The sequence below is a fragment of the Leptodactylus fuscus genome, chromosome 3, assembly GCF_031893055.1.
Source record: "Leptodactylus fuscus isolate aLepFus1 chromosome 3, aLepFus1.hap2, whole genome shotgun sequence".
Lineage (NCBI taxonomy): Eukaryota > Metazoa > Chordata > Amphibia > Anura > Leptodactylidae > Leptodactylus > Leptodactylus fuscus.
In genome coordinates, this window is record NC_134267.1 from 12,443,132 (window position 1) to 12,515,220 (window position 72,089).

Genomic DNA, 72,089 nt, shown 5'->3' on the forward strand with positions numbered 1-72,089 from the left:
CTTTCTATATACTCCTAAATAATATAAGAGGCTTTAAGTATATGATGTACTGTGACATCACTGTGTGTATTATCCCTGTACTGTGACATCACTGTGTGTATTATCCTGTACTGTGACATCACTGTGTATATTATCTCTGTACTGTGACATCACTGTGTGTATTATCCCTGTACTGTGACATCACTGTGTGTATTATCCCTGTACTGTGACATCACTGTGTGTATTATCTCTGTACTGTGACATCACTGTGTGTATTATCCCTGTACTGTGACATCACTGTGTGTATTATCTCTGTACTGTGACATCACTGTGTGTATTATCCCTGTACTGTGACATCACTGTGTGTATTATCCCTGTACTGTGACATCACTGTGTGTATTATCCCTGTACTGTGACATCACTGTGTGTATTATCCCTGTACTGTGACATCACTGTGTGTATTATCTCTGTACTGTGACATCACTGTGTGTATTATCCCTGTACTGTGACATCACTGTGTGTATTATCTCTGTACTGTGACATCACTGTGTGTATTATCCCTGTACTGTGACATCACTGTGTGTATTATCCCTGTACTGTGACATCACTGTGTGTATTATCCCTGTACTGTGACATCACTGTGTGTATTATCCCTGTACTGTGACATCACTGTGTGTATTATCCCTGTACTGTGACATCACTGTGTGTATTATCCCTGTACTGTGACATCACTGTGTGTATTATCTCTGTACTGTGACATCACTGTGTGTATTATCCCTGTACTGTGACATCACTGTGTGTATTATCTCTGTACTGTGACATCACTGTGTGTATTATCCCTGTACTGTGACATCACTGTGTGTATTATCCTGTACTGTGACATCACTGTGTGTATTATCCTGTACTGTGACATCACTGTGTGTATTATCCCTGTACTGTGACATCACTGTGTGTATTATCCCTGTACTGTGACATCACTGTGTGTATTATCTCTGTACTGTGACATCACTGTGTGTATTATCCCTGTACTGTGACATCACTGTGTGTATTATCTCTGTACTGTGACATCACTGTGTGTATTATCCCTGTACTGTGACATCACTGTGTGTATTATCCTGTACTGTGACATCACTGTGTGTATTATCCTGTACTGTGACATCACTGTGTGTATTATCCCTGTACTGTGACATCACTGTGTGTATTATCCCTGTACTGTGATATCACTGTGTCCATTGTGACATCAACATCCTTATCCCAGTGCTAGCACATCATTGGGTGCACGGTCTCCGTTTTGCAGTATAATATGAGGCTACTGATGTGAATATCATCTTATACAATCAAGCATTCTTCCCTATACTCCAGGATAATATTATCTGCCCATACAACCCTATATTCTGTATCTCCACAGTCACAGACAACCATGTGTGGAATTTATTGAGTCCGGCCTTTGTGAGACACAAGCAGCAGGTGGCCAATGTACCATCGGAGCCACCACAGGGGAAATACCACATAGTGTCCATCCAAATCAATGGGCTACCTCTGTATTGTCGGGTCCTCCGGGGAGGCTCTTTGTAGCTGCTCCCTGACTAACAGATGAAGGTCTTGCTGGTGTTATTAGGATTTGCTGTTGTTATTCCTGCACTTGTTAATACATCAGCACAAGATTCTCATTCTCAGCACGGATTTTCTCATTGCTATTAGTTTTGCATGTGAATTAACACCTCCACCTTACTAATCTTCCTGTAAACCGCACAACATTCACATTATATTTATAGAGGAAATTTCACAGGGATGATTGAACAAAAGCAATCCATATATTCATTAGAATAACACATCTGCTCTCACATTTTGTAAACCTGGGAATTACTCAAAAGAGGATCTTCTGATTCCGAAATTAGGAAATTTTGCTCTAATGGAGGAGGTACAGGGGTTATCTTTGGTAGACCATGCTTTGCAATCCCCTTACAGAGATCTATCTTGTAGCCCCTCGGCCCTATGAAAAATCTGTAATAGCTGCCCCTGCCTACCTTGTGCCATTTAGAAGAGTGGGTCAGAAGGGGTATAATGTCTTTTTAAGGAGAATGCCTTCGAGGGACGCCTTCCAGTTCGTAGAGTCTAACAAACCATGAACGTTCTGCTAGGAAATCCTGGAAAGTAATATGCAAATAAGTTATCCATGTTGGAAAAAGGAAAACTCACTCTAGCACCACCTCTTGGATGGTAGCTCCCATGTCTGACCAATGTGTGACTGCTCACCTAGCCAAAGAATTGCACTGATAAGGGGCAATAACCCCAAAACAACTGTCTTTTTGGAGGAGATGTTCTGATTTGGCTTTAATCCCGGGCAGTGTCACTAGGTTTCTTAGAAAACCAGGCATTGATCTATAGGGAGCTACCTTCCCTAGAAGGCACTATAGTGAGTTTTCTTTGTTCCATCAAGAAGTGCTTATTTACAATAGTTGTATATTTTATGTAGTAGAGGCCCTCTAAGGGTCCAGGGCTCTATAGCACTTGCTAGCACTGTATTTCCTATAGCTACACCCCTGGTCCCTTGGTAATAGGTAGGGTTAAGCCGATCTTGAGATTTCAGGATCTATTTTAAAATCGATCATTTTCCAGCCGATTCCGATTGCGATCGTGAAATTTGCTCGATCGCCGATCGGGATCCGATTTTTCCCGATCCCAATCGCTCAACCCTATTAATGATATATACATGAATAGGGTTGAGCCGATCTTGAGATAACCTCTGACCTCGATCCCGCCGGAAAAGATCGGGATGGGAATTCCAATCGCGATCATGAAATTTACTTGATCGCCGATCAGAATTCGATCTTTTCTGATCCCGATCGCTCAACCCTAGTAATAAGAAGAACACAAGGTTTCCAGCTGCTGTAGGGAAAACTGTCTAGAAGTGTTCAATTTTCCTACAGCACCTCCACAGGCAAAATGAAGCATTACACAGTGTCCATTGAAATCAATGAGCTGTCTCTATAGTGCAAGGACAGGCTGGGTCCCCTAGAGTGTGAGGTAGTCACTTTCTGCTCTGGTTGTTTGATGAAAGTCACTTGTTCTTAAAGGTATGGGCCAATTTTGCTAATGCATTTAGTTAGACAGTCCTCAATGATTACAGATCTTACTGCTGAGACCATAAGGAACCTGTCAGCATGCTGTTAATTCCTCTGAAGCACCACCACTGGGGAAACTAAATACTATACAGTTCTAGAGATGAATAAACTTTCCAATAAGTGTCATGAAGGCCCAATCTCAGGCTACAAAATCCCCTGGGACTGTTGACATCAACCAGATGGCTGGGAGAGGTCAGGAGTGGGCCAAAGACACTTTCAAAGGAGTACAGGACTCTATGAGGGAGCCCTGGCGAGATGAAGGATGTTGATTATGAAAGTTTGTTACTTTTCTTCACTTTCCCTGGGGTTCCAAAGAGACCTCAGAATATGCCTTGGTGGCCAACCTGAAAAATCTTGGATTTGGCCAAACCCAAGATTTTTTAAAAAAATTTCAATGAACCCAGTTAGTTATACAGCTATTCTCTGAATTTCCAAAGAAATTTAAGAATTAGTCGCCTTACTGCACAGATGCTCCAGGTCTTCTGGAGGGAGAGATACTTTTTGCAGATGTTTTCTGCTCCTATTGATAGATATTGGTCCTGAATGTAGACCCCTCCTCTAATCAGTCAGACTTAGGAATTATTTTATTCATTCAGTACTAGGTTATTGGGATAGGTTATCTAATTCCGACAACCCCTTTCATGTAAATGTGATTAATAGTCACATCTGGATCTCACTGATGAAATATAATTATTAAAATCCAGAAGAAAATGACTTTACTAAGCAAATGTGTTAGAAAAATAACCCATGTAAATAAGCGCCATAAATAACCCAGGGGTGTAAGTAGAGCATGAGCAGAATCTGATGACAAGTCTCTTCTCGTGGAATCCAATATGCCATTTGTTACAGCGTGCGCTAAATCTAAATCAGATACATTCTCATACAATTAGACTCATGGATCATCTTGTCTATAGAGAAGTAGTGCAAGTCCATTGGAAAGTATGGAGCTGAATGCAGAGAAGATATTCTACATAATGTCTCATTACTCATCCCAAATCAAAGAGATTTCTTGTTGATTCCTTCCTGCAAATGGATGTGTGTTACATTCTACATGTGGTGTTCTACCCGAAGTCAGACATGATGGTCCGTCCATCAGATGCCATTCTCTCAATACCAGGGGCACAGGCCAAGCTCAGAGTAATCTCTATTCCTGGACATTTACCCACTTTAACGGAGTCTGTCCTCAGAAATCACTGTTAAGCACTGTTTAAAGAGGTTGTCCCATCACAAGGATCTTATCTATGCTGCTTGTTAATGTGGATGTAAGACTTTTCCTAAATACACTGCTTCAGCAAAACTGCTTTGTTTGTCCACTATCTTACTTTATTCAATTCATTGTTGACACATCCCTTGACTTATCTTCTCAAAAGTCAAGTAATGTATCTGCTGCTCTCAGGGGGGAGGGGCTAAGTGCATGGGAGCGAGCCTGTGTTTCTAGCTATTCCTGTGTCTATACCACGTGACCTAGCTTCCTGCTATCACATAGGGGAGAGGAGCTGCATTGTATTGTATTCATTATGGCAGAGACAGACAGTCTCTGTATGTAACACAGAAAGGAGTTGCTGCTGCCTGTACTTCATAGTCCAATATGGGTGTGCGGAGCTACACGCGAATTTGGGTGCGGGGCTAAACGGCAGGTTGCCTGTGAAACCCCGTCCACCAAATGATGCAAGAAACCGGGAAGAAAGAAGATTTTACAGGAGTGAAGACTGGTGAGTATGCGGCGTGGGAATACCCCTTAATTCAGATGACCCTAACCTATCTATCTGCAGGGCTGGGGTGATATGCTGGTTCTGGTGACAGTAACCTATCTATCTGCAGGGCTGGGGTGATATGCTGGGTCTGGTGACACCAATCTATCTATCTGCAGGACTGGGGTAATATGCTGGTTTTGGTGACACTAACCTATCTATCTGCAGGGCTGGGGTGATATTCTGGTTCTGGTGACAGTAACCTATCTATCTGCAGGACTGGGGTGATATGCTGGTTCTGGTGACACTAACCTATCTATCTGCAGGGCTGGGGTGATATGCTGGTTCTGGTGACAGTAACCTATCTATATGCAGGGCTGGGGTGATATGCTGGTTCTGGTGACAGTAACCTATCTATCTGCAGGGCTGGGGTGATATGCTGGTTCTGGTGACACTAACCTATCTATCTGCAGGGCTGGGGTGATATGCTGGTTCTGGTGACACTAACCTATCTATCTGCAGGGCTGGGGTGATATGCTGGTTCTGGTGACAGTAACCTATCTATCTGCAGGACTGGGGTGATATGCTGGTTCTGGTGACACTAACCTATCTATCTGCAGGACTGGGGTGATATGCTGGTTCTGGTGACAGTAACCTATCTATCTGCAGGGCTGGGGTGATATGCTGGGTCTAGTGACAGTAACCTATCTATCTGCAGAGCTGGGGTGATATGCTGGTTCTGGTGACAGTAACCTATCTATCTGCAGGGCTGGAGTGATATGCTGGTTCTGGTGACACTAACCTATCTATCTGCAGGGCTGGGGTGATATGCTGGTTCTGGTGACAGTAACCTATCTATCTGCAGGGCTGGGGTGATATGCTGGTTCTGGTGACACTAACCTATCTATCTGCAGGACTGGAGTGATATGCTGGTTCTGGTGACACTAACCTATCTATCTGCAGGACTGGAGTGATATGCTGGTTCTGGTGACACTAACCTATCTATCTGCAGGGCTGGGGTGATATGCTGATTCTGGTGACAGTAACCTATCTATCTGCAGGGCTGGGGTGATATGCTGATTCTGGTGACAGTAACCTATCTATTTTCAGGGCTGTGGTGAAATGCTGATTCTGGTGACACTAACCTATCTATCTGCAGGGCTGGGGTGATATGGAGGGGCCTGGTGACACTAACCTATCTATCTGCAGGGCTGGGGTGATATGCTGGGTCTGGTGACAGTAACCTATCTATCTGCAGGGCTGGGGTGATATGCTGATTCTGGTGACAGTAACCTATCTATCTGCAGGGCTGGGGTGAGATGCTGATTCTGGTGACACTAACCTATCTATCTGCAGGGCTGGGGTGATATGCTGGTTCTGGTGACAGTAACCTACCTATCTGCAGGGCTGGGGTGATATGCTGGTTCTGGTGACACTAACCTATCTATCTGCAGGGCTGGGGTGATATGCTGGTTCTGGTGACAGTAACCTATCTATCTGCAGGGCTGGGGTGATATGCTGGTTCTGGTGACAGTAACCTATCTATCTGCAGGACTGGGGTGATATGCTGGTTCTGGTGACACTAACCTATCTATCTGCAGGGCTGGAGTGATATGCTGGTTCTGGTGACAGTAACCTATCTATCTGCAGGGCTGGGGTGATATGCTGGTTCTGGTGACACTAACCTATCTATCTGCAGGGCTGGGGTGATATGCTGGTTCTGGTGACAGTAACCTATCTATCTGCAGGACTGGGGTGATATGCTGGTTCTGGTGACACTAACCTTTCTATCTGCAGGGCTGGGGTGATATGCTGGTTCTGGTGACAGTAACCTATCTATCTGCAGGGCTGGGGTGATATGCTGGGTCTAGTGACAGTAACCTATCTATCTGCAGGGCTGGGGTGATATGCTGGTTCTGGTGACAGTAACCTATCTATCTGCAGGGCTGGAGTGATATGCTGGTTCTGGTGACACTAACCTATCTATCTGCAGGGCTGGGGTGATATGCTGATTCTGGTGACAGTAACCTATCTATCTGCAGGGCTGGGGTGATATGCTGATTCTGGTGACAGTAACCTATCTATTTTCAGGGCTGGGGTGAAATGCTGATTCTGGTGACACTAACCTATCTATCTGCAGGGCTGGGGTGATATGGAGGGGCCTGGTGACACTAACCTATCTATCTGCAGGGCTGGGGTGATATGCTGGGTCTGGTGACAGTAACCTATCTATCTGCAGGGCTGGGGTGATATGCTGATTCTGGTGACAGTAACCTATCTATCTGCAGGGCTGGGGTGAGATGCTGATTCTGGTGACACTAACCTATCTATCTGCAGGGCTGGGGTGATATGCTGGTTCTGGTGACAGTAACCTATCTATCTGCAGGGCTGGGGTGATATGCTGGGTCTGGTGACAGTAACCTATCTATCTGCAGGATGGGGTGATATGCTGGGTCTGGTGACACTAACCTATCTATCTGCAGGATGGGGTGATATGCTGGGTCTGGTGACACTAACCTATCTATCTGCAGGGCTGGGTTATGGTGACAAACTCCCTTAAAATGCCATGGTCTATAACTACTACTAGTAGTCTAGGAGTTTAGCAGAGGGGGTTCCCAGTGTCAGCGTATTGGGGTCCTTTGACACTACATCCAACAAAAGTTCACTACATATTCCCCAGCATTAAACCAGTGACTGAACCATTTGCTCCCTAGTGGGACAGAAAGGTCCAATTAAAGTGTTACCTCCAGGTATAAAACAACTATTAATAAATGAGTAGTACAGGTGAATATGAGAAACTTATTAAAGAAAAATGCTTCTTTCTCCACTTATCAGGTCATTTTTCTTTTTCTTTCCTTTTCTCTTATCTCCTGTATCTGTATCCAGCCTCACACACAGAAGTATATAAAAGGCAGGAGAGGAGAAGTCTGCTGTGAAAGTTACATACAGAGAAAATGGGTAACACATTACAGGGTGACGGCCGCCAGCTCACTAGTAGTCTTCTTCTCCCCCTTTCCCGTCTGCTCACCCTTTCCTCCCTCCTCCTATCTGCTGCCATGGAAATCAGGTCGCTACCTCTCCCAATGTTTTAGGATAAGATAATCCTTTAATAGTCCCACCATTAGAAGACTGACTTGCTTGATACCTGGTGCTATATACTAGTGTTTCTCTGGTCTTTAGCCGGCTGTCACCTATACTGGGACCACTCCGAGAGGAAGCCACCTGGTATTCTAAACAGGGTTAAAGGAAGGTTTTTAGACAGCACCCTTGGGAATGGCCCAAAGACAAACCAGTTAGATGGCATGGTGGGTCTACAACCACTGCCCATGACAGCAATATAGGGATTGTAGGGTTATAGGTTGGACTTGATGGACTATTGTCTTTATCCAACCTCATCAACTATGTAACTATGTATATACTGTATATATTTACTCATGATGTCACTATATTTAGAACAGATTATATCTACATTTTAGGGTTACCTCCACTTTGAGCACCATTTTGGTGTACAATTGACGCTAATAGGACACGACAATCGAAGTGCAATGATCAAATCTTATTTTCTTTTCATTACTGGTTACAGTGAAGCAAATAATTACATCTACCTGCCGGTGACAACCTCCAATAGCGTCAGTCATTGATCGCCTTGGAGAAGGATTCTGGTTATAATTACGTTACGCTGTCATTTTCTATATGAGGTTTGGAGTGGAGGGTTAATGAAATGATGGGTTATCTGGAGACTTCATTCTGCTCCCATAGAATCTCTTTAAATGGGTGTTATGGGTGTGGTGGTATAACGATATAATCAACGACTTGAGAAAATTCATCCAAATGCAAGGAGTAAAAAATAAAACTTAACTTTTAATCCATAGAATAAAAACTGGACACACGTACAAGAAGCAGCTAAACAATATATGAACTTATTACGCGTTTCGAGAATTCTTCTTACTCATTCGTCTCTAAGTATTGTTGTCCAGCCCATACAGTCTAAACAGTATAAACTACATAGTGTATGATTCTCTGTATACAATACAGATATGACTCCATTCCCTACAGATTGAGTAGTGGTATTTTATCCCCGGAATCTGTTCTTATCATTGCCTGATCCATATGATAATGATGGACTAGATAATGGGATGATAGGATAATGGCGCTCATACATTATTAGGTCTATTGGAAGTGATTGATAGATATTATACTGTTTATTACATGACTGACTCCATGCATGTATATTTTTAGGAATACACACAAGCAAGCAAGTACTTAATAGGATTTGGATTCGTTTTGGGACTGAAGCTAATCTATTTTCTGTACCGGGCGCGCTCGGAAAATCTGTAATTAAAATCAATAGTCGGAGACTCCTATAGAATGTGATTGTAGCCTTTCCTTTAACTCGGGTCTTTCAGATATTCATGTTGTATATTTTCGTACCATTTTCTGGATTCTGGTGTCAGCGTTATATCTAATGTTCTCATCACCTCTAATGTGGCGGATAAATCTAATATCAGTAAAATAACTGTATAACATCCAGAAAGGAGTCTGTACTTGTAAGGAAGCATAAAGGACATCGGTTAGTAGGTTCCTCCCGGATCTACTAATATTGTCTCATTTTTACACGGTACAAAACCAGTCTGAGGTCTATTGTACACGACCGGGTGTAGTCTGCGGGTCATTGAAACCAGCACAGATCACACATGGATCCAGGGCCTCTATAACCATAGGGACAATGGTGCACTTGTGCCAGGTCCTATGGTAGTGGGGGTAGCGGGACGCAGATGAGATGAAGACGGTGATGTAGCAGATTGTCGTCATCTGCCTGCTTCACCACCCGGCCGCCATCTTTGCTCCTGGTGTCCTGGGAGCAGGAGGTGTCATGTAGTGACGTCACCTACGTCGTGTCTGTTGCTCCTTGAGAGAGAAAGAGTGATTGGGAGAACAGAGAAAGGTGGATATTAAGATTTGCTTTTTGTTCTTTGATATATACAGTGGGGACATGACAGTGGCAACCTGAAGGGGACATGAAACTTTGGGGGCAACCAGACTGAGACATGACAGTGTGTGGGGACATGATACTGTAGGGCAACCTGGGGCGGAAGTGACACCGTGGGGGCAACTTAGGGGAAGACATGACAGACACTGTGGGGGCAACCAGGGGATGGGTAACATGAAACTGTGGAGCAACCTGAAGGGGGGAATAAAAAAGTGGGGGCAACCTGGAAGGGGACATTATGAGGGCCATTGTATTGGAAGGCACTATACTGTGTGAAAGCCACTAAAGGGAATTATACTTTTTTGGGGGGGGCATTGAGGGGGCATTATAATTTGTGCAGGTCAGGTATTTCTAAGTGAACTAGAAAGAGAAAACCGATACCGAGTATGATGGATAAACAGTATACAAATTTGTAAATTAGCACTGATGGCCCCTCACCTAGGTCACAATATCAGCAGTCACATGATACCAAGAGGCTCCAGGAGAAAGGCAGCGAATCACCCTGTAGACACCGGCGAACCGGAAAGGTAAAATGTGTGGAGGAGAACCAGGAGATCTGCGCTCACGGGGCCGTAACACAACACAATCCAATATTCTTTAGTCAAAAATCATTTTATTGAGATAAACTTAGGAAGATGGTCACCACAACGCGTTTCGGGCTTACCCGAGCCCTTTATCAAGTACAATAGACTACTCACGTCGGGCCTGGTTCTCCTCCACTAAGTGCTAGTGATGGAGGGTCCACTTATGAAACCTTTGCCCAAGACCCACCAATGTGTTAAAACGGAACAACTATCAGATGCTTGGTCTACGGCTATTGTGGGTGTACAGTATGGCCATATAATACTATATAGTATAAATAGCTTGAGTTGCTACACTTCATAGATTGCAGTATCTTAGCCCCACATACTATATGGCAGCACACGTATATCCCATCAATAGGCTGCTATATACAAAGACATAAAATAACATAGAACTATCTATGGACTAAGATAGGAAAAAAGATCTTAGTGCAAAAAATAGACTAGTAAGAGGGCAAGTAAGAACATTCCCGGTAAATGTTACAAATGATGGGAGAAGTCCTGACAGATCAGGTGAAGGAAGTTATCATAAGTCAGGTCAGATACATGTCTGAAGGCTGCCGTCTGACAGGCCGTGCTGCCCACCATGTAACATCATGATGCCACTCGCTGTATAAATGACACTGCTTGGAGGTTACGTCCACATGATGAATACCGTAATGTCTTCAAAATATAAATTATATCCAACTGGGAAGGCTGCAGTGACAAGTGAATAGTCTGAACCATGCAGATGCAACTCGGGCAAAAAAAGTATGTGAACCCCCAGAAATGATAAATGCAGAGATTCAATATATTCATCCATAAGGATATAGTAAAGGTTTTTATATTGATTTACCATATGTGCAAAAAATACTAAAGCAATGGTCATGTGTGTACTGTGAAGTGGAGAGAGGTATAGTGTGGGAGAACCGCTATTATTCCCCAAGACTGTTGCAGTATGCACAGGCGTTTAGCTTGTAGGTCCCGGACTGGAGTAAAGTTCGGGCCAGTCCTGCAGGGCAATCCATTCCAGGCTTGGAAACAGACCAGCAGAGCTCTAAGTAGCACAGGTGTGCTGGTTAGTGGGAGAGAGGAGAGAGACTGAAACACACTCTCAACCAGCCTGGGAAAGCTCTGCCAAAAAGGACGCTGTTAAAGGGCTGGGTATGTGTACCCCTTGTTTACTTGTGAACCCTGTTTGTTAGGAGGTTAGCAGTAGGCTGACCCCCTGGTTAGTGAGGGAATAACTCGTTTAGTAAGCCGCTGGAGAGGCGTAGGTCTTTATTTTCATTTGTTTGTTTTGACATGCTGAGCTGCTGAGCAGCACTACCTGTACCTTTAAGCTTGTCTGCTGCAATAAAGACTGCTTTTGGGAAAGAAACCAGAGCTTCTGAATCCCCCGTACATCACAGTACATAGAGATCAAAAGAACCAGTTCTGGATCGCCCATTGATAATATATGCCGGGGCCATCAACTCTTAACCCTGCGAGGGCGTACTGGTGGACGCACATGCTCAGTCACTCTTCCCGAAGCCAGATCTCTGCATAGTGATCTTCTACAGGGCAGCCAATAGAAATACATTCTTTTGTCCTGTTTGCCAGGCAGGAGCAAAGCCTCTACAGTAGATGGCGGTATAGACAAGAAGACACCTTCTGGAGGGGAAGTTAGAAGGGATATGTTATCAGCTTCCAGAAGGGGAAGGGTTGCCCCGATCAGTACAGATTAGTAGACGCATCAAGAGAGTGATATGGAAAAAAAAAATTGAAAGATATGTTTTTAAGCTCAAGAAATTGTAAATTACTTATGGCTTTTCAAGACTTTGGGTCTGAAAATAATTCATTTTATTAACCTGTCTAAATTATTTTTTTCTGAGATTCTTATACAATGTTATCTGCCTGGTTTACAGGATAGGGGGCAGAATCATCCTGCTGCTAAAACGGACGAGTCTGATACACAAGGAGACATGTACAGGGGCCTAGTCGTGTAATGCTGAGCCTGATACACTAGGAGACATGTACAGGGGCCTAGTCGTGTAATGCCGAGCCTGATACACTAGGAGACATGTACAGGGGCCTAGTCGTGTAATGCCGAGCCTGATACACTAGTAGACATGTACAGGGGCCTAGTCGTGTAATGCCGAGCCTGATACACTAGTAGACATGTACAGGGGCCTAGTCGTGTAATGCCGAGCCTGATACACTAGTAGACATGTACAGGGGCCTAGTCGTGTAATGCTGAGCCTGATACACTAGTAGACATGTACAGGGGCCTAGTCGTGTAATGCCGAGCCTGATACACTAGTAGACATGTACAGAGGCCTAGTCGTGTAATGCTGAGCCTGATACACTAGGAGACATGTACAGAGGCCTAGTCGTGTAATGCTGAGCCTGATACACTAGGAGACATGTACAGGAGCCTAGTCGTGTAATGCTGAGCCTGATACACTAGGAGACATGTACAGGGGCCTAGTCGTGTAATGCTGAGCCTGATACACTAGGAGACATGTACAGGGGTCTAGTCGTGTAATGCTGAGCCTGATACACTAGTAGACATGTACAGGGGCCTAGTCATGTAATGCTGAGCCTGATACACTAGTAGACATGTACAGGGGTCTAGTCGTGTAATGCCGAGCCTGATACACTAGGAGACATGTACAGGGGCCTAGTCGTGTAATGCCGAGCCTGATACACTAGGAGACATGTACAGAGGCCTAGTCGTGTAATGCCGAGCCTGATACACTAGTAGACATGTACAGAGGCCTAGTCGTGTAATGCTGAGCCTGATACACTAGTAGACATGTACAGAGGCCTAGTCGTGTAATGCTGAGCCTGATACACTAGTAGACATGTACAGAGGCCTAGTCGTGTAATGCCGAGCCTGATACACTAGTAGACATGTACAGAGGCCTAGTCGTGTAATGCTGAGCCTGATACACTAGTAGACATGTACAGGGGCCTAGTCGTGTAATGCTGAGCCTGATACACTAGGAGACATGTACAGAGGCCTAGTCGTGTAATGCTGAGCCTGATACACTAGTAGACATGTACAGGGGCCTAGTCGTGTAATGCTGAGCCTGATACACTAGGAGACACGTACAGGGCCTTAGTCGTGTAATGCTGAGCTTCAGATCTCTGCACAACATCTGGACTCAGCAGAGAAGATGTCAAAGAGGCCACAGTCCATTTACTCTCCTGATAGGCAGAAACCCCCGTGGTGAGACCCCCTACTAACCAGCAAATGATGGAATATTTCTGTGAATACTAAAATACCCTTCAAATAATAAATTCTCGAAAATTCTGCTACATCTGTGGATGGAAAATGAGTAAATGCAGAAATAGATAACCATGAGATTAGAACATAGGTAGAAAGATTGGATTTCTGCTGCAAAACGTTTCATTGTATTTAGATGGATAGAGAGAGATAGAAAACAGATAATAGATTTGAAGTACATAGAAGAGAAAACAGATAGATAGATAGGTGATAGATAGATAGATAGATAGATAGATAGATAGATAGATAGATAGATAGATAGGAGATAGATCATACCTCCCAACCGTCCCGATTTCCGCGGGACATTCACGATTTGGGTGACATGTCCCGTGGTCCCGGTTGGAGGGAGGTATGTCCCAATTTCAACTCAGATCTGCGTCCAGAGGACGCAGATCTGAGTTGAACACATATGCGGCTGAAGCGAGGAGCTGACCTGTGTCAGCTCCTCGCTTCGTCGCTGCTACTGGCTTGTAGACGCGATGTGATGTCACATCGCGTCTACAAGCCAGTAGCCGGCGGCAGCGGCAAAGCGAGGAGCTGACCTGTGTCAGCTCCTTGCTTCAGCCGCATATATGTCAACGAGAGAGGCGCGTAGAGTGGCAAATTTGCAGAGGAGAAGGTAAGTGTAATGTGGAGGTGGAACGTGAAACTGGGGGCAAATGAAGGAGAGGACGGCATGACACTGGGGGCAGAGATGGAGAGGACGGCATGACACTGGGGGCAGAGATGGAGAGGACGGCATGACACTGGGGGCAGAGATGGAGAGGACGGCATGACACTGGGGGCAGAGATGGAGAGGACGGCATGACACTGGGGGCAGAGATGTGGGGACATGAATCTGGGGGCAGAGATGGAGAGGACATGAATCTGGGGCAGAGATGGCGGGGACATGAATCTGGGGGCAGAGATGGAGAGGACATGAATCTGGGGGCAGAGATGCGGAGACATGAATCTGGGGGCAGAGATGGAGAGGACATGAATCTGGGGGCAGAGATGGAGAGGACATGAATCTGGGGGCAGAGATGGAGAGGACATGAATCTGGGGGAAGAGATGGGGGGACATGAATCTGGGGGCAGAGATGGAGGGGACATGAATCTGGGGGCAGAGATGGGGGGACATGAATCTGGGGGCAGAGATGGAGGGGACATGAATCTGGGGGCAGAGATGGAGGGGACATGAATCTGGGGGCAGAGATGGGGGACATGAATCTGGGGGCAGAGATGGGGGACATGAATCTGGGGGCAGAGATGGAGGGGACATGAATCTGGGGGCAGAGATGGAGGGGACATGAATCTGGGGGAAGAGATGGGGGGACATGAATCTGGGGGCAGAGATGGAGGGGACATGAATCTGGGGGCAGAGATGGAGGGGACATGAATCTGGGGGCAGAGATGGAGGGGACATGAATCTGGGGGCAGAGATGGAGGGGACATGAATCTGGGGGCAGAGATGGAGGGGACATGAATCTGGGGGCAGAGATGGAGAGGACATGAATCTGGGGGCAGAGATGGAGGGGACATGAATCTGGGGGCAGAGATGGAGGGGACATGAATCTGGGGGCAGAGATGGAGGGGACATGAATCTGGGGGCAGAGATGGAGGGGACATGAAACTGGGGGCAGAGATGGAGGGGGGACATGAAACTGGGGGCAGATGAAGGGTGTATATGAAACTGGGGGAGAGATAGAGGGGGGACATATAATTTCCGGGTGATTGTAGGAGAATTATACTCTGTGCGGGCACATGAAAAATTAATGAGTGGGCAGAGTCAACACAAAAGTGGGCGGGGCTGAATTTGCCGCGGCGTGCGTAGCGTACATTTTTAGTGGCCCTTGCACTGCTTAAGGAAAAGGGGCTAAGACTGCTGTGCTGGGGTTGCTGGGTTACGGTTTTTTGAATTAATACACCCGCCCCTTGTTTTGATGAGGTCATTTGTTTTGGAAATATACTTTATATAATTCGGGGGCACGTGGGTATAGGCCTCTTACCCTTCGTCTTGGTCTGACGTGAGGAAACGCCCGCCCACCCTTGCCCTCGCGGTTTTTTCGGTTTGTTTTGACTATGTTTCTTCTTGTCTTAGTTGTCACAGCACGCGGGAGTTTGCCACGTCCCGTGGCGAGATGGTCGAGTACGAGGGGCCCGCTGTCCACCTGCGGGCCATAGGAGAGCCGTCATGGAGGAAGTCTTGTTTCCTTTCGTTTGCACTTTAAATAAATCTGTAAATAAAAGCTGTGGCCAACCCACTTTCAAACCATGCCGGAGTCTGGTATGTCTTTGTTGTTTAGTTACACTAAGGGGCGGTATTAAAGGGTAACCTCTAAGGGATCGGTCAGTCTCAGCAGTCTTCCCTCTTTCAGTTCTTCAAAAGTTGGGAGGTATGGATAGATAGATAGATAGATAGATAGATAGATAGATAGATAGATAGATAGATAGATAGATAGATAGATAGGAAGTAGATAAGATAAGAAATAGATATGGGATTGATAGACGTAGAAAATAGATATTGTAGATGGATGATCGAGAGCTATAAAGCAGGGAAAAGATAGTAGATATAAATAAAGATAATATACAGTTAACAAATAGATAGGTAGGTGGGTAGACAAATAAAAAAATGATAGAGATAGAAAACAGATACTGTAGATAGATAGATAATAGATTAATGAAAGAAAGAAAAGAAGGACTTATTTCAGGAGTAATGACAGTATCAGGGTATTTCTCGGTGTATTTGCCTTGATTATAGCCTTATAATACAGGTATCTCCCTTGTCTCCGCTGCTATACACTTGTGTATTGCTCGGTGCGGGCTGTGACTGTAGTACAGTATATCTATATACATTACATTCATATACACAGACACAGCAGCACCAGTGAGGTTTGTGCAGACACAATCCTGCTCCCACCTCCCGTCCCTCCTCATCCTCCTCCTCCTCGTCCTCCTCCCTCTGAGGGCTTCTCACAGTGAGTAAAGTTCAGCAGACACTGGAGCTCTGGAGGCAGCAGGGCTGGTGGCTCTCCGCACTTCTCCCTCCTTCCTCCCTCCTTCCCTCTTCTCTATTCTGCTCTTCTTTCAATCATTGAGGAGTTTCACTTGATCCCTTGTGTGTGGGAGATGTAATGTTGTGTGTCAGCGAAGAACAAGAATACTCTGAGAAGGTTGCTGAATCAGAGGACCTTCTAAGTCTAGAATTTCTTCTGAACTTTTCCTTGGTGCCTTAAGATCTTCTTCTCCTCTTGTTAAACATGTTGTGCGATGTCTCCACTATGTGTCTGGACCCTCCAGGGGAGACGGGCTGGAAGCAGTCAGGAGGTGCAAGCAGAGCTAAAACTTTAAGGTGAGGAGCACAACTTGTCCTTCACCTGCTCCTGGGTGGTACTGAAGGACAGCGCCCAACAGTGTGGCCTCAGCAATGAACTTTTCAAGAGACCCCTTTATCCTTAACGTTGGGGGTGCCAGGTATTCTTTTTCCCAGGATGTGATTAAGGATTTTCCACTGAGGAGGGTGAGCCGGCTGCACAGCTGCTCCTCCGAGAAGGATGTCTTAGAGGTCTGTGATGATTACGACCAGGAGAGGAATGAGTATTTCTTCGATAGGCATTCTGAGGCATTTGGGTTCATCATGATGTACGTCAAGCATGGCAAACTAAGGTTTGTCCCCCAGATGTGTGAGCTGTCCTTCTACAATGAGATGATCTACTGGGGGCTGGAGCGTTCTCAATTGGAATATTGTTGTCAAAGACGACTGGACGACCGCATGTCCGACACCTACACCTACATGTCTGATGAGACCAAGCCTGATGAGACTACAGTCAAGGAGGACGTCCAAGAACCTGGGGAAAAGAAGTGGCTGGAACGCATGAGGAGGACTTTTGAGGAGCCCACCTCATCCTTGGCAGCCCAGATCTTGGCTGTGGTGTCTATTCTTTTTGTCATTGTCTCCATGGTGGTCTTATGTGCTAGCACTTTACCTGACTGGAAGACAGCAGAGAATAGGAGCGTGGAAGAGCACAGGTATACAGCAAGTCTATGGGAACCTTCGGGGTACGAGCTGTCATTATCACTACTATCAGTGTCCGTCTGTCTTTGGGGGTGGGGGGTCTTATTGAATTGTCATGTTACCCTTGATACCCTATGACCCAATAGTTCGCACCATGTAACTCTTCGGCTATTGTTAAACTACAACTTCCAATATGTTAGCGTGCCATTGTTACAGATGACTCCTAGACGTGTATGCTCGGAGTTGTCGTTTTATAACATCCAGAGAGCCACAGGTAGGAGACCACGACTCTACGGAAAGTTTCAGATTCCCACATTACGGGTGGATTTTTGCAATACCATAACCCAATAGTTCCCAACATGTAACTCTCTGGCTGTGGCAAAACTATGACTTCCACCATGCTATTTTTGATAGACTACTCTCGTAGCAGTATGCAAGGAGTTGTAGTTGTGGAGAACCACAGATTGGAGACCACTACTCTAAAGATAGTTTCACACCACTGCATTAAAAGCAAATTTTTGTAACTCTATATCCCAATGGTTTCCAACATGCCATCTTTTTGCAGAATACTCCTGTAAGTCCATGACACCAGTTGTAGTTTTGGAGATCCATAGGTTGGAGACCACTACTCTATGGAGAGTTTCACACCACCGCATTAAGGGGGCAAATTTTTGTGACCTATGATCCTAGTTCCGGTCAGTACATCCACAGTCGAACCAGGAAACTTGGGGGAAATACATTTCTATGAGCCCGGCCGGAAGGTGAATTCACGTGTAGCAAATTTGTTGCAAAAAATTCTGTAAGTGAGAATCATTTTCATACATCTCAATTGTTCTTTTTCTGCAGCAGGCACATGGTGTTCCTCAAACCTCATTCCCATGAATGAGAAATTTCTGCAACAAATCGGCTGCGTGTGATTTCCCCCTGACTAAGTGGAAACTAGAAAGACCCCAGCATGAAATAACACTCCCCAGATAAGAATCACCTGCTCCTCAAGAAGTTACTTGAGTATTGCAGAGCTGAGGGATTAGAACATCTCTAAACACTTGTAATGTAATCCTGATAGACCTCATTATCTGCGAGCTTCCTCCGAACCGTTAGCGTGTTTACTAGGGAGGGAGACACATCACGTTAACCCTTTGTACGCCACAGAAACAGGCATTGATATATCTTGCTGCAGCTAGACTAGACATAGCTGGAGATGTTACCGGGTGCCTAGATACAGTGTATTAACCTATTATGTCCTGTTCACTGTATACTGAGCCGGCATCATACCACCCGACACAAGTACAATTTTTGCAACATAGGCAATTGACGTCATGACTATGGCGCTTCATCGTACGTCATGTCTTCCAATATGATCTTGTATTGTGTGGCATCATTGCATGAGATTCAGCTATCGTTATTTTATGGAATTTTGCAGTGAAATTGTATCAAGTCATTTGAACCAAAAATGAGGATTCTGTCCCCGACCTGTTGTCAGCTGGTGTCACACATAAATTTTAGGTTGGGACTTGGCAGTGTGTTAAAGCTGAGCATGCATATTGGATTTTGGAAGGCTGTGACGTATTTTATCAATGGTGGGATTAACCACTACACAGCCCAATCATAGGTTGAGACAAGTCTAAAAACAATGGCGTGATTCTGCATAAATTAGTGGCCAAATGTTGTCATCCAAAATTTTCCAACACCGCTTATATTCTATTTTTGGGAGATGAAAGTCTGCCCTCTGGCACTGTGAGTGGTGGTTCTTGATATTTTTATACCTGATCATGGGCATGGCTGAAATCGGCCATTGTGGCCAGGTAAAGCTTAAGGTTGTATATAGAAGTCTGGAAGACTACTTGCAATCGTTAGATGAAATTACCAAAATCAGCCATTGCAGCCAACTAAAGTCTATGGCTACATTCACATCTGCATTGGAGATTTTGCCTAAAATCGGTGGAGAGAAAAATCCTGTAGACTTGTCTCTTTGCCACTTTCAGTATAGAACCTGGCAGACTCAATTATAGTCTATGGAGTCCAAGGGTATCCGCAGGTATCCACTTTTTAAGTGGACAGGCTCTCCGTCTTTTGGGTCCTCATGCGGACCCGAAGGACTGAGCCTTGAAGTTAGGGTAACATATATAGCCACCTTTAGGATAGGCATCACCCATTATACACTAAAAAAAATTGCAGACATGTCATTAGTTGTAGTTGCGCGCAATTTACATTGAAATCTACTCTTGCAAAGTTGCATGCACCTTGCGATCATCAACTAAAATGGGCAAAATTGGCCATTGTGGTCAGCTAGTGTACGCTTGCCTTTAGGATTTCTATCACCCATTGTAGATTAGAAAGAAAAAATGCAGACATGTCGCAAGTCGTGAGTCATAGTCTCAGGCAAAGTCGCATGTCCCTTGCGATCGTTCACTGAATTGGCCAAAATGGGCTATTGTGACCAGCTGAAGTCTAACATGCTTGGCCAGTTTTAGCATATGCGTCACCCATTACATGCTTAGAAACAGTGGCAAACATTGCAAGTGAGTTGTGGTCGCGTGCAACCTACATTGAAGTCTATGTTGGCAAAGTGGTATACGACATATACGACATAGGATTGTTAACAGAATTGTCCAAAATTGGCCATTGCGGCCAGCTAAAGACTAACCTGTAACTTTAAGGATTGCATCACCCATTACACACAATAACACCACAGACATGTCCTAAGTGAGTTGTGGTTGCATGCAACTTACATTGAAGTCAATGATGGCAAAGTCTCACGTGACTTGCAATTAATGGCTGAAATGGCCAAAATTGGCCATTGGGTTGGCTGTAGTTTAAAGAGATCCCATCATTATAATCCCTTTTTTTCTAACTAATACCTTAAGAAAGGCAGAAAGGCTATTCTTCTCCTACCTTTAGATGTCTTCTCCCGGCCGCCGTTCGTAGATATTCCACTTTCCGTCTTTATACAAATGAATTCACTCGCAGCACTGGGGAAGAGCCCCAGCACTCAAACAGCACTGGGGGCGGTCCCCAATGCTGCGAGAGAACTTTCCAGCACTGCCCTCATCTTCTTCAGGAACCGGCCTCTACACGTAGTCTCTGGCCTGGCTTTCAATCTTCTACGCATGCGCAATCGGCTCTGCCAGCGAGCAGAGCCGACTGCACCTGCGCGTGGCCATTTTTTTGTGGACGCATGCATAGAAGATTGAAAGCCAGGCCGGAAGACGACGCATAGAGGCCGGTTCCTGAAGAAGATGGAGGCGGCACTGGAGAGTTCTCTCGCAGCATTGGGGACCGCCCCCAGTGCTGTTTGAGTGCTGAGGCCCCTACCCAGTGCTGCGAGAGAACTCATTTGCATAAAGACAGAAAACAGAATATCTGCGAACGGTGGCACAGAGAAGACATCTAAAGGTAGGAGAAGAATAGCCTTTCTGCCTTTCTTAAGGCTATTCTTACGTATTAGTTAGAAAAAAAGGGATTCTAGTGATAGGATCCCTTTAACATATATGGCCTCCAAGTGAGTCACAGTCGCAAGTAACATACATCGAAATCTAGGCTGGCTAAGTTGTACGCGACTTGTGATCCAAAATTGGCCATTGCATTCTAATGTCTATGGCCGCCTTTAGGATTGTATCACCCATACACGCAAAAAAATTGCAGACATGTCATATACGTGTTGTAGTCGCACACTGAAATCTGTGCTGTCAAAGAAGTATGTGACTTGCGACTAAGCCCCAAATTTTTCGCAAATGTAGTGTCAAATTTGTTAGGCTGCGTGTTCCATGGTGGCCACATTCGGGATGGCTATGTGCGATTTTGCAATGTTCGTGTCCAAAGTCACCATGTAGCCCTGGCCTTTGGGTGCAGCGTAGCGTGCCACTCAGCCAATGGCAGGACTGGGAATTTCTACGGTTTTGCAATGTTGTTTTTTTTTTTTCTTTTGGCCCAAAAATGAGTTAATATAAGCTGAACTTTTTTGTTTCCCCTGTTCAGAAAACGCAACAGTAATTTGCAATAAAACATATACAGTACCGGTGCGATTTGGCACATGAGATTGCACCTTAGGCGCGGAGGCTTCTTGTAGGAGATTAAATGAAATAAATTAAAGTTACCGTACATTGTAGTATCAAAAAATTATAATTGTGCAATATGTTATGTGACTATAATAGAACCCTTTAGGGGGAAAAAATTTGCATGTGAATCTGTTGCCAAAATCTACCTTGGTGATATACATAGTTGTGTAGTCACAGTCTAGTCTTGGCATCAACAGCTCCTTCTTTAAAGAAGAAAATCAAGAATCTCTGTGCTGTCCTTGGGTTTGCCAAAAAATTGTGCACTGAATTAAAAAAAATACAATGTATGTATAAGAGTCGTGTCATATTTTTGGCATTCTGACAACACAATATTTGTTAAATACATCCTAGTAACTTTTTATCTGCCAAGATCTGTCCATGACGTCTTTTTTTTTACCTTTTTATTCAGGATTAGAAAAACAGCTGCTTTCTTCTAGAAACAGCGCCACACTTGTCCAATGGTTGTGTTCGGTATTGCAGCTCATTCACTTCCATTAAACAGATACAATTTGTGGACAGGTATTGCAATTATTTTAGTCAAAGCAGGAATGTTTTTCTAATCCTTGACAGGCCCTTTAAAGGGGGCCTTTCAGTATCTCCACATAGTCCAAGTCTTTGCATCCTTCAACAGGCACCGAATCACTGATTCTGATACTTTTGGAATTTTTTCTCTAACCCAAACCATTCCCGAGCAATCATTACTGTTAATTCCAGTACGTAGTGTGCTAATGAGGCTTCCTGCTGTAGGTGGGAGGTCCTGACCTGGAGCAGGTAGTCTGAGACCGCCCACCTGATTAATTAGCCAATTGGGCGCTGAAACTAACAGGAATTATTGCAAAGGAACGGTGGGGGCTAGAGAAAAAATTCCAACTGCGCCAGAATCAGAGGAACAGAACCTATTGAACGATGCAAAGAGTTGGTAGAGGTTTTGAAAGACCATTTTTAAACCTCATGCCAGATTTTGGGAGTTGGGAGTATTTCTAGAATATGCATTCTTATATCACAGTATATGTAGGTACATGACAAGCTCAGCTCTGCTACATCTGTGCATTGCATGCAAACTGTTTCAGTTCACTAATGAGTTAAATTGAGCTGTCAGAGGAATCCCTTCGTGTTGTTGAGGCTACCCATCCCTTGAGCAGGCTGAAATGCCAGTCATGATAGCAGACGGATGGAAGGGGGAACACAGGCATGTGCTGCACATAACAAGATTATTGCTGCTGATAGACGGACGTATCTTGTAAGCCTGTTGGCAGTGTGTGGTATGAGCCTGTATGATGGGCGGCTGCGGGGGATACAAGAGGGGGCTACAGTCACTGTACGAGCAGAGCTTTGTCACTTATTCCCTTTAATTCTATCATGACAATTACCAGACCCTGGAATATTTACTGTAGGATAGGACACCGGTATAATGGGAGCGCTGCTCTGCAGCCAAGGGTTAAAGTAACCGGTGCTACGACTACAAAGTAAAACCCTGCAAAGGAGTATGATAATGTATCCCTTGTTATAGGTGCTGTTTATGGCAGCCTGTAGGCTCTCTATACACACAACAAAGCACAGTATGGCTGCAAGAACATTGTTATGTGCCGCCATATGGTACCGTCATACAGCCCTACATTACAGAGGATCTATCAGCTCTCCTAACCTGAATGGTTTAGTAAAAAATAGTATTTGTCATAAAATAACAATGTTGGAGTACTCACTATTACAACTGTGTATTCTGCTCCTCTGTTACTCCTCCGGGAAATGCATGAATAGTGAGCGCAGCTCTGGAGTATAATACAGGATGTAACTCAGGATCAGTACAGGATAAGTAATGTAATGTATGTACACAGTGACTGTACCAGCAGAATAGTGAGCGCAGCTCTGGAGTATAATACAGGATAAGTAATGTAATGTATGTGCACAGTGACTGTACCAGCAGAATAGTGAGCGCAGCTCTGGAGTATAATACAGGATAAGTAATGTAATGTGTGTACACAGTGACTGCACCAGCAGAATAGTGAGCACAGCTCTGGAGTATAATACAGGATAAGTAATGTAATGTATGTGCACAGTGACTGTACCAGCAGAATAGTGAGCGCAGCTCTGGAGTATAATACAGGATAAGTAATGTAATGTGTGTACACAGTGACTGCACCAGCAGAATAGTGAGCGCAGCTCTGGAGTATAATACAGGATAAGTAATGTAATGTATGTACACAGTGACTGTACCAGCAGAATAGTGAGCGCAGCTCTGGAGTATAATACAGGATAAGTAATGTAATGTGTGTACACAGTGACTGTAGCAGCAGAATAGTGAGCGCAGCTCTGGAGTATGATACAGGATAAGTAATGTAATGTATGTACACAGTGACTGCACCAGCAGAATAGTGAGCGCAGCTCTGGAGTATAATACAGGATAAGTAATGTAATGTATGTACACAGTGACTGCACCAGCAGAATAGTGAGCGCAGCTCTGGAGTATAATACAGGATAAGTAATGTAATGTATGTACACAGTGACTGTACCAGCAGAATAGTGAGCGCAGCTCTGGAGTATAATACAGGATAAGTAATGTAATGTGTGTACACAGTGACTGCACCAACAGAATAGTGAGCGCAGCTCTGGAGTATAATACAGGATAAGTAATGTAATGTATGTACACAGTGACTGTACTAGCAGTATAGTGAGCACAGCTCTGGAGTATAATACAGGATAAGTAATGTAATGTATGTACACAGTGACTGTACTAGCAGAATAGTGAGCACAGCTCTGGAGTATAATACAGGATAAGTAGTGTAATGTATGTACACAGTGACTGCACCAGCAGAATAGTGAGCGCAGCTCTGGAGTATAATACAGGATGTAACGGAGGATCAGTACAGGATAAGTAATGTAATGTATGTACACAGTGACTGCACCAGCAGAATAGTGAGCACAGCTCTGGAGTATAATACAGGATAAGTAATGTAATGTATGTACACAGTGACTGTACTAGCAGAATAGTGAGCACAGCTCTGGAGTATAATACAGGATAAGTAATGTAATGTATGTACACAGTGACTGCACCAGCAGAATAGTGAGCGCAGCTCTGGAGTATAATACAGGATAAGTAATGTATGTACACAGTGACTGCACCAGCAAAATAGTGAGCGCAGCTATGGAGTATAAGATAATAATCCTTTAATAGTCCCACCTTGGGGAAATTTCAGGATGTAACGGAGGATCAGTACAGGATAAGTAATGTAATGTATGTACACAGTGACTGTACCAGCAGAATAGTGAGCGCAGCTCTGGAGTATAATATAGGATAAGTAATGTAATGTATGTGCACAGTGACTGTAACAGCAGAATAGTGAGCGCAGCTCTGGAGTATAATACAGGATAAGTAATGTAATGTATGTACACAGTGACTGCACCAGCAGAATAGTGAGCACAGCTCTGGAGTATAATACAGGATAAGTAATGTAATGTATGTACACAGTGACTGCACCAGCAGAATAGTGAGCACAGCTCTGGAGTATAATACAGGATAAGTAATGTAATGTATGTACACAGTGACTGTACTAGCAGAATAGTGAGCACAGCTCTGGAGTATAATACAGGATAAGTAATGTAATGTATGTACACAGTGACTGCACCAGCAGAATAGTGAGCGCAGCTCTGGAGTATAATACAGGATAAGTAATGTATGTACACAGTGACTGCACCAGCAAAATAGTGAGCGCAGCTATGGAGTATAAGATAATAATCCTTTAATAGTCCCACCTTGGGGAAATTTCAGGATGTAACGGAGGATCAGTACAGGATAAGTAATGTAATGTATGTACACAGTGACTGTACCAGCAGAATAGTGAGCGCAGCTCTGGAGTATAATATAGGATAAGTAATGTAATGTATGTGCACAGTGACTGTAACAGCAGAATAGTGAGCGCAGCTCTGGAGTATAATACAGGATAAGTAATGTAATGTATGTACACAGTGACTGCACCAGCAGAATAGTGAGCACAGCTCTGGAGTATAATACAGGATAAGTAATGTAATGTATGTACACAGTGATTGCACCAGCAGAATAGTGAGCGCAGATCTGGAGTATAATACAGGATAAGTAATGTAATGTATGTACACAGTGACTGCACCAGCAGAATAGTGAGCGCAGCTCTGGAGTATAATACAGGATAAGTAATGTAATGTATGTACACAGTGACTGTACCGGCAGAATAGTGAGCGCAGATCTGGAGTATAATACAGGATAAGTAATGTAATGTATGTACACAGTGACTGCACCGGCAGAATAGTGAGCGCAGCTCTGGAGTATAATACAGGATAAGTAATGTAATGTATGTACACAGTGACTGTACCAGCAGAATAGTGAGCGCAGCTCTGGAGTATAATACAGGATAAGTAATGTAATGTATGTACACAGTGACTGCACCGGCAGAATAGTGAGCGCAGCTCTGGAGTATAATACAGGATAAGTAATGTAATGTATGTACACAGTGACTGTACCAGCAGAATAGTGAGCGCAGCTCTGGAGTATAATACAGGATAAGTAATGTAATGTATGTACACAGTGACTGCACCAGCAAAATAGTGAGCGCAGCTCTGGAGTATAATACAGGATGTAACTGAGGATCAGTACAGGATAAGTACATTTTTAACTATCTACAACCTTGGTGGCCCCAAGTTTGGCGGATTATCATAATTTTACTTTCATAACAATAATAATTAAGATTAGTGACATAATTAGACAGAAGAAGTCTGGAAGAAATGAATAGTATAAGATAATGAAGCCATAAGAAAGTGAGCCCCTACCCCTCCCCCACCTGCGATTATATACAGTGATTCCGGTAAATGTAATTACCCAGCGGCTCTCACCAGACAGATTTAGGGCACAAGTTTGCGGTACACGTCGCTCGCTCTCTGCCGTACACAGTGTGCCGCACTTTATAGTCAAGGATAATTATTGCTTCAGCCACAAGACAAACTGCGACTCCGGGATTTTGTGACAGATTTTTTTTTTATTTTTACGGAAAGTTAAATTAATCTTCCAGTGACCACTCTGTGGATATGTCCATGAGCGCAGAATGAGTACATGAGCGCACATCAGCAGGGGCTTGTCGGAACATTAGACGCCCAGGGCAGATCAGCACTATTGATTTTCCCATAAGAGATCTGTGTTAACTATCAGTGCACTGAGCGACATTGATCCAAGGAGTGTGGCGTACAGAGGCAGGACTGCAAGTCTATAGAGTGCATAGCAAGTAGGGACAAGCTGGGGGCACTACAAGATTCCCCAAAAAACTTGGGTTGCATTGAACCTGAAATTTTTGAGATTCGGAGTTCCAGAGGAGATGCGGCAACACAAGAAACACTAATACAAAATCGGTTGTCTTCTTCAAGACGTTGGTGAGCCCCAAATGACTGTGGAGTCATCAGTGGTCTCCCAGTGACATCACCCAAGAGACCAGAATAGACTGGAAGGTGATTGAGGAAGATGCCGTAAGGAATCCCAGAAAAAGTGAGCGAAGGTCCAAATTTGATTCAGTCCAAATCAAAAGTTCCTCCAAGATTGACAAATTAAAGAGACCTTTCACCATCTCTATCAATTCTAGTTCTTAGCATCTGTTAATAGTCACCACTCCACTGATTCCAGCACAGTTGGAATTTTCTCTCTAGCCCTTACCATTCCTGAGAAGCAAGCGGAATTAGTTTTGGTGCCTGATGTGCTATTTCATCTCTGTAATGTCAAGTGGGTGGTGTCAGGCAGGGGGTGTGATCTAGAGCTCCAATGAGAAGCAGCCATTGTCAGAGCTAACAGAATAACACCCTTTGTCTGCTCCTGCCTGACACCGCCCTCCTGATAGTACAGAGCCTAAATAATATACCAGGGACCAAAACTAACTGCAGTGATTGCTCAGGAATGGTGAGGGCTAGAGAAACAATTCCAACTGAGCTGGAATCAGTGGAGCGGCAGCTATTAAATGGTGTAAAGAGCTGGTCTTGTTGTAGGTGTCAAAAGTCTTCTTCAATGCAAGAATTGTATGGCTGCCTGTGCCCGCCTCACTAACACGTTCACATCTTTCTGAGACTCCAATGCAGCGTTGCCTAAAATCCGCTTTCAGTTAAAATGAACAGACCCCATTATAGTCAACAGGACCCGCCATGCTCCATATGTGTCTGCTATTTTAGTGGTCCATTTGTCCGTTGTTCTGGTCCTCCAATGGACCAGAACAACGGACACTGACGGGAGAAGAATTTTTGATTTGGCTATGACTTACCCACTGAGTCAGACCTATTGTCCCCCCGTGATTGGCTATGCTAGAGAGAGAACTTCTTGCAAAGTATTATGGGGAAGGGTCATGCGTTTCTTTTCATAATTTGCAAAATTGTGGCCACCGATATTGACCAAAAGTTTTAGATTCGCTGAAATCTAAAAGTTTTGGGAAATCCTTAACAAACCTGATTTGTGACAAATTAATTCGCTCCTCTCTGATCCTGATTATTTTGCACACTTGGCTTGTCATCCGTGAATTTTATATCGGTCCGGTGGGAAGTTAACAGAATTTTGTAGTACTTTTATGTGGATCCTATTAAATTGTAAGCGCTATCCCTGAGCTGTTTATTCACTATGAATTTTTCATGTGTTTTTACCTCCTGATGGTCAGACCATGGCTGATGAATTAATAAAGATATGGATTATTCTATTTCCATAAACTGTATCCATACTTATCTCATCTTCCATTTAGAATTCCAATTTTTGTTTTTGAGTTTTTTTTCTATTTTGCTATTTTTTTTCCGCCATGGTTGAAGATGGATAAGGAATTTGCATTGAAGATAATAACTAATCACGACACGCTAACACAAGCCTTAGAAGGCTGCAGTACCCAACACAACCACTGGGTGGCCACAAAGACACATCCAGGAGAGGTAGCATATCACTTTGTGACAACATAGCACAAAACCATGTTGTGTTAAGAAAAGCTGCTTAACTTGTGATTATACTTATTTGGATATATCCAGTCAAGAGGGAAGGGAAGGGAGGAGGCATTTATATGTCATTTTTTCATGGTGTACTCTTATCCATTCAGCCATTCCAAAGATATAAGCCCTTTTAGGTTACAGTATACTAGTCAAGTGGGCGGTAACACTGTAGTTTTCTCTACTGACGGTGTACATCATGAAGTGGTACTGCCCATTGCCTACTAGAGTTGATTCGAATAGCTCGCTCCATAGGAATGAATGCATACCTTCCAACTTTTGAAAAGTAGAAAGAGGGACAAAATTTGGCTCTGCCCACTTTTAGGTTGACTCCACCCATTCTCATTCATTTTTCACGTGCTCCCACACAGTATAATCCTCCTAAAGTCACCCGTAAATTATATGTCCCCCCTCTGTCTCTCCCCCAGTTTCATATACGCCCTTCATCTGCCCCCAGTTTCATGTCCCCTCCATCTCTTCCCCCAGATTCATGTCCCCCCATCTCTACCTCCAGATTCATGTCCCCTCCATCTCTGCCCCCAGATTCATGTCCCCCCATCTCTGCCCCCAGATTAATGTCCCTCCATCTCTGCCCCCAGATTCATATTCCCCATCTCTGCCCCCAGATTCATATTCCCCATCTCTGCCCTCAGATTCATGTCCCCCATCTCTGCCCCCAGATTCATGTCCCCTCATCTCTGCCCCCAGATTAATGTCCCTCCATCTCTGCCCCCAGATTCATATTCCCCATCTCTGCCCTCAGATTCATGTCCCCCATCTCTGCCCGCAGATTCATGTCCGCCCCATCTCTGCCCCCAGATTAATGTCCCTCCATCTCTGCCCCCAGATTCATATTCCCCATCTCTTCCCCCAGATTCATATTCACCATCGCTGCCCCCAGATTCATATCCCCCCATCTCTGCCCCAAGATTCATGTCCCCCATCTCTGCCCCCAGATTCATGTCTCCCTATCTCTGCCCCCAGATTCATGTCCCCCCATCTCTACCCCCAGATTCATGTCTCCCTATCTCTGCCCCCAGATTCATGTCCCCCATCTCTGCCCCCAGCTTCATGTCTCCCTATCTCTGCCCCCAGATTCATGTCCCCCCATCTCTGCCCCCAGATTCATGTCCCCCATCTCTGCCCCCAGATTCATGTCTCCCTATCTCTGCCCCCAGATTCATGTCCTCCCCATCTCTGCCCCCAGATTCATGTCTCCCTATCTCTGCCCCCAGATTCATGTCCTCCCCATCTCTGCCCCCAGATTCATGTCCACCCATCTCTGCCCCCAGATTCATGTCCCCCCATCTCTTCCCCCAGATTCATATCCCCCCATCTCTGCTCCCAGATTCATGTCCCCCCATCTCTGCCCCCAGATTCATTTCAGTGACATGTCCCGTGGTCCCTCCAACCAGGACCGCGGGACATGTCACTGAAATCGTGAATGTCCCACGGAAATCAGGATGGTTGGGAGGTATGTGAATGGGAGAGGGCAAACAGCAAGGGATTAAGCGCCGGCCGCTGGTGCCGTGCGCTCGCCCCCCGCTTCCATTCATTCCTATTCCTAGTTCCGAATACTATTTGCTCATCTCTATTGCCTAGTAGACTCTAATCTTCATCAACACTACAAGGGCTTATATCTTTGGAATAGCTGAACAGTTTTGGATAAACAAAACACCAAAAGGGTGACAGATGATGGAGACCATTGGGATATTGAGAAACAACCTCACGCAAGGATGAGTGTTGCAAAAGTTCCGCAACCAATTCGCCACTGTGACTATTCCCTAACCTAAGCTGCCTGTTTAGCCCCTGCGCACCAGGCTGCAGCGGTGTCACCTCTGGCCGTGACGTCTCGGTATTTGCACTCTCGGGAATGCCTGCTTTGTATACATTGTAAAGCTTATTTGCTTCCTTGAAGCTTCACATACCAGCCCTGCTTCTTAAAGCACTTAAAGGGACGTCTCCAAACCTCACAGCACTTCTTAAAGATTATCCTTTACCCCCATAGACACGGCAGTCTATAAATCCAGCACATTGTGTCCCTACAGCGAGAAGTCGGGATGTCACTAGCTGAAGTGATATGCCACGTTGCGACAAGGCCGGAGTGTCGGGGCCTCTTAGACTCTTTGTGAAAACAGAGTGTCACCGGGAAATGTATTAGCAGTCCTGACTCCCATTATCCCCCTGCGTATCCTAACAGTTTGTATAATAGAGAGTCTAGCTGTGCACACTTCTGTATTGTATATTATTCAGACCTGCAACATAGCATCGCAACCGATGGCAAACATAGGCAGAGAGCACAGGAACTGGCACAAATTAAATCGACCAATTAAAGGGTTTGTCTCATGTTTAATATTTAATTAAAATTAGCTGCAGTTTTAGAAACAGCGCCATTCTGGTCTATAGGTAGGACCTAGTATTGCAGCTAGTCCCCATTCCAATGAATGAAGCTGAGCTGCAATACTAAACATAAACTATACACAAAGGTGGTGCTGTTTTTTTATTTTATAGGATTGACTTAACATTTCAGGATGGGAGGATTTATATTTTATTATGACTTTAGTTTTTATCTTTTTAATATAAAAAAAAAAAAAAATTAATGTTATTTTTTAGTCTCCTGGATAATGATTTGAACTACCAATATAATGCAATGTATTGTACTGCGTGCTAGTCTGACAGGCATTCTATTAGGACAGGCCATAGGGTAGCAGTATTATAGTAGTTATATTCTCACACATAGGGTGACAGTATTATGTTAGGTATGATAATGTATAACATTTGTATGAGGCAGTATAATAGTAGATGTATTCTGATATATAGGCAGTATTATAGTAGTTATATTCATTTGCACAGGGACAGTATATTAGTTATATTCTTGTACATAGAAGTACTATTATAGTAGTTATAATCTTGTACATAGGAGCAGTATTATAGTAGTTATATTCTTGTACATAGGAGTAGTATTATAGTAGTTATATTCTTGTACATAGGAGTAGTATTATAGTAGTTATATTCTTGTACATAGGAGCAGTATTATAGTAGTTATATTCTTGTACATAGGGGTAGTATTATAGTAGTTATATTCTTGTACATAGGAGCAGTATTATAGTAGTTATATTCTTGTACATAGGAGCAGTATTATAGTAGTTATATTCTTGTACATAAGAGCAGTATTATAGTAGTTATATTCTTGTACATAGGAGCAGTATTATAGTAGTTATATTCTTGTACATAGGAGCAGTATTATAGTAGTTATATTCTTGTACATAGGAGGTAGTATTATAGTAGTTATATTCTTGTACATAGGAGTAGTATTATAGTAGTTATATTCTTGTACATAGGAGCAGTATTATAGTAGTTATATTCTTGTACATAGGAGCAGTATTATAGTAGTTATATTCTAGTACATGGGAGGTAGTATTATAGTAGTTATATTCTTGTACTTATGGAGCGGTATTATAGTAGTTATATTCTTGTACATAGGAGCAGTATTATAGTAGTTATATTCTTGTACATAGGAGTAGTATTATAGTAGTTATATTCTTGTACATAGGAGTAGTATTATAGTAGTTATATTCTTGTACATAGGAGCAGTATTATAGTAGTTATATTCTTGTACATAGGGGTAGTATTATAGTAGTTATATTCTTGTACATAGGAGCAGTATTATAGTAGTTATATTCTTGTACATAGGAGCAGTATTATAGTAGTTATATTCTTGTACATAAGAGCAGTATTATAGTAGTTATATTCTTGTACATAGGAGCAGTATTATAGTAGTTATATTCTTGTACATAGGAGCAGTATTATAGTAGTTATATTCTTGTACATAGGAGGTAGTATTATAGTAGTTATATTCTTGTACATAGGAGTAGTATTATAGTAGTTATATTCTTGTACATAGGAGCAGTATTATAGTAGTTATATTCTTGTACATAGGAGCAGTATTATAGTAGTTATATTCTAGTACATGGGAGGTAGTATTATAGTAGTTATATTCTTGTACTTATGGAGCGGTATTATAGTAGTTATATTCTTGTACATAGGAGCAGTATTATAGTAGTTATATTCTTGTACATAGGAGTAGTATTATAGTAGTTATATTCTTGTACATAGGAGTAGTATTATAGTAGTTATATTCTTGTACATAGGAGTAGTATTATAGTAGTTATATTTTTGTACATAGGAGCAGTATCATAGTAGTTATATTCTTGTACATAGAGGCAGTATTATAGTAGTTATATTCTTGTACATAGGAGCAGTATTATAGTAGTTATATTCCTGTACATAGGAGCAGTATTATAGTAGTTATATTCTTGTACATAGGAGCAGTATTATAGTAGTTATATTCTTGTATATAGGAGTAGTATTATAGTAGTTATATTCTTGTACATAGGAGTAGTATTATAGTAGTTATATTTTTGTACATAGGAGCAGTATTATAGTAGTTATATTCTTGTACATAGAGGCAGTATTATAGTAGTTATATTCTTGTACATAGGAGCAGTATTATAGTAGTTATATTCTTGTACATAGGAGCAGTACTATAGTAGTTATATTCTTGTACATAGGAGCAGTATTATAGTAGTTATATGCTTGTACATAGGAGCAGTATTATAGTAGTTATATTCTTGTACATAGGAGCAGTATTATAGTAGTTATATTCTTGTACATAGGAGCAGTATTATAGTAGTTATATTCCTGTACATAGGAGCAGTATTATAGTAGTTATATTCTTGTACATAGGAGCAGTATTATAGTAGTTATATGCTTGTACATAGGAGCAGTATTATAGTAGTTATATGCTTGTACATAGGAGCAGTATTATAGTAGTTATATTCTTGTACATAGGAGGTAGTATTATAGTAGTTATATTCTTGTATATAGGAGTAGTATTATAGTAGATATATTCTTGTACATAGGAGGTAGTATTATAGTAGTTATATTCTTGTACATAGGAGGTAGTATTATAGTAGTTATATTCTTGTACATAGGAGTAGTATTATAGTAGTTATATTCTTGTACATAGGAGCAGTATTATAGTAGTTATATGCTTGTACATAGGAGCAGTATTATAGTAGTTATATGCTTTTACATAGGAGCAGTATTATAGTAGTTATATTCTTGTACATAGTGGGCAGTGTTATAGTAGTTATATTCTTGTACATAGGAGGTAGTATTATAGTAGTTATATTCTTGTACATAGGAGCAGTACTATAGTAGTTATATTCTTGTACATAGGAGCAGTATTATAGTAGTTATATGCTTGTACATAGGAGCAGTATTATAGTAGTTATATTCTTGTACATAGGAGGTAGTATTATAGTAGTTATATTCTTGTACATAGTGGGCAGTGTTATAGTAGTTATATTCTTGTACATAGGAGTAGTATTATAGTAGTTATATTCTTGTACATAGGAGCAGTATTATAGTAGTTATATTCTTGTACATAGGAGTAGTATTATAGTAGTTATATTCTTGTACATAGGAGGTAGTATTATAGTAGTTATATTCTTGTACATAGGAGTAGTATTATAGTAGTTATATTCTTGTACATAGGAGCAGTATTATAGTAGTTATATTCTTGTACATAGGAGCAGTATTATAGTAGTTATATTCTTGTACATAGGAGGTAGTATTATAGTAGTTATATTCTTGTACATAGTGGGCAGTGTTATAGTAGTTATATTCTTGTACATAGGAGTAGTATTATAGTAGTTATATTCTTGTACATAGGAGCAGTATTATAGTAGTTATATTCTTGTACATAGGAGTAGTATTATAGTAGTTATATTCTTGTACATAGGAGGCAGTATTATAGTAGTTATATTTTGTACATAGAAGTCAGTGTAATAGTAAATATATTCTGAGATATAGGAAGGCAGCATTGTAGGAATTATATTCCTGTATATGAATGTCATACTATAGTAGTTATATTCTTGTACATAGAGGCTGCATTGTAGTAATTATATTCTTGTACGTATGAGGCGGTATTATAGTAGTTATATTCTTGTAGATAGTCAGCTGTGTTGGAATAAATTCCACTAGTGACCAATGTAGAAAGTCTATATGTCAGTCACTTAGAGGTTAATTTTGTGTGGACTATTGCACATTTCGCTCACCTTTTTGTTGTAATGATGACAGCCTCTCTCTTTTTTTGTGACATTACAGCACAGCTTGTTGCATGGCTTCTGTCAGGGCTCAGACAGAATACAATATAGTCAGACTATGAGGAGGACATATAGTACTATGTATCTGCAGCAGTAACACATCCCAGCTTCATTTCAAGACATTACTGTCTCTTATTCTGTTCTTTTCCGATGAAAGACAAAAACATCTCACATCTGCTGTCCCTATAAATAGACCCGCTGTGCTGCTAAGTCCAGCCTAGATCTTAAATAGAAATCTATAGGGACATACACTAAATTTCAGGATCTCCACAGAGGGTTGATAATTGAGATGGAATAAACTATTATAGCTCTCAATTTTACTAAACTATAAATAAATGTGACCAAAACGGCTTCACTTTGGGCTACTCCTGAGGCGGCTGTCTAAGGGGTCCCCTGGTTTTCACCCTTTAACCATGATACGTAGATCTGGGCTGGTCAGAGGTCTGTGTAGGCAGCACAGATTCAGTATGGTAATCCAAGCAGAGGTCAGGGCAGGTGGCACAGAATCAGAGTCAGAGAATAGGCGGAGGTCAAATAAGGAACAGGTACATCCGTGCAGAAACTAGCAATCAAGGAACCTAAATTGCTCAGGTATCTTCTTAACAGGGAAAGGGTCTTATATAAGATAAGATAAGAAGATAAGATAATCATTTAATAGTCCCACCATGGGGGGACTAATCAGTCTATTCTGGTGATTGGCTGTATTCTAGTAGCCATATACTTCTACATAGAAATGGTATTATAGTAGTTATATTCTTGTACATAGGAGTAGTATTATAGTAGTTATATTCTTGTACATAGGAGCAGTATTATAGTAGTTATATTCTTGTACATAGGAGCAGTATTATAGTAGTTATATTCTTGTACATAGGAGTAGTATTATAGTAGTTATATTCTTGTATATAGGAGTAGTATTATAGTAGTTATATTCTTGTACATAGGAGTAGTATTATAGTAGTTATATTCTTGTACATAGGAGGTAGTATTATAGTAGTTATATTCTTGTACATAGGAGAAGTATTATAGTAGTTATATTCTTGTACATAGGAGTAGTATTATAGTAGTTATATTCTTGTACATAGGAGTAGTATTATAGTAGTTATATTCTTGTACATAGGAGTAGTATTATAGTAGTTATATTCTTGTACATAGGAGTAGTATTATAGTAGTTATATTCTTGTACATAGGGGGCAGTATTGTAGTAGTTATATTCTTGTACAAAGGAGGTAGTATTATAGTAGTTATATTCTTGTACAAAGGAGGTAGTATTATAGTAGTTATATTCTTGTACATAGGAGTAGTATTATAGTAGTTATATTCTTGTACATAGGAGAAGTATTATAGTAGTTATATTCTTGTACATAGGAGTAGTATTATAGTAGTTATATTCTTGTACATAGGAGGTAGTATTATAGTAGTTATATTCTTGTACATAGGAGTAGTATTATAGTAGTTATATTCTTGTACATAGGAGCAGTATTATAGTAGTTATATTCTTGTACATAGGAGCAGTATTATAGTAGTTATATTCTTGTACATAGGAGCAGTATTATAGTAGTTATATTCTTGTACATAGGAGTAGTATTATAGTAGTTATATTCTTGTACATAGGAGCAGTATTATAGTAGTTATATTCTTGTACATAGGAGGTAGTATTATAGTAGTTATATTCTTGTACATAGGAGTAGTATTATAGTAGTTATATTCTTGTACATAAGAGCAGTATTATAGTAGTTATATTCTTGTACAGAGGTTCTACTCGAATTAAATATTGAATATTTCACTACTCGCTCATCTCTATTCTTGTACATAGGGGGCAGTATTATAGTAGTCACACTGTATAGTCTTGTATACTATAGTATAGTAGTTATAATCTTGTATGTAGGAAGGGGCAGTTTTATAATAAAATAATATATTATAATTACGGTATATAATAGTAAGTACATTCTTGTACAATGGTAACAGTATAACAGTAGTTCTATTCTTGTACATAGGGGGCAGTATTATTGTGGGTATACACAGGACTATACAAATTTGTTGGTGTTGCATTCTCAGGCTATTTCTATTCTAGACATATTCTAACTGCTATTTTAGTCTTCAGGAACTTACAAGAAACAGCAATGACATAAGAAATCATAATTAAGATGACACTTCACATGAATAGCTCCGGTTTTCACTATAGTTCCCCTTTCAGCTTTATTAACATGAACTGGTGAAGCTACTTGATGCCTGGAGTCAAATAGCTCTAAATGACCCGAACCTGCAGTCAATCGGCACAGAAATGAGCTCAGGGAATAGCATCGTGTTATGACCCCGAAATTCTGCTACATAATTTCATCGCATACGGTGCTAGTTCTGTTTCATAGGTCAGGTGTTCTTAGGGACTGGATGTGAAATTTATTCTGGAATGAAGAGAAAAAGAAAATTCATCTAACAGAATATATATAACGCTATACACTAATCCATTCCGAATTCACTGGTGGTAAAATTGCCATTAGCAATAAGAACAAGTTACATAGTTACCGTACTATAACTCATCACTGAACAGTCCTTTATATTAACCGAACTTTATGTGTTTCTATCTGTGACATTCCCTGACCTATGATGAGAGACCTGACGGTGGGAGAACTGGCAGAACGTCTTTGCCCTTTTCTAAAAGACTTCATGAAAACTTTACCTTGAAGGCCCATAACCTTTTCATAGGTTCTGATCAGAAAAATATGAACAGGGCCTTTAACCTTTTCGTGGTTGTTACAGAATTGCTGAGAGTTTGGCATTATTATGGAATTATCACATTATGGATGACATGTCTCATATAACGTAGTACAATGGGTAAATATATTATGACATCATAGTATTAAAAATAGGTTTGAAACATTTATTGTGTGTACATTTATTATATATTTAGTATTGAAGCTTTCTTGGGCTTGACTTCTTTTTAATTTTAGAAATGCCCTCTAAGGATTTGTATCTATTGGCTTCTTAGGGGTTGTTGCGCACGTTTGGTGCTAAGAAAAAAAAAGGGCTTTGCACCAAATAGGCACTGTAGTATCAAAAACTGGCGTAGAGGGATAGATGAATTCCCCCCAGTGTCTCATGTCTGGACAGGACGTCATTTTCTTTCTTCATCCCTATGACATTGTCAATGGGAGTCACATCAGAATGAATAGAAAAACTGACTCCATTCAAAAATCCACTAAAGTAGCACTGCCCACTGGACTCCTTAATCCACTAGAGTGGTACTGCCCACTGGACTCCTTAATCCACTAAAGTAGCACTGCCCACTGGACTCCTTAATCCACTAAAGTGGTACTGCCCACTGGACTCCTAAATCCACTAGAGTGGTACTGCCCACTGGACACCTTAATCCACTAAAGTAGCACTGCCCACTGGACTCCTTAATCCACTAAAGTGGCACTGCCCACTGGACTCCTAAATCCACTAAAGTAGCACTGCCCACTGGACTCCTTAATCCACTAAAGTGGCACTGCCCACTGGACTCCTAAATCCACTAAAGTAGCACTGCCCACTGGACTCCTTAATCCACTAGAGTGGTACTGCCCACTGGACTCCTTAATCCACTAAAGTAGCACTGCCCACTGGACTCCTTAATCCACTAAAGTGGTACTGCCCACTGGACTCCTAAATCCACTAGAGTGGTACTGCCCACTGGACACCTTAATCCACTAAAGTAGCACTGCCCACTGGACTCCTTAATCCACTAAAGTGGCACTGCCCACTGGACTCCTAAATCCACTAAAGTAGCACTGCCCACTGGACTCCTTAATCCACTAAAGTGGCACTGCCCACTGGACTCCTAAATCCACTAAAGTAGCACTGCCCACTGGACTCCTTAATCCACTAAAGTGGCACTGCCCACTGGACTCCTAAATCCACTAAAGTAGCACTGCCCACTGGACTCCTAAATCCACTAAAGTGGCACTGCCCACTGGACTCCTAAATCCACTAAAGTAGCACTGCCCACTGGACTCCTTAATCCACTAAAGTGGCACTGCCCACTGGACTCCTAAATCCACTAAAGTAGCACTGCCCACTGGACTCCTTAACCCACTAAAGTAGCACTGCCCACTGGACTCCTAAATCCACTAAATGGCACTGCCCACTGGACTCCTTAACCCACTAAAGTGGCACTGCCCACTGGACTCCTAAATCCACTAAAGTAGCACTGCCCACTGGACTCCTTAATCCACTAAAGTGGCACTGCCCACTGGACTCCTAAATCCACTAAAGTAGCACTGCCCACTGGACTCCTTAATCCACTAAAGTGGCACTGCCCACTGGACTCCTAAATCCACTAAAGTAGCACTGCCCACTGGACTCCTTAATCCACTAAAGTGGCACTGCCCACTGGACTCCTAAATCCACTAAAGTAGCACTGCCCACTGGACTCCTTAATCCACTAAAGTGGCACTGCCCACTGGACTCCTTAATCCACTAAAGTGGCACTGCCCACTGGACTCCTAAATCCACTAAAGTGGCACTGCCCACTGGACTCCTAAATCCACTAAAGTGGCACTGCCCACTGGACTCCTTAATCCACTAAAGTGGCACTGCCCACTGGACTCCTAAATCCACTAAAGTGGCACTGCCCACTGGACTCCTAAATCCACTAAAGTAGCACTGCCCACTGGACTCCTTAACCCACTAAAGTAGCACTGCCCACTGGACTCCTTAATCCACTAAAGTAGCACTGCCCACTGGACTCCTTAACCCACTAAAGTAGCACTGCCCACTGGACTCCTAAGTCCACTAAATGGCACTGCCCACTGGACTCCTTAACCCACTAAAGTGGCACTGCCCACTGGACTCCTAAATCCACTAAAGTAGCACTGCCCACTGGACTCCTAAATCCAGAAAGAGCAGAAATTAAGTAAATAAATGACAAAGAAACTATGTATCAATCCGCTCAGTTCCTCCTCCTCTGTAAGTTGCTGCCTGCAGATTAGACACTATGTTCAATGTGGCAATGTCAGGGTATATAGATGTTATCTCTGTTATCTCACTTTGACCATTGTACTTTAATTCCGTCTCCAAATTTTGTAAATCTAATGTACCGTAGGGCTCTCTCTATTTGCATAATCCCAGCTTTGCTTAAATTGTGGGGTTAAAAGCAGAAGCGTATTTATGGCGGTGAAGGACGCCCTTTCAGATATGGTTATGACAATAAATTATTCATCCTGTTTTGTTTCCACAGGATAATTGAAGCTATCTGCATCGGCTGGTTCACGGCGGAGTGCATCGTCAGGTTCATTGTCTCCAAGAACAAGTGCGAATTTGTCAAAAGGCCCCTAAATATCATTGACCTGCTGGCCATCACCCCTTATTACGTCTCCGTTTTCATGACCCTTTTCACGGGGGAGAACCCCCAATTACAACGAGCCGGGGTGACGCTAAGAGTTTTGAGGATGATGAGAATTTTTTGGGTCATCAAACTGGCGAGACACTTCATTGGCCTTCAGACTCTTGGACTCACTTTGAAACGCTGCTACCGAGAGATGGTCATGTTGCTGGTGTTTATTTGCGTGGCCATGGCAATTTTCGGCGCCCTTTCTCAGCTGCTTGAGCATGGCTTGGACCTGGAGACAAAAAACGAAGACTACTCGAGCATACCGGCCGCCTGCTGGTGGGTGATTATTTCTATGACCACCGTAGGTTATGGAGATATGTACCCTATATCGGTTCCCGGCAGGATACTCGGAGGAGTATGTGTGGTCAGTGGGATTGTCCTCCTTGCGTTGCCGATAACATTCATCTACCACAGTTTTGTACAGTGTTACCATGAACTGAAGTTTAAGTCTGCCAGGTACGGCCGAACCTTATCGAATGAGTACCTGAATTAATACACCGCAAAGATTTGTTATATAGATATTTATTTTGTTATTTAATATTATCCAGGGCTACGGGAAGTTGTTAGGATATAATGCGTAGACAACATGGCGCCTGTCCCGTCTCTTATAGATTACTCATTTTTGTCTTTTTTGTATGGCACACAATAGAGAGCTACATTAACATAGGGGCTGGCCCTTTCATGAGTATTCTCCTTGGGTTGACACCAGGTTGGGTCTGCATTCTCCTGGTGATATATGTATATTCAGGTTTGGTCCAAGAAGCACAAAGGTGGTATTTTTTCATGATCTCATGAAGGCTTCTCAGGCTTTTATACCCACAAGTAGTAATACCACTTTGAATAACCAGGCCCCATATTGGCAAGGACTTTATAAACGTCCTCCATCTTTTCCCATTCTCCATCTTGGAAAATTTAATATGCACTTTGAGATGGGAGGAAATTTTTGTAAAAATGAGAAAGGCGTTCACATCATCAATGTCCAGTAGATGTAGGTTCCACCACTAGGTCTCACAACCATCCTAAACCATGGGGTCCCTAATTTCATCTAGTAGCCACCATGACGCAAGAGGTGGCTTCATATGTTCAACACTAACTTAGGAAGTTCAGAAATTTGCCGAGTATGTCTGGACTCCAGTTCTTAACAGGGGAGGGATCAGAATCTGTCAGACATTTATGGCATATCTCATGGATATGTCAGGAATAGAGATGAGCGAACACTAAAATGTTCGAGGTTCGAAATTCGATTCGAACAGCCGCTCACTGTTCGAGTGTTCGAATGGGTTTCGAACCCCATTATAGTCTATGGGGAACATAAACTCGTTAAGGGGGAAACCCAAATTCGTGTCTGGAGGGTCACCAAGTCCACTATGACACCCCAGGAAATGATACCAACACCCTGGAATGACACTGGGACAGCAGGGGAAGCATGTCTGGGGGCATAAAAGTCACTTTATTTCATGGAAATCCCTGTCAGTTTGCGATTTTCGCAAGCTAACTTTTCCCCATAGAAATGCATTGGCCAGTGCTGATTGGCCAGAGTACGGAACTCGACCAATCAGCGCTGGCTCTGCTGGAGGAGGCGGAGTCTAAGATAGCTCCACACCAGTCTCCATTCAGGTCCGACCTTAGACTCCGCCTCCTCCGGCAGAGCCAGCGCTGATTGGCCGAAGGCTGGCCAATGCATTCCTATGCGAATGCAGACTTAGCAGTGCTGAGTCAGTTTTGCTCAACTACACATCTGATGCACACTCGGCACTGCTACATCAGATGTAGCAATCTGATGTAGCAGAGCCGAGGGTGCACTAGAACCCCTGTGCAAACTCAGTTCACGCTAATAGAATGCATTGGCCAGCGCTGATTGGCCAATGCATTCTATTAGCCCGATGAAGTAGAGCTGAATGTGTGTGCTAAGCACACACATTCAGCACTGCTTCATCAAGCCAATACAATGCATTAGCCAGTGCTGATTGGCCAGAGTACGGAATTCGGCCAATCAGCGCTGGCTCTGCTGGAGGAGGCGGAGTCTAAGGTCGGACCTGAATGGAGACTGGTGTGGAGCGATCTTAGACTCCGCCTCCTCCAGCAGAGCCAGCGCTGATTGGCCGAATTCCGTACTCTGGCCAATCAGCACTGGCTAATGCATTGTATTGGCGTGATGAAGCAGTGCTGAATGTGTGTGCTTAGCACACACATTCAGCTCTACTTCATCGGGCTAATAGAATGCATTGGCCAGCGCTGATTGGCCGAATTCCGTACTCTGGCCAATCAGTGCTGGCCAATGCATTCTATTAGCTTGATGAAGCAGAGTGTGCACAAGGGTTCAAGCGCACCCTCGGCTCTGATGTAGCAGAGCCGAGGCTGCACAAGGGTTCAAGCGCACCCTCGGCTCTGATGTAGGAGAGCCGAGGGTGCACTTGAACCCTTGTGCAGCCTCGGCTCTGCTACATCAGAGCCGAGGGTGCGCTTGAACCCTTGTGCACACTCTGCTTCATCAAGCTAATAAAATGCATTGGCCAGCGCTGATTGGCCAATGTATTCTATTAGCCTGATGAAGTAGAGCTGAATGTGTGTGCTAAGCACACACATTCAGCTCTACTTCATCGGGCTAATAGAATGCATTGGCCAGCGCTGATTGGCCAGAGTACGGAACTCGACCAATCAGCGCTGGCTCTGCTGGAGGAGGCGGAGTCTAAGATCGCTCCACACCAGTCTCCATTCAGGTCCGACCTTAGACTCCGCCTCCTCCAGCAGAGCCAGCGCTGATTGGCCGAATTCCGTACTCTGGCCAATCAGCACTGGCTAATGCATTGTATTGGCGTGATGAAGCAGTGCTGAATGTGTGTGCTTAGCACACACATTCAGCTCTACTTCATCGGGCTAATAGAATGCATTGGCCAATCAGCGCTGGCCAATGCATTCTATTAGCGTGAACTGAGTTTGCACAGGGGTTCTAGTGCACCCTCGGCTCTGCTACATCAGATTGCTACATCTGATGTAGCAGTGCCGAGTGTGCATCAGATGTGTAGTTGAGCAAAACTGACTCAGCACTGCTAAGTCTCTGCATTCGCATAGGAATGCATTGGCCAGCCTTCGGCCAATCAGCGCTGGCTCTGCCGGAGGAGGCGGAGTCTAAGGTCGGACCTGAATGGAGACTGGTGTGGAGCGATCTTAGACTCCGCCTCCTCCAGCAGAGCCAGCGCTGATTGGTCGAGTTCCGTACTCTGGCCAATCAGCGCTGGCCAATGCATTCTATTAGCCCGATGAAGTAGAGCTGAATGTGTGTGCTTAGCACACACATTCAGCTCTACTTCATCAGGCTAATAGAATACATTGGCCAATCAGCGCTGGCCAATGCATTCTATTAGCTTGATGAAGCAGAGTGTGCACAAGGGTTCAAGCGCACCCTCGGCTCTGATGTAGCAGAGCTGAGGGTGCACAAGGGTTCAAGTGCACCCTCGGCTCTCCTACATCAGAGCCGAGGGTGCGCTTGAACCCTTGTGCAGCCTCGGCTCTGCTACATCAGAGCCGAGGGTGCGCTTGAACCCTTGTGCACACTCTGCTTCATCAAGCTAATAGAATGCATTGGCCAGCACTGATTGGCCAGAGTACGGAATTCGGCCAATCAGCGCTGGCCAATGCATCCCTATGGGAAAAAGTTTATCTCACAAAAATCACAATTACACACCCGATAGAGCCCCAAAAAGTTATTTTTAATAACATTCCCCCCTAAATAAAGGTTATCCCTAGCTATCCCTGCCTGTACAGCTATCCCTGTCTCATAGTCACAAAGTTCACATTCTCATATGACCCGGATTTGAAATCCACTATTCGTCTAAAATGGAGGTCACCTGATTTCGGCAGCCAATGACTTTTTCCAATTTTTTTCAATGCCCCCAGTGTCGTAGTTCCTGTCCCACCTCCCCTGCGCTGTTATTGGTGCAAAAAAGGCGCCAGGGAAGGTGGGAGGGGAATCGAATTTTGGCGCACTTTACCACGTGGTGTTCGATTCGATTCGAACATGGCGAACACCCTGATATCCGATCGAACATGTGTTCGATAGAACACTGTTCGCTCATCTCTAGTCAGGAATACCCCACAATGGGAATTCACCTTTAAAGAGCATATTATGCAGGATAGTTTATGGTCTCCAGTTGAGATAAGAGTGATTCATTTTTCTGGGAATTTTACGCAGTTCTATATTTAGTGCCCAATTCAGGGCCCTACCGAACAACAAAGGAGCCAAGTAGTCCCAAATTAAGGGTAAATTATGGGAAATTAAGGGTATTTTATGGAACAACCTGAGATAGATTTAAAGATACTAAAGGGAGTCTACCATCTCCTCAAGTATAGTCAACAGCCCCCACCATGTTACAGAGCGCATTGTAGTGATGAACACCATACCTCCGTCATGTATGTCAATTTTGTGGATTTGGAGAAAAAACAACTTTGAAGTCTAATGCAAATGAGGCAATTGGTGCACTGGAAGCGGGTCATCCAGCCTGGAAGCACTGCTCTTGGTTGGATGATGTCATAGCTAGTGTTGAGTGATCGGGATTGGAAAAGATCAGATTCTGATCCCATTTTTTTTGGCGGGATTGAGGTCTCACGTTAGTTCCCACAATGCTTGGCTACAACAATTTTGTTAGCTTTCCAGATACAGTCCAGACTGGACTGTATATGGACTTTTTATTTGCTGTGAGCACCACCAGGGAAGTATATGGAATTTACCCCCGACCTTCCATAGCATAGTTTGTATGCATGCAGTAGTGCCACCTCATCCTTGACATTTTTTCTTAATTTTGATAGCTTTTCCCACAATGATTGACCAGTAGCCAAGCATTGTGGGAACTAACGTGAGACCTTGATCCCACCAAAAAAGATCAGGATTGGAATCCGATCTTTTCCAATCCCGATCGCTCAACCCTAGTCATAGCAGTTGGAGGATCAATTCTGACTGTACAGGGTAGCGCAAGTGGGAGATGGTAGGGGCTTGTATAGTAAAAGCAGTGCTCCAGGAAGTTAAAGGCCCACCCCCAGTGCTCCAGGAAGTTAAAGGCCCACCTCCAGTGCTCCAGGAAGTTAAAGGCCCACCCCCAGTGCACAACTGCCTCATTTACAATAAACTTCAAAATTGTTTTTCTCCAAATTTATAAAAGTCACGCACAAGAAAAAATGTGATGTTTATCACGTTTTGTGCTCTGTAACATGGTAGTGGCAGCTGAATATGCCTGGGGGAGGTGATAGACCTCCTTTAAGGATAGACTATCAAAAATTAAGGGTAGATTATTGAATTAATGCCTGGCTGTTTTGATGACTTCCATACATGTGTGGCCATCTCTCTATTCACTCTCTCCCTGGATGTTGCAGCCAGTTGTTTTTCACCAGGTGAGACTGATGCCAAGGAATCTGGAGGTCTGAGAGGTGAGATCTTCATCTATCAGACATTTATGGCTTATCCTGCATATAAATGCCATATATATCTAAAAAGGGAATGTCCCTTTAATCATTTATCAGGGTCACTTTATGTGAGATAGCAAGACTATCAACTAGCTTAGTGGGAAAAACAACTCAACCAATTATGGTAAGAGTCCGACTCTAGATCTCGGCGTCTACAAGGAGCTCAGCGGGGCTACAGGTACTTCTTGACTACTCATTGACTGCTGCTCCAAACTAAGAATCTCTGGGTTTTAGTTCCTGGAAATATGAATCTGGAAAAATCCTTCTCATTCATTTTTGGGATGATAAATATTAAAGATCTACTTTGCCTTGAATTTGAATGATGAATGTTCCTCACGGATCTCTCCAATGGACCCATGTACACAAGTCAGAAGCTGAGAATCCGTTGTCTGTTCCAGGAATAATGTGTATTTTTATGTAATTTCCTTCTATTTTGTTATCCAAAAATTCTTGCTTGCTAAGCCAGCAGCCTCGGTGTGCCTCATTATAGGTTCGACACCCTCCACAGGGTCACTGCGGGAAACCAATTAAATTCAGGATGACTTTTAAGTGGCTCAGTCATCCCCGCATTGAGCCACATTCTGACTTGTCCGGGTCACTGTCCTTTTCTCTGTTCAGGGGTCCTCTTACGATGTTAGAAGCCTACTGATTATGTGCATACTCTTCTCTGCAGTGAATGTCTTTGGTATTAAAGGTTGCATTGACCAGAATGTTGACTAAGGTCTCGGATGTATTTATTGGAACGTGTATACTTTAATGTGTTGATCATAAGTCATACTAAGCTATTGGGTTGCCATAGATTTGGCCTTCCTTTTCTTTCTTCGTGACGACTTGAGATGAGCGGTACAAGATGAAGAGCTTTTAGAAACCAAAAAGTTGAGTTATTCTGTTGGGAGTTGTTCAAGTTAAATTTGTCTAAACGAGAATTTACTGAATTTGTATTGTCAGAAATTGGAATTCTTATAGAAAGGTAAGGCTAACAAAGGATCCATGTCTGACAAAACCAAGACTTTGAAGGAAAACTATCTAGATTCGAGGTCCAATGGTGTTCGCAACTAAAGTGTCAACATCAATTTCTTAGCCGGTGGAAGTATCAGACCAACTGGAAAGTCATTCTTCATTGTAAAGTTCTCAAATAGAAGATCAACAAAGAAAACATTGGTACAATAAAATTCCTCTAATCTGACACGATGGGAACCTGACTAGAGTTGAGCGTTGGATTGGAAGATGTCTACTATAGCAAGAAAGAATTGGATTAACGAACACGAAGCCCGGATTATCAAACATTCGTAACACTTTACAATGACTTTCAGCACCTCCAATCAAAGAATTCTCACATTTCTGGTCAGTCCTCGGAGTCCAGGCTACAAAACTTCCAGATTACCTTGTTGTCTTGTCATTAGATATAAAGAAGATAAGCTGAATTTACATTGGCCTGAAGGTTTACTGGGAAGAACGATGACAAAAGTTTGGAATGCCCTTTTCTATTTTCTCAGACAAAGGAGTCAAGGCGCGGGGTGAGTTTGTGGAGAAGGGGAGTCATTGGCTGCCATAAAGGCACTCATCCCCAAAAGGTCATCAATTTAAAGGGGACCTGGGGACAATAGGTCACACTAAACTAAGGGGACACTAAACCAGGCACAGGTCCTTATAGACCGGGAGGTTTATTGTCCCAAATCACCCTGTTTTAAATCCATCCGACCCGCATTTTTTAAAAAATTTACTTTTATACTTACCTAGAGATGAGTCTTATTGGACTCATCTCTTTTGCTCCTGATGCTTGCGCAGTTCTTCAATGAAGCCGAAGAAGTGCAACCTGGATTCATTGTGCTGGTGTACAGAGGTATGGCGCATGCGCACTGAAACTGAGGTGTACGCCTATGGCTTCTCTGAAGAATTGCACCGGTGCGGGTATTATAAACCTTTTTTAATTTTATTATGCCGATTGGTGTCAGAGGTCACATGAGCGTAGGTAATTATATCTTATGTTTTCACACCCAACTCAGCTACTCCTGAGACTCCTCCAAATCATGGACATCCCCTTTAACCATAGTAAATTCCGAGAACCAAACTATGGCTATAAAAAAAATCCAGTTTTGACCAGAGTGTTGTTGGTCCTGGGACCCCCCCCCATTCATACTTATGTTGGGTCCACTACCTCCTAGGTCTTTAGAGTTCTATGGACCTAATACATACAGTATATCTCACACAAAGTGGCCATTAATATTTTTCCTCTATGGCTCCCCAGAACAAGGTCAAGTCACCCAGTCATGGTCATCTCCGGATAAATTGTAATATTTGCTTTACAGTCACAACATAATTTTGGAGGACTTTGTTGGTGAGTTGGCCAAAACCCCCTGGCATGAAATATTTGTTATCAATTATTTCCAGTCCTTCAATGGTGCAATAATTCTGTATTGCCAGTCCTGGTTTCAGACCTTCATCGGGAATCTAAGTGTTCTTTCTCTATAGGACCAAACATGTAAAATCCTTAGAGCAGACAGGACAATAGAAACCCCAGAAAAAGCTAAAATCTATAAAATCCCATATAGTTGTTTCGCTGGTTTTCCAAAAACATACAGCGCAGTTACAAGTCATCAACTATGGTGATCCAACGTAGGTTATAGTACATCCAACATTACCTGAGCACGGTGTAGGTGAGTGTGCGGAGTGGTTTATTCCATGATAAAGTGTCTCATTAGCAGTCAATTAGTAGTCAGTGTAATGAATGTGCCACAAGATCTACGGGCATGTTCACATTAGCCTTGTTAATAATCCTTAGGATATCCCGAATAGATTGTGTTGTATTTGTACAAATCACAATGGTTTGTGTTTTAATAGAAATATCCGAGAATTAAACTCTCTCTCAAAAAAACCATGATAATTAGGGTTGAGCGATCGTGTTCGGAAAAGATCGGATTCCGACCGGCGATCAAGAAAATTTCTCGATCGCCATCGGAATTCCGAACACGATCTTTTAATGTGGGATCGAGATCGGTGATCTTTTTCCACAATGCATTGCTTAGCCTTCACACTGAGTATACGCTGTATAGCTGTGTGAAGGCTCTGCTGCAGTTCCATAGGAATGAATGGAAGCAGCCGGCACACAGCCTTAACCCCCTGCGTGCCGGCTGCCTCCATTCATTCGAATGGGAGGCTAAACTAAACATCTCTAGCAGCTACTTACCTCTAGAGATGGCTGCTCCGGTGCCCTCCTTCTTCTTGTCCTCGCTGCCGCTCCACGCTGCTCTTCTTGCCTCGCTGCCCCGCCTCCCAGGTTAGTGTTTAAAGAGCTAGGTAGGCAGGGCTTGTGGCTTAGGAGAGTGTGGGCGGGTACAGGGCAGGGAGACGTGACGTCTCCCCTCCCAGTACCCGCCCACACTCTCCTAACCCGCCCACACCCTCCTAACCTGGCAGGGAGGGGGCAGCAAAGAAGAAGGAAGGCACCGGGCACCGGAGCAGCCATCTCTGAGGTAAGTGGACACCAGGGGGGACTAAGTAGCCAGAGGATTAAAAAAAAAAAAATTCTCTGGCTACTTTAGTGATTCACTACACAGCGTGGATTCTAACAATTGTTAGATTCCGTGGTGTATAGTGAATAGGATTGCTTTTAAAATCCGATCTCTGATTAATAAAAAAATCCCATTGACTTGCATTGGGATCAGAATTGGGATCGAGATCGGGTTTGAATGAAAAATGATCGGAAATCAGATTTTAAAATCGATCCTGAAAAGTCAAGATCAGCTCAACCCTAATGATAATTCAATAGCGTTCTGGAAATTTGTTTAAAAATTTGTCCAAAATTTTTTTAAAAAATTGGTAGTGTTCTGCTCAATAAATTATCCCTTGATAACTAACTATAGCACAGTCTACGTATATTTCCTTCTATCTGCCATATACACGTGTAGACAGCTTTGACCCATTTGTCCATCTTGAGTCTTTTAGTTTTTTGGTCGTTCTATCGCTTGGCTCATGGTAGTCAGTGGACACGCAAGGACTAGATCACTTGCAGATCATCTCAAAAGATAGGAAAATCATACTAATAAACAGTAATGGCCCCAACACATTGGCAGAACCTATCGAATTTGCTGGACCAGTCAACTAGGTAATGTGTATGGGGACCTCCCAAATCTTCTCGATAGATGTTGCAAGGAAAAGAAGAATGCATAGACACCATAAAGATGGACAACTCATGGCCCAATACCCAATATTTCTCTGCACCTATACCTCTATGTTGTGCCTACATATGGAATGATAGGAACCATTGGGGTTTGATTCTTTATATGTGTGTGTATAGAAAGCCATGGTGAGATTCCGGGTTTCCGTCACCTGTCCAGTTTCACTGGGCGCAGATGTGAACCCACCCTCAGTTGGTTGAATTTTTACATTCCTAGGAATTCTAGCGCTTGTTTTCTTTGTGAATTAGAAGATCTGTCCATGACAGCCATTTGTGAAGGAGTCGGAGCACAACTTGGAGTTGGGCTGTGGTTTACAGGTTCTACAGTTCTGAGACAATACCATATATAATTAACAAGGTTCCTTGCCTATATTGTATGGTCACACTCGGCACCAGTGGGCATCATCAGCTCAAAAGTCAAGAGTTAACCACATGGCTAAATTTTCCATTCCAAGCTCTAATGTTGAAAGGGCACCACCATCAGTAAGGAGGCGCCCTACACACAAAACAGGGACTACAGCTTTGGCTTTCACGTAGGGAGATGTAATGGATCTGCAATGAAATTATTTTGTGGTTTGGAGTTGAACATGTTAATGCTGGTGGAATTCAATAAAGGAAGATATTTCTACCATATTTGGATTCTATGTCAATGTTTCCTGGTTGTCTGGAGTCACTTTTGTCATAATAAAAAATTAAAGCATAAAATACGAAGACTCCCTGAGAATACTGCACAGTAAATGTCAGCACATTGTGGGTCCGTTTGCAGAGTTGTTCCGTGACCGCACCAGAGGTTTTTGTCTTGGTAAGAAGTACAGTGTAAAAATATCACATACTGTCATTAATTTCTTTCTTTGAGAGCTATCTTCCCAAAGGTGGTGCTAGAGCAAGTTTAACTTTTCCCACCAAGGAGGACTTATTTACATATTCTTTTCCCAGGGAAAACATGGTCTAATAAGTCCTTGTATACTATAAGGTGTCCTGATAAAGGCAGTACCCCTCCTGACTAATGTGTACGGACTTTCACCAAACCATCCACTCCCCTAATTTGCACTGATGTGAAACAATAACCTCAAACAACTGTTTTGGGTCTCTCTTCCCTTTAGAGGAGATAGCATAGATTAGCTTTGTTCACAAAATAGACCACCAGGTTTCAGAAAAAAACAGGCATTGATTTATAGGACGCTACCATCCAAAAGGTGGTGCTAGAGCAGTGATTTCCCATGATTTTCATATTCAATTCTTAGCAGGGTATCTAATAAGTCCCTATATATAACAAGGACTTTTATCCAACCATCCACTACCCTACTGGGCACTGACATGAGACAATAACCTCAAAACAACTGGGGATGGGTCTCTCTTCCCTTTGGCGGACATATTCTAGCCTAAACTAAGGTTTCAGAAAAAAACAGGCATTGGTTTATAGGACGCTACCACCCAAAAGGTGGCGCTAGAGCAAGTTTAACTTTTTCCACCAAGGAGGATGTATTTGCATATTCTCTTCCTGAATTTCTTCTTTGTGATGAGACTCATTGATGATCCAAAAGGATACATGAAAAACACTTTTTAGAGTGAAACCAGCTTAGACCCATCTATGCACCATCTTACTTGGTGTGTCAAGTTAAAGTGACATCAAAGTTTCTTCTCCTTGCCTTGCTCTGTGCCTATAAAGAACATTGGCCGGCTCTCTGATTCTTATGCATGGTATAAAGTCCCTGTACACGGCCAAGTGACCACATCTATGACCTCTCATCCAACCAGCCAGTACCCTGCTCTGCAATGATGCAAGGCAACAACCTCGAAACAGTTGTCTATGGACGGGTCTCTCGTCCATTTGGAGGAGATATTCTGATTTGGCTTTATTTGCAGATGACGACACTAGGTTTCAGGGAAAACAAAGCATTGATCTATATGGAGCTACCTTCCAAAGGTGGTACTAGAGCAACTTATCGGAAATTTTGTAATTTTATGTCCTACTAATATAAATATGAATGTTTGTGTGTTTGGATGTTTCCTCCTCAATCACGGCCAAACCGCGGCACAGATTTGGCTGACATTTGGCACATACCTAGCTTGGACCCTAGAAGGAAACATAGGCTGCCTATTATGCCACTAAATAGCCGGACATCGCGACTGCTAACACCAGATTGCTGTCCGCACTCGGCTAAAGGACCCAAGATGACGTCATCCCAGGTCCTTCAGCCATGCGCCAATAGGTTCATGCCATTGTGTGAGCGGGCACATGTACACTCTGCATGCTGGAGAAGATGGCAGCTGCTCACGGCTCTGGAGAGTTGCAAACATGGGCCTTGCAGTGCGCGGCGCCACAAATGTCTCGGCTGTGCTGGATGGGTGTGAGTGTCGAATGTAGCGGGGAGCCGGGGTGGTGCCCAGGGCCCTGCGGGAGAGGGGTTTGAGGGGGGTGCACAGGGACACGGGCAGGAGGATGGGGTGCAGGAGAGAGGTTTAGGGGGGTGCCAGGAAGGGGGACCGCGGGAGAGGGGTTTCGGGGGGTGCATGGGAGGGTTGATCACAGGAGAGGAGTTTTGGGGAGGGCAGGGGGGCGTCCAGGAGATGGTATTGACATGTACCACAGCCGAGACCCAGGCACAGTCGGATCCTCGCCAACAACAACACGCGGACCAAGTTGCGGGCAAATGCTAGTTTTATCATATGGTCTAAAAATATAGGAAAAAATCCCTACAAGATATATAAAAGGTTTCTATGAGAAAAAAAGAAGCCTGAATCACACAGTAAGCTTGTGTCATAGGGGTGGATAATCATATTATATATATATAATCATATAATAATCTTTCTGTATTATGGCCACTAAGAGGTGATAAGCCCCTCGCTGACCCGTATATGGCGGTGCTGGCGTGTAATGTGTAATATCATACATGTTCTATCCGGGGGCACTTGCAGCCATTATAATCTCATTAAGGCAATTGTAGCAGTCAACACAACAAATCACGGATGATGCAGTAATAGTGTGCACATGGGACACAGCCCCGCGTCAGATTAATAACACATCCCAGTATTATACGGTGTAATTACCGCCACACAACCCCCCTTATTGTGCCTGGAGGGGAGAGAGAAAACGGTTTTATTTATCACATTTCTCAGGAATCAATTCTACTTATTCTTCAATATGGGAGGTGAAGACCTACAAAGCAAAGTTCATAAAGAGAGAAGAGCAACGCCATCTGTCATGTTTGAATGGAAAGTCTTGGGTTTACTTAAATCATCGGAAGGTCAAGAATTTCGGTTTGTAATAGAAATTATATTATAGAATTTAAATTTGAATTGGAGATAAATTCATTACAAATTTTTCAAAAATTTCAGGTTTGACTGAACTCTAGAGTAGAGCTGATCTTGAGATTTCAGGATCGATTTTAAAATCCGATTTCCGATCAATTTCCAGTCGATCCCGATCGTGAAATTTGGATCCGATCTTTCCTGAACCCGATCGCTCAACCCTAGTCAATGCTTCTCTATGGGAAAAGTCACTTTTAGGGTTGAGCCGATCTTGAGATTTCAAAATCCGATTTCCAGACGATCCCGATTCCGATCGTGAAATTTGCTCAATCACCGATCAGGATCCGATCTTTCCCGATCCCAATCGTTCAACCCTACTGAACTCGCGATTATTGGGTTTTGCCACCCACAAATCCCTATTACACTCTTGCGTCAAAGAATCGTGATTTTAGTGCACCTCACATGATCACTGAGGCCCAATCATAGGTCTCATGTCATCCCCTGGAGGGTCCATGTGGTCACCCAGGAAGCCGCAAAAGGCTGAAAGAGGACAGTGATGGAGGACCAGATGCCACGAGGGAGCCTAGGAGTGGTCAGGGAAGGTGAGTATCAGTACTTATCATCTCACTGGACCTTCCCTGGACCTCCACTTATTATACTCTGGGACTAAAGAGGCCCCACAAGCTCTTCATAAGTTAGGCCTCGTTCACATCTGCGTCGGTAATCCATTTGAGTCCGCTTGGGGACCCAACGAATGGACTACTGAATGCATTGACAAGCAGTGAGCAGTGAAAGCACACGGACCCCATAGACTATAATGGAATCTGTGTGCTTTCCACACGGTCAGACAGGAAAGTAGATCGTGAAGTACTTTTCTGTCCGCATGTTCCGTGCGGAGACCGTGCGGAAAGCACACAGACCTCATTATAGTCTATGGGGTCCATGTGCTTTCACTGCTCACCGCTTGCCAATGCTTTCTTTCTTACTTTCTTATTTCTTATGGTAGAGTTGGAAGGGACCTCAAGGGCCATCGGGTCCAACCCCCTGCGAGTGCAGGTTTTCCTAAATCATCCCAGCTATATGTTTATCCAGATTCCGCTTGAAGATTTCCATTGATGGAGCGCCCACCACCTCCCGTGGCAGCCTATTCCACTCTCTCACTACCCTCACTGTCAGAAAGTTTTTCCTAATGTCTAATCTGTATCTCTTTCCCTTTAGTTTCATCCCATTGCTTCTTGTACTTCCTTGTGCTAATGAGAATAGGGGAGATCCCTCTGCACTGTGACTACCTTTCAGATATTTGTAGACTGCTATTAAATCTCCCCTCAGCCTTCTCTTCTGCAAACTAAACAGTCCCAGTTCTTTTAGCCGCTCCTCATAGGACATGGTTTGCAGACCTTCCACCATTTTGGTTGCTCTTCTCTGGACTTGCTCCAATATATCGATGTCTTTCTTGAATTGAGGCGCCCAGAACTGTACACAGTATTCCAGGTGTGGTCTGACCAGGGAAGAGGACAGCGGAATAATGACCTCTAAAAACTCGCATAAGACACACGCCCCTGTGAGTTTTGAACCCTCGACCTCGTGGATGCAAGGCGACGGCTCTAACCGCTGAGCCACGGAACCTCGGCACACCTCGGCAATGCGTTCGGTTCGGTTCCATTTGGGGAGGGGGTCCCCATGCAAACTCTCCTGAACGGATTACCGACGCAGATGTGAACGAGGCCTTCACTGTTAGTCCCAGTGCCAGAATGGAGCTCTACACCAGTTAGGAATTGGCATAACTCTTGCCAAAAAACTGATACAATGTGGCGAACATGGCATGGAAGGGGGGTTGTGTAGCATGTTTGGATCTTGCACCAAATGTGCACTATAATAACAGTATTCTCGTGTAGAGGGATTGTTAAATCTGCCCCAGTGTCATTGTTTTGCCCAGAGTGTCCCTTTAAGATGGAGAGATCAGGAAAACTTTATGATGTTCTATAACTAAGACGTGGAGTAATTTCTTCACAGCGAAGCCGAGACTCCTACACTGTTGCTTTGGAATAAAACATCCGTCATTGTGATATTCCTGGCCTTGGAAAATATAACTTTGTAGCCTGAATTATATAGCTTTGTGATTCACTATGTATTGCATTTGTTACACAAGATATATGTACTGCGCCTCTTACTGCACTCTAAAGAAATGGAAGTTTTCACAAATACACCAGGAAGATTCATAGGCTGAAGTAGACGTCTCCCTGCCGCAACGTATGAGATTGCTTGGATGAAAGTCAAAATTGCAAAGTGCTACAGTTTTTCATTCTGCATTACCGCAATGTAGTTAAAGTCATTGCCTATTCCTAATTAGAAAAATTAAACGGATAGGAAAGTGGAACTTGGATAACCTTCCAACACAATCCTTAGATGCGACGTCTACTTAATTAATTATTATTTTTTTACACCATTAAATATAGAATAAACAGAAGAATAAAACTTGCAAAAAGCCTTGATTAAGATTCTATGAGCGTTTTGTGCCTGCAGCTCCTGTACAGATCTAGGTGGGGTGACAGGTGGGGAGAGTGCCAAAATTTGTGACTTTATTCATGCATATTATGCAAGAATCTAGTGTAAAAAATATATTAACTAGCCTCTGCCCGCGACTTTGGCTGCATGTTGTTGGCGTTGCTGATCCGCCTATATTCAGCAAATTGCTGCCATCAATGGTTTGCATGCTCCGGCGTTTCAGTAGCTCCCAAGCTGTCCTGTTGCTGAACTGGTTCCTGGCGCCGTGCCTGGGATTGTGCCAGCATCTCAGCAGCTCGTTGAGACTTCATATAATTAGCGTCTTGTTGGCGTCGATGATCCGCCTGCTCCAGCGTTTCAGGAGCTCTCAAGCTGGCCTGGCTCTGAACTTGTTCCTCGCACTGTGCCTGTGATTGTTCCAGCATCTCAGCAGCTCGCTGGGATGCCATAAAATGAGTTTGTTGTTGTAATCGATGATCGGCCTGCTCTGGCGTTTTGGCTGCTCTAGGAGTCCCTTGACGCCTAGCTTGCTCAATCCTCCTCAGCTCCACTTGAGGAGAACTCTGTGACTTCTGGCTACCTTCATAGCTCTCGTGTTTTTAGAATTTTGCAACAAATTAGATTTTCTTTTTCCCGGCATGTTTGAAATTGGGAAACTGCCACTTTGGATTAAAGGGATTTTCCCATCTCAGTGTCTCAACACGCTTTCTAGAGGACACAAAACACTTATACAGATCAGATAATATGTAAATGCTTGTACACAATGGACTGAGGGGGTTTTCTGTTTACATAGGGAGATAACAGACCTGGCTTTATCAGCAAACTCCAATGAGCTGAGATAGTCCTGCTGCCAAGAGCAATGTAATATAGTATGTGAACATAAATTCATAGCAGTCGTGAAGCCATGCCATAAAAAGTAGCTTATGTGTTAATCCAGGTTACACACTATTTATGTGCATATTTCACATTTAGAATATTAGTAGGATTCCCTCCATAGTGAGCTATACTGAACTGTAATTTTTTTTTTTCAACACTGGCTGCAGAACCTAAGAGTTTAAATGTCTGGGATTTGACTATGTCATAGAGAGGAAAGGGGTTAATTTTTAACCTAAGACTATTTGCAGTTCAGTTTTATTTCAGATACATTGGTGCCATAAAGAATATTGGGCGCCGTGTCTTGGCTTTACTGTGAGGCTGAATAATGTCTGTATGTTTTTTCCAACAGGCGAGGAAAAACTCATAAAGCATATACCGTAATATAAGAGAAAACTAGTAGTGTAACTCATGTGATCTGTTATAGATAAAACAGTGTTACGCCACAAGAATCTAAGGAAAAAAATTGGAAAATGGACACAGCCATAGCTTAGAATAATCGGCCTTTATCTCTTACAGTAATTGAAGCGGAGGAAACTGATATAACGTATACAACGGCAGAAACCAGAACATGAAGCTGTAATCTGTACCCAACACTGGTGTATAAGATGGGAATATCCCTATAAACAGCAAAAAATCCCAAAGTTAAAATTTAATTAAGATATTATTGGAGAATGGCTCAAGACATACGTCACTGTCTGGAGAGCGCGAGATTCCTATCGACAGAGAAGACTCCATTAGTTATGATTAATTTGCCAATAAGAAGAGGTGACCAGACGATAGCCAGTAGCGTAATGGAGAGCAAACCAATGAATACAAACAGTGTATCCAGGGTGCAGTGATCTGAAGGCTAACTGTGGTGTCCCAGGGACCATTCACTTCTATTGGACTGCAGATATTGCCGGAGATTAGAGTCCTGGTAGCCCCATAGCAGTGAATGGAGCACTGCTGATGCAAGTGCACTAGCGTTCTATTTACAGGAAGTCTTTAGGGAGTGGTACAACCCCCTTAAAGAGGACTTTTCACCACCCCCAACAAGCCCAGCTCATTTAATAGGTACAACTCCACTCATTCCGGCACAGTTGGAATTTTTTCTCTAGCCCCCACCATACCAGAGCAAACATTGCAGTTAGTTTTGGTGCCTGATATGTTATTCAGTCGCTGTACTGTCAGGAGGGCGGTGTCAGACCAGAGCAGACAAAGGGTGTGACTCTGAGCTCTGACACTGGCTGCCTCCGATTGGACCACTGAATCACGCCCCCCTGCCTGACACCACCAACCTGATATTACAGAGCTTAAACAGCATATCAGACACCAAAACTAACTGCGATTGTTGCTCAGGAATGGTGGGAGCTAGAGAGAAAATTCAAACTGTGCTGGAATCAGTGGAGCGGCGCCTATTAACGGGTGCTAAGAACTAGAATTGGTGGAGGTGGTGAAAGGTCCTCTTTAAAGGCAGCCTACCACCACCAATTTATAACGTCGATGTTGTTGGTAGTAAGATTTTTCTTTAACAAAAAAACATTACAATCACTAACCGGCCCTAGCAGCATATAAGTGGTTTAGAAGAGATTGTGGTAGTGGTATAAACATGGCGGTCTCTTCCCAATACAGAACCACTCTTATCCATTGGCTACAGCTTGACTAGCGATAATCTGCAATCCCTCAGAGAACTCCTAGACAGCTCCGTCTCCGTGTTCTTTACAATCTCATACAACCCCTTTCCTTTCCCTTTGGCGCTGTCCATTGATTCGCAAACAAGAATGATATAGCGAATTCCCGTAGGTTTTACTGAATGTATGTTGTGAAAGTTGTAAAATTGAAATCCATTCTATGTAATATCGAGAAAGGAAGCGACTGCGCTCTATTTATATTCCTATTCCCATCTGGGAAATCACAGACATTGATGAAGGCAAATGTTCAAAGAAGAGGAAATGGCAGGAACCCCTTGTGAAGAAGGCGCTGCCCACGATAATGAAGCTTTTCAGGATTAGACGTCACGCTGACATGCGGCGCACACATACAGCATGGAACTATTGGCTGCAGACCTCGCATTTTGATAAACTACTAATAAAACCTCCCGGTATCGAGATTTCGGCTTCTTAACTCCTCGCTCGCTTTCTTTTGCTGCCCACCATCACGAAATTTACCGTTCAAGCATGTATTATATATATGGGAATATAATCTGACGGAAGTCATCTTATAATGTTAGAATAGTTTCACGTATTGTATAGCCCTGGCTGTGATTATTAGATTCTAGAACCTGTAACCCACACTTAAAGGGATTCTACCATTAAAGCAACTTTTTTTCTAATTACCACGTCGGAATAGCCTTAAGAAAGGCTATTCGTCTCCTACCTTTAGATGTGGTCTCCGTCGCACCGTTCCTTAGAAATACCGGTACTTACCGGTATGCTAGTGAGGTCTCGGCAGCAATGGAGGCGTCCTTCTTCTTCATCTGCCTCCTCCCCTTGTCTGTCGTCTTCTTTCTTCGTCATGTCTGACGCCTGCGCAGTCGGCTCTGAGACCCTGTTAGAGCCGACTGCGCATGCTCAGTAAGGTCCGTACAGCTCTCTGACGCCTGGATGAGTTCACTCGCGCGTTGGAGGGCTGGACGGACCTTACTCGGCATGCGCAGTCGGCTCTAACAGGGTCTGTGCTGTCAGAGCCGACTGCGCAGGCGTCAGACATGACGAGGAAAGAAGACGACAGATAAGGGGAGGAAGCAGATGAAGAAGAAGGATGCCCCCATTGCTGCCGAGAAAAAAAGTTGCTTTAATGGTAGAATCCCTTTAAATAGTTCGCACATCTTAGGGCTGAATAGTACATAGCATAGCCAACACCGATCAGCCATAACTTTACAACCCACCTAGGCATAAACTTCTCAACACCTCTAAAGATACCTTGCGTAGAGTTGACCAAATCTTGTGAGAATCATCTTGCGAATATTTGTGAGGTTGATAATTATACTGTGAGGTCTCCTCCAGCCCCAGTGCGTAATAATGGGAGACCAGGGAAGGTAGGTAAAAATTAAAAAAAAAATGGGTTCACCTCTCCTGGATTGCGCGGTGGCATCCTCCAGTGTTCTAGTCTTCTTCTACCATGTTTTCTGGACCCCAAGGTCATCGCTGAGATGTGATTGGACCTCAGTGGTCACAAGGAGAGCATTAATGTTGTCATAACTCTTTGGCGGTACAGTATATGGGATGCTGTGTCATCAACATTCTCCTATTTGACCACTCAGGTTCAAATACAGACCTAAGCAATGACATGGGGGGGCCATAAGATGTGGCAAATGGCCCAAGAGGAAGACTGGAATGACGAAGGATGCCAATGGAGCCCAGAACAGGCAAGAGACCAAAGCATATAATGATCAACTTTGGTAGATGTGTGCTAGGAAAACATCGAAAAATTGTAACTAACCCCAGTACATTACAAATTGGGTTGGCCATCTGTAGTTCAAGATGTTAGCCGCAGACCCTTTTGTCTTATAGGTGTCATGGCGGGGCCTCCAGGAATTGGTGAGACTTCACTGGACGTTCTACTTTGGACCTCTTTTGGTAGGTGCCAAATACTTCACACTAGGAACCTGCCATTTTGGAGATGGTCTGGCACAGTTATCCAGTTATCTCAATTTGGACCTTGGTAAAGTCACTCAGATCCTTTTGCTTGCTCATTTTGTCTACTTCCAATACATCACTTTCAAGGACTGACTGTTTACTTGCTGCCTAATACATCTCACCCTTTGACAGGTGTCATTGTCACTAATCTTGTCAACCATGAACATGTTCTTCAGTGTTTCCGGAGCAATACCAAACCTGTCAAGGCTTAGCATCTGTCAGTAATAAAAATATACGGATAGGTAATGTAGAGCATAACAACCAAGAGCAACCAAAGCATTGTGAAGTCTACAGTAGAGTATGTCTATAGAAATATAAGAAGCCACTTCAAACCTAATGGAGAACATGGCAGCTAGAACCGTGAGTTACTGCAGAGATCTATCTGAGTTATGGAGACTTATCGCTCATGCTCCATGGGAAAAAGTATGGAAATTAGCTCTTCTCTCCACCAAAAGTAGGTACATTTATACAGAAGCCCTTTGAAGCCTGCAGGGCAGAAGATCCCCATATGGTCTCATGTATCATCTCTGCAAGATCTACAGTATTTTAGATCTTTCTCTTTGGAGATGTAGAAATTATAACAGTTCCCGTGTACACGATTTTCTGGAAGGATACAATCTAAGAATAAGAAATAATGTACAGAAAGAGGTAACACACAAGACAATGGACTGCTGCTTAGTAAGACTGGATTCCACAAAGATGTCCATTAACAGAAATTCTTAAAATTAACATCAGTCCTGTCAAGTTTGGATTAAGATTGTTAAAGTTCCCCGTGCAAAAAAAATTTGGTAAGAGCCCTCAACACCTTTCTAGAATTCAGACCCTACCCTAATTCAGAGCTACAAATAGGAGACATGGTTGTATATGGTCTGTGGCAGGTATAGATACATCCAAGCCATCAACTTCCCTAGACCCCAATGGAGAGCACAACATGCATGCTTGACCACTACTTTAGTTCCTCCAAGTTGGATAGGATCACCAAATGTTCACTTAGCTGACCCCTGTTTTCCTTAAAGCTGGGGTCCCATTGATGAGTAAAGCATGCACTGCCAGCTCTACAAGGTCTTTCTTGGTAGGGAACCAATGGTGTAACCAAAGTCTTGTGGGCCCCATTGCAATCTTTTGTCTGAGGCCCCCTACCTCATCCCTATAGCAAATTCTTGATACAAATGGTTACAAGTGCTAAGCAGTTTACTTAGTGCAGTCGGAATTATTGGTGGATCTCATTGACTTATGGGCCAGATGGAAGCTGCAATCTCAATACTGATGCCAGTGCTTATAGGACCTCTAAGGCTCCTGGGCCCCAGAGTGACTGCTCCTTCTGTACCCCCTCAAATTACACCACTATAGGAAACTGAAGGCTCAGTTATTCTAAACGTCATAGGAAAACCAACGTGGGCAGTTGTAGCGGTGGCAAAGCCCATGTGTTCTTCTAATAACCCAACTGTGACCGAAGTTACAAGTCGACTGATGATGTTTCATAGGATCAGAAGAACAGACTGACCATGAAAGATGGATCCATCTAATGACGGCCACCATTGTATCCCCAGATAGAACAAGGTCCAGGCCAATGATGATTTCTTCTATATTCCTGGAATCAGATTTCCTTGGTGCATGGAAATCTTGGCATCGTTCTCAGTAGACGAATTGATCCCGGTACCTTCTTTTAATCTCACTTTTATTTATTCATTAGGTGTCTAATGTACTGGCAGCCTAGGTTAGGAATGACTGCGCTGTAATGTAACCACCACATCTGAGAGTCTTTTTATGAAGGCATTACATTCGCTACGACATTTAGAGCAAATACATTATTGATTTCATGAATCATTAGCCGAGAGGAGACTTGTTCCGTCTTTAGCCTGTGTCCTACAAACGTTCACGAGAGGATGAGGCAAAATCCACTTTGAGGAATTTAAGAGTAGAGACTGATAAAAATGTAATAAGTTCAAGGTCCGCGCGGTCTCCATGGATCAATCTTCAGAGTGACCTCTCGCCACCTCCAATAACTCCAACTCCATTCATCCTGTATTACGTGCTCTTCCACTGGTCCCAACGCAGTTGGAATTTTCTCTTTAGCCCTTACCCAGTGCTCTTAGTTTCAGCATCCAATATGCTAATTAGGCTCTCTACTGTCAAATGGGCAGTCCTAAAATATCTGCTCCGGCAGAGGACCGCCCACTTGACAGTAGAGATCCTGATTAGCATGTTGGATGCTGAAATTAACAGCAGTGATTTCTCAGGAATCCCAACTGTGCTAGAATCAGTAGAGCGCCACCCATTGAAGGATGCAAAGTGCTGGGAATTTGGTGGAGGTGGTGAAAGGTCCCCTTTAAAGACATATTCACACAGCTGCTTTATATTTTCCTCTGCACACCATGGACAATAAAAAAAAAAAGTCAGGAAATCCGAAATTGTACTTTGACATGGACCAGAATAGCACAGGCTGGTGTCCATGTTTCCATTCCCATAGGATAGGACATCAATTTTACATTGGCAGATGTCCAGCTGCCAGGATCCCCACAGATCAGCTGCTTCCCTGCAATGGTGCAAGCTGCAATGTTCATTCACCACTGTGGCCATTGCGAGTACTGCAGTGGTCATCCTATTCAAGTCTATGGGATTACAAGCCTGGCAAAGGAGCACTGCAGCTGGTTCCATTATGCAGAAACAGCTGATCGGCAGGGGTCCTGACAGTTGGAACCTTGCCAATCTGAAATTGATATCTTAACATAGGAAACTCTCCCTTAAAAGTGACACATCTGACCTCACCTGGCAAGTAATTGTGCACCTGAAGAAGAGCTTGAGGAGCTCGAAACGCGTTGTGCAGTATGTTTTTGTCCAAAAAAGGTCATATATTTTATTTACCTTGTCGACACTCCAGTCTGTGGACCAGAGAGAGCAGACGTCCATCCCCAGCCGCTGGTCTCCTTCCCTCCCTTAAAAGTGGGCAGGATCAGTGTTGGAGTACCGTGGTCCAATCCATAATGGTCCAGTAGAAGACACCCAAATTTGAAGAGTATTATGGTCTGTTTCCCAGGGGTTGTTGGAATGGTACTATCTGGTCAACCCAACACTGGGCAAGATATGGGAGTAATTGCCCCACATACCCATGCTATACTCTGGACTTCATTCTTTGCAAATCTGAGATTGCAAATTCACCTCCATGTTGTGGATTCGATAGGATTTTTTTCGTTTTCCCCCTGCACCTGTAATATTCTGTATGTGAAAGTTTTAACCTCCGGAGATTTACAGCAGCAAAATAACGATTCTCCGCAAACACAGTTGTGTCTAACCTTTCCCTTTGTTTTATTGGGGGCATTTCTCACGGAGACGGATTTTTTACTATTTCGCCAGGCAATTACGGCACATTTTAAGGCGAGTTTTATTATTTAGAGTTATGGCCGTGATATTTGAAAGAATTTATCACTGAAGTTATTTCAAAGGCTAACAAAGTTATAAGACGTGCCGGAAAAGAAAACTTGCTGTTCTGCAGATGTTACAAAAAGAACAAATCTCAGCGATTGCAGAAAGCCAGAGGCTGCGGTACCCTGGTAGGACATCGCTCCGCAACAGCTGGAGGACCACAGGGCACGGCGTGTAAAGCAAGAAAAGCATTTACAGTATCTCACATCTTATCCTCTATTATTAGGGAACGTTTGTGACACCCAAGTCTGGATTTTTCTGACTTTAACACTTTTCTGGTGTCATCATTTAAAATATCCAGGTGTATATCCAGAGTATAATAATTGTTCATGGGTGTCCACAATGGAGCATAACACTGTGTACAGGGGCCACTATGGGACATTATACAGTGTGCAGGGGCCACTATGCGGCATAATATTGTGTGCAGGGGCCACTATGGAAATAATACTGTGTGCAGGGGCCGCTATGGGAATAATACTGTGTGCAGGGGCCACTGTGGGGTATAATACTGTGTGCAGGGGCCACTATGGGACATAATACTGTGTGCAGGGGCCACTATGGGGCATAATACTGTGTGCAGGGGCCACTATGGGGTATAATACTGTGTACAGGGGCCACAATGGGGCATAATACTGTGTGCAGGGGCCACTATGGGACATAATACTGTGTGCAGGGGCCACTATGGGGCATAATACTGTGTGCAGGGGCCACTATGGGACATAATACTGTGTACAGGGGCCACAATGGGGCATAATACTGTGTGCTGGGACCACTATGGGGGATAATACTGTGTGCAGGGGCCACTATGGGACATTATACAGTGTGCAGGGGCCACTATGCGGCATAATACTGTGTGCAGGGGCCACTATGGGGCATAATACTGTGTGCAGGGGCCACTATGGGGTATAATACTGTGTGCAGGGGCCACTATGGGGTATAATACTGTGTGCAGGGGCCACTATGGGACATAATACTGTGTGCAGGGGCCACTATGGGGCATAATACTGTGTGCAGGGGCCACTATGGGGTATAATACTGTGTACAGGGGCCACAATGGGGCATAATACTGTGTGCAGGGGCCACTATGTGGCATAATACTGTGTGCAGGGGCCACTATGGGGCATAATACTGTGTGCAGGGGCCACTATGGGACATAATACTGTGTACAGGGGCCACAATGGGGCATAATACTGTGTGCTGGGACCACTATGGGGCATAATACTGTGTGCAGGGGCCACTATGGGAATAATACTGTGTGCAGGGGCCCTTATGGGGCATAATACTGTGTGCAGGGGCCACTATGGGTGATAATACTGTGTGCAGGGGTCACTATGGGGCATAATACTGTGTGCAGGGGCCACAATGGGGCATAATACTGTGTGCAGGGGCCACTATGGGGTATAATACTGAGTACAGGGGCCACTATGGGGTATAATACTGTGTGCAGGGGCCACTATGGGACATAATACTGTGTGCAGGGGCCACAATGGGGCATAATACTGTGTGCAGGGGCCACTATGGGGTATAATACTGAGTACAGGGGCCACTATGGGGTATAATACTGTGTGCAGGAGCCTCTATGGGGCATAATAAAGCACGCAGGAATGTGTGTGGGGGGGAGGCGTCAGTCGGAATCTTCGGCATCAGTCGGAGGGGGGGCCCCATATCAAAAGTTCGCCATGGGACGCCATTCCTAGTTATGCCACTGTAGAACCTGCAAACTATGATGTGCCGGGATTAGTATAAGGCTCCACGTAGCGGACTATAGCAAAAAAGGACTGCAGGAAAAAACATGGCGGAAACAGGTCACGGTTTTTCCCACAGTCATAAACAGAAAGTCCGCAGAGTTTTACTCTCTTCAAATATACTTATAAGGAAATCACTCCTGTTTTGTCTGGCGTCCGCTTCTGCATCCAGGGCGTGGATGTTGAGCAATAATGCAGCGCCATCTGGGGGAAGAATAGAAGGTCGGACTGGACAGGAACGGGGATTGGTGAGTAAAACATATACCTGGTGGAATAAACCAATAGGTAGCGGACAATGAAAAAAAAATGCCGCCCCTCAGTTCATGCCACAAGGTGCCCCCTGTCGCCTCGTAGGAGGTACAACCCTGTTCTGTAAGTTACCTTGCAGTGACGAGACCCCAGAATATAAGTTTTAGTTTAGACATATTCAATCCAAACGGAACCTCATGAGTCGAAACTCGAGGGGCCCGTCCAACAAATACTCTTGTTGCTGCCCATATCACATCTCCAATCTTATCTAAGGACTCCACGTTTTCCTTGTATTAGTTTTCATAAATCTCCCCATTGCAATTTTAAATCTATCTGGAAAAAAAGTTGCAAATGTTACAAAATAGAACCATCACATTACTCTCTTATGGAAACATTCCTGGCCCCTACAATCCCCTAAACACCTACTGTAGGTGACCCGGTGGTTGCAGTCATTCCCTAATACAGGGTCATTACATTTTGCACATTATGCATCAATGTATAATTTTTGGTTACTTTTCCTTTAAGGTTAGTTCTTACGAGTTTCCAAGTTTCTTCTCTGCACCGCGCTGATCCCAGGGCATAATGTATTTTAGAACAATACAAAATATTGCTGATATTTATGAGCGCTCGGCATGGCCGGAGGATGCGTTTCGTGCTTCTTTATTATGTCCCTTTCTGGAAAGCCTGCAAATCACACTGCCCTGCGGAAACCAGCAGGGAATCGGCACAAGTGCTAGGAATTGCTCCATTCTTTATACTTTTATCACAAAGCCTGAACTAATGGTGCTCTGGGCTCCCGAAATCGAGTCTGTCAAAACTTTTGCAAATTCTTTACCGGCAAATATAGAAAAAATACCTATAAAACCAGGCTCGTTCTGCAAAGTCTATGTATTGAAATATTAGATGGTAGAAATAGCTTTGCTTTTGGGATCTAGTTAGGATTTTATTTTGTCACAATTAGGAAGATTGACGAAGCTAATGGTACCAGGATTCCGACTCAGGTTTGCACAAAATAATTGGCAGACATGGCTTTATTATGTCTGCAGCAACCCAATGGAGGGTATAGAGAGGATGAGCGGAATAGTCACTGATAGACGGGTTGTCGGTGGTTGTACTCAACTCCACCCAAACTCCAGGGCTCCCCAGGGACTGGTCCAATAAGTGGTGCATAGTGGCTTGTGATGCGGATATTGATGGTTGTAGTTTCCCCTGGGGCACATCCAGTGGTAAGTCTCCAGCCTGATGAAGGTCGAAGGTGCCATTGATTGATAATGGTGCAAACAACTCAAAAAAGGTGTCCGCAAAGTCCATCCACAGTTGACCCAAGAATCTTCCTCCACAATGGAGGCCGAGTTTTGGACCCCTTGGCAAGACCTTTCATATTGATGGGATAAAACTGCCCGGAAGTATCTTCAAGGCTGCAATAAAAACCAAACATGGCCAATTACTCTGGGTATTATTGTTTGTGCCAGGAGGAGCTTCATAGGTACGCGAAGCCCACCATGCCAAGAGGACTTAGGTGTAGGTGGACCCTCAGGTCACGACCCCACAACAGTCACCGAACCATTGGCAGCCAAATAATGCAGCAAAGGCAAGACAGGAACATGAGCAGATGATGTGTGGTATGGAACAGGACAGGGAAGGAGCTGGAAACAGGAATGGAGAATCAGAAACATGGACAGATTGGAGCAGGACACACGGGTGCAATTTAATCACAGGAACAAACCAGAATGGGGTAAGGACACACCCAGAAATCGTTAGAAAGGGAACCAGTAGTTGTCTTCATTGTTTACCAAGCACAGCACCATACATTGTATAGTGGTAGTGCCTGGTACTGCAGCTCTCTACAGCTAATTTCCATATAAATGGATGGAGCTAAGCTGCAATACCCAGTACAGCCACTAGAACAATGAAGGGCAATGAAGGGCACACTTCTCCAAACAAAGGAACGGTGAATGAGTCAGATTCCACTAATCCAATATATATGACCTATCCTTAATCCTAGAATACGCCTTTAAAGAGGACCTACCACCAGGCCTCAAAAACCCAATAATGTTCAATGCACCATCTGTTTGGTGGTGTTTTGTTTATCCAAATCTGTTCAGCCATTCCAAAGATATAAGTCCTTTTACTGTTGATGCAGATTAGGGTAAACTAGTCAAGTGGGCGGTAACACTGTGGACTCTGTGTGCTGTTTGTCATGCAGTGTTACCACCCACTTGACTAGTAGACCCTAGTCTACATGAATACTAAAAGGGCTTATATCTTTGGAATAGCCGAACTGATTTGGATAAAGAAAACACTACAAAGCTCAGTGTGACTGCGCCGATCAGATGATTCACGTCATTGGGATCTTCAGACACCTCTCCGTTAAGGAAAGGCACAAATGTAGGATTTTGCATCCTCTACTAGTGCTTGTCTGTCAATAGATGCAACAATTCTTTCTCTAAAACGTTGCGATGTTTTCCACATCATCCCATTAAGCCAGATGTAGATTTCTCATTTGGTTAAATTCTAACCGCAGGCTATAAGTTTAGCAGATACTGAATAATACCGGGGACTGTAGAACTAATTATCGCCCAGATGAGTCCTATTACGGCAGCATTTATACAGTAAGACTCAATTAGACTCGAAATCCATTTGGGAAGTGAGGAGAAGACTCTCTGGTCATAAAGTACATTATATTCTTCATACTAAATTGCACGGACAGTCCGGAGTCGTTATTTGTGGAAATAATCATTATTAGGTTTTACGGGTTCCCTGAGCTGAATCAAAGTTCTCAAATGTAATTAAGGAAATTCAGTGAATGTGGAGCCGGTGGGGGTGGGTGTCAGGGGCGACTCCGCGCTCTGTTTTATGTGCCGGCCTTAATTGCTTTTGCACTGTCATATAGTAATGAGCGGGCTCTTATAGCATTACTTCTGAAAATTCATCTCTTCTTTTACTATTAAAGTGGATCTCCTGTCAGGTCCTGCTACTTTATGTCACGTATAGTCGGCCTTACGCAACAATGTGACAATAGCCAAATACGCTTTAATGACATTTAAAGGGAATCTAAAAACAAAATAGCCTAGTGTTGTAAGGGAATTGCAATAGGAGCCCATTAGCTGCTGATGAATCCTAGGGGAGGACACAATAGACAGTGAGTCCTAAGCTGAATTGCCCACGCTGACCCTTCCTGCTTGCTGGTCCTATCCTAAGTCATGGCCGACAACTGGTTGACAGGCCCTTCCTATATAAGTGACAACACAGAACGAAGACAAGACAAACAACAACAAAGGGAGGTCAGCTAGCCAAGGGTCTGGTAACAGTTGAGCAATGCAGTACAGAATCAGAATCCAAGAGAGTAGTCCAAAGGTAAGCTAGAGGTCAGAGGTCAGTAATACAAAAGTAGCAGAAGAAGAGCTTAGCAGTTACAAAGTCACAGCAGCCAGCACTTCTATGAGGGCTGATCTCCAGTTTATAGGAAGCCCAAGACCCGCCCTAGACTTGTCCAGAAGACAGGTTGTCAGTCACAGGGAAGGTTAGAATTAAAGGGGTATTCCCATGACGTTTGTTCACTAACCTGCAAGCTGTTGTGCTCTCTTCACTTCCTGCTTTTCTCGGCACATTGGTGGGCGGGGTTTCACTTGCACGGGATTGGTTGTAAATGAATTACCACAGTGTGAAGCTGATGTAGCAGAGCTGGATTTGAGTGAGTTTGCATTAAATACAGAGCTAATGGACTGCCTATCTCAGCCCTTATCAGCCAAATTCAATTAAACCGACTGATAAGAGCTCAGAAATCCCAGAGCTCTCACCTCCCCTATCTGAGAAGCTACGCTACTTATCAGACACAAACAGCTCAGAGCTGCTCCCAGCCTCTCCCACCCTCTCCCACCCCCTGAGAGCAGGCAGCTACATCACTTGACAAATGAGCAGATAATCCCAAGAGCCATAGAAACAGAGTGTAAACAATGAAGTGAATAAATTAAGATAGCGGCCAAACAAAGCCATTTTGATAAACCAATGTATTTAGGAAAAGTCCTAAATCCCCATAAACTAGCCATATTGATAGGATCCTTGTGATGGGACAACCCCTTTAACTATTTGATGGACATAGGGAACAAGGTGCAGGAGATGGGTGTGGTGGAAATTCAACTACAGAGATAGAGCAGTGTTCACACAGTGCAACGAAAAACACTAAGCAAGGAATCAAACTGAACTCGCCTCCTTGCGAGCGGAGGGTGGCGCAGAGACCCAAACAGGAAGAGGCGTTACAAGTGTTTAGCGTCTACTTTCTATGTTTTAGAGAATTTTTAGTGATTTTTTTAAGCTTTATGAGTCATTATCTTCTGTATATTAAACACACAAAAAAATGAAGTTTTGCACTAAGACTAATAATAGCTGGCACTTCATGTCCTGTAGAGATCACTTCTCTCAGACAGGATTGCAATGAAATGTAACGGCTATATACAGATAACACATGATCCATTTTTGACCATAGGTCATGGTCATGTCTAAGCTCCTACTCCCAGCACAATGACCACAATGACTTTTTTTAAACTACCTATATTGACAAAATAAATATCAAATATTACAGTGTTCGCTCTGGCTATTAAGACTAATAATAGGCAGACTCTTCCTGTTCTGTAGATATCACTTTCCTCATACAGAATTGCAATAACACATAACACCTACATATAGATAACCCAAGATCCATTTTTGTTCATAGGTGATGGTCACAGCTAAACTCCCACTCCTGACACAATGACCATAAGACACTTCCTGTTCCGTAGAGATCACTTCTCTCAGATAGGATTGCAATGTTCTAGTCACTACCTATATTAACAACAACAAAAACAAGAACTCTTGTAGTATATACTGTGGCTGCTAAGATGTATACAGGCGGACACTTCCTCTTCTGTAGAGATCACTTCTCACAAATAGCATTGACCTGATAGATAACACCTATATATTCGTATAGATAACACATGATGCATTGTTGACAATAGGTGATAGTCACTGGTAAGACACGGCTGAGGAGTTCAAGGCGTCTACTCGGTAGTGGGACATGACCTTGTTCTTCCACTGACTTCCAGACTAGGACTGAGCTTGCAGTAACTTTCCAAACAGGGTATGAAACTGTTCTACATCTGGTGCACCGAGAGTCCTGCACTCAGCCAGACCCTGCTGATCTGATATTGATATCCTATCCCAAGCATAGGTCATCCATATTAAAGTCCTGGCACATCCCTTTAATTTTGGGTTGAGTAAGACGATCCACCAAACATCAGCACAACATAAACAGAATTCTGTCTATGGATCATATCACACCACACGAGCTCTCCAGTAATGTATTCCGCCATCTGAAATATTCGCTTTATCTTAAGATCACAGATTTTTTTTTTTTACATTATAAAACATGAATGAAAAACTGAAACATTTAACTTAAACCGTCAGCCAAGTGCGAGCCGAGTGTTGATGTAAGACATATGTTACCCTGTATGGATGACAAAATGTCAGATGTTATCCTTTATGGACACCGAGAAAGTTATTGATGGCAACATAAAGCTCAAGAAGCGCTAAAATGAGGATGTCATAAACCCTGCCTGTATTCTACCGCTATAGTGACCCTTACCAGCCTGACATGACCCCATGGACTACTAACAATGCTGTGTAACATGAATATGAGACCATCTGCAAATCCATCACCTGAGACCATCTGCAAATCCATCACCTGAGACCCTCTGCCATCTACACCTGGAAGTCCTGGTAGAGCTGGGGGAAGGAATGGATATGCAGACACCTAGGATGCCACAATGTAATGCAGACCCTAAAACTGGGCAATGTGACTGATAATCATATAAGAGATGTAGGAGATTGTAGCTGACACATTTACAGATGAACAATGACATGGAAGGTCTGGACAGGTTTGTATTGATCACTACTACATACACCTCTGTTACTCATGATTCTTTGCTCCAGTTCTGTCCTCCTGTGTCCTTTTTTAGGTTGTACTAGAGCAGGGGTAGGGAACGTCCGGCTCTCCAGCTGTTGCAAACCTACAACTCCCAGCATGCATACTTGCTCTGCTGTTCTTGGAACTCCTATGGAAGTGAATGGAACATGATGGGAGTTGTATTTTCACAGCAGCTGGAGAGCCGAAGGTTCCCTATGCCTGTACTAGAGGATCTATACAGACAGTTTATATCACTAGCAGGATGCCATTTGATCCTGGTGTCCTATTCAAGTCTCCATTTGTTCCTGATATATTCCTGTTATACTGTCTCGATTTCTCAACCACACCCTGCTGTTGCAAAACAATAGTTAATTCCAGGGTATGGAGCCAATAAGTCAATCCACAGTCCAACTCCAACTTTAGCTCTGACTCTTCTGCCATGAAGTCCATACCACCTTGCAGGGGTTAAGGATGGAAAAGCAGGGAATCCCTTAGACTTCACACCCTAGTCTAAGTGCACAACCCCTTGTAGCCTAAACCACAATTTTGGGAAGAGAAACATAAGAAGTACCAAAATAGCTTGTCCCATCAATGCTGCTTCTGTATCTGGTCCTGTTGGGGACTCTGTAATGGTGAATGTTGAATTTGGGCGTGATTAATCTCATCAAAATTATATGG

At 43.4% G+C, this 72,089-nt stretch overlaps 1 protein-coding gene across 2 annotated transcripts; it reads left to right on the forward strand.

Moving 5' to 3' along the window:
* Positions 1-16,608: 16,608 nt before the first annotated feature.
* On the forward strand, positions 16,609-40,741 carry KCNG3 (potassium voltage-gated channel modifier subfamily G member 3). Of its 2 annotated transcripts, none has more exons than XM_075266484.1 (2): positions 16,609-17,654; positions 40,017-40,741. In XM_075266484.1, the coding sequence occupies exons 1-2, from the start codon at positions 17,023-17,025 to the stop codon at positions 40,660-40,662; spliced, it is 1,278 nt and encodes a 425-aa protein (XP_075122585.1). In that variant the 5' UTR covers positions 16,609-17,022; the 3' UTR covers positions 40,663-40,741. The 2 variants fall into 2 exon arrangements, with proteins under 2 accessions (XP_075122585.1, XP_075122586.1); XM_075266485.1 differs by having other exon boundaries at positions 16,609-17,624.
* Positions 40,742-72,089: the final 31,348 nt, after the last annotated feature.

Bases quoted from the DNA above. Each gene is read 5' to 3' on its own strand.
- KCNG3 (XM_075266484.1), top strand. From the start codon at position 17,023: ATGAACTTTTCAAGAGACCCCTTTATCCTTAACGTTGGGGGTGCCAGG. The intron at 17,655-40,016 runs GTACGAGCTGTC...TTGTTTCCACAG, and splicing joins AGTCTATGGGAACCTTCGGG to GATAATTGAAGCTATCTGCA.